Raw genomic sequence first — 60051 nt, 5'->3', positions numbered from 1 at the left:
GACTGCAGTCATGGTTGCATGGCTCCATGAAAACACTAAGAACCATTTAAGTGCACACTTTAAATGGGTGAACTATGTAGGATGTGAATCTATCTCAATGAAGCTGTTACAAAACAAATGTAATCTCATTACTAAGGAATGCGTGTCTGGGAGGGGCGGGAAATCAATGGCGGGGCTTTCGTGATTATCCTCACTCAAGAGCCTGTTGAATCTTGATCCATATCACAGTCGAGCATGCCCGGGCCTCCTCTGAAAATGCCCCATTTTAAGCACTGGGAATGGGAGCCCACCACTTTGCCATTGGGTGATTTTAAACCAGTAAAAATATTCCAACCACTACATACAGCTGATTCATCACCATTTAACTTCTGGCTTTTCTCCATATTGAAATGAAGGATAAAATCAAAGAAAATGGCATTCTTGAGGCAAATGATTCTACACAGCAGACTGCCCAAAGGTGATCTGAAACAGGAGTCTTAGACCCGTGTCCACAAGATAGGTGATTCATGCATCGAATACGCAGGTATAGTAGACAACACCTGACAGCCATTCATCATTTAAACATCTACTGAAGAGCATAATTTATTTATCCTATTGTTCACTGAATCTTTGGATTGACCTCATTAAAAAAAAAAAAAAAAAAAGATCCTACAAATCAATAAGTAAAAGACCCACTGGCAAAGAACATGCACATACCATTCACAGAGAGGAAAAAATGTGAAAATAGGATTTAAGTAGGAAAAAGTGTCTACCCTCTTCGGCACCTTAAGAGATTCAAGTTAAACCTACCCCCCAAATCCATAATTCCTCATCAGAGCGGCAAAGATTAAAACATTTTCAAATGTGTTAACAGAATAAGCCTCTCATGCATTATTGGTGTAAAAGTAAATCGGCACAATGTCTCTGAAAAGCAATCGGACAGCATCTAACAAAACCTAAGATGCGGCTGGGCGCGGTGGCTCACGCCTGTAATCCCAGCACTTTAGGAGGCCAAGGCGGGCGGATCATGTGAGGTCAGGAGTTCAAGACCAGCCTGGCCAACATGGAGAAACCCCATCTCCACTAAAACACAAAAATTAACCGGGCGTAGTGGCGCGTACCTGTCATCTCGTCTACTCGGGAGGCTGAGGCAGAAGAATCGCTTGAACCTGGGAGGTGGAGGTTGCAGTGAGCCGAGATCACACCACTGCACTCCAGCCTGGACGACAGAGCCAGACTCTCATTGTCTCAAAAAAAAACATGTAAGATTCCAACCCCTTGGGCTCAGCAATTACACTTCCAGAAGTCATGCCTCAAATGCACTTTTCTCTCTTCTAGATCTTTTCTTCTCTCTGTCCTAATCTCCACTCCATGCCTCAAGTGAAGCCAATAAATGGGTAATAATTCCCTTAAACTCTGTGGAATTAATTTCTTCTTGACTATAGGATAGGCAGTTCAAAAAAAAAAAACCACTGGATTCCTTAATAATTAAATAGAAACCTTAAAGTTCCTTCTAAAAAGGTTCACAGCTATAAAAGTAATAAATGAATCGCCCAAAATATTGCACTGTGGGTCGGGTTAATAATCCTGTTGGACAGGAGCTGGCTATACTCAGTTTGGGTGGCCGAGCCCAGACATCAGCATATGTGCTACTGTAGCTCCCTCTTTTGGCCGAATGCAAAATCAAATTTATGTGGTCGCTTTTGGTCAACACTGTTTTCCATAGCTGCTTACAAGCATTGAGTTTCCTGCGACTTCCTGTTCACTGCCTCTGCTCTCCTCAAGTTCTCAGTTTTTTCTTGCATCAACTAGGCTTGCCTCCTCCTTCTCAGGGAAGATCAGGATCCCCTGATATTCCTAATCTTAGCTCCTAAGATTTGCCCCTTCCACTACCCTGTTTCCTGGCTGTTTGCACCATAGCCTCCCTCCTTGAGTAATTCTAGTTCAATCTGTTCTCTCTGTATCTATCTGCCTCCGTACTGGCCATTTACCATGTGCCCACATTGCACCTGGGCCTCTGCACTCACTCACTGCCCCCTCTCACCTGCACTTGCCTGAGTGCTCTCCATTCATTCCTTGATCCAGGGTTTTTTTAAAATGAGGTCTGTGGACAATCTACATGCTCTCCACCTGGCTGCTTGCTACAGGGCAGATTCCTGAGCTCCCTGAATCAGACTTTCTGGAACCCTGGAACCTGCATTTGTAATAAATACCCTAAATCATTTTTATGTACATGCACACACATACACACAAACACACACACACAATATATAAACTGCCCTGATGTTTTTATTTGTCTGTTTGTTTTACTAAGCCATATGATCTTGTCCAGAAACTTGCTATGGCTCCAAACCATATAAAGATTTAAATGCAAAAGACTCACACTGGCTTTCAAGGCTTTTGGTAAATTGTTTTATATATTAACTGTTGTTCTTTCCTGTAAGAGGATTATATTTCCCGTTTCCCAGGGATGGCAGGCATGGCCAAGTGACTTGCTTTGGCCAATGAAATGTAAACAGCAGTAACATAAGCCACAGTCAAGCGGACACTATGAAAACCATTGAACAGTTCTGCCATATTTTCTTTCCCTTGGCCAGAACTGATGATAACCAAGATTGAAGCTGCCTCTTTAGCCTGACCCCAGAACAAAGGAGCCACGGAGCAGAGCTACAGATACCCACAAGGGAAATGTAATGTAAGAGAGAACTAAGCTTGTAGTATTGCTGTGATTTGGAGAGTCCTTTGTTACCGCAGTTTAACTGCCTAAGCCGACTGATACACAGTATTTCACAATTTGCTTTTCTAACTCTATTTCCCATTATTCCCTAACACTTATTCCAACTCCTGCCAGACTGAACTACTTGCTTTTCCCCAAAGACCAACAAATTTCTCCAACTCTGTGCAGTTATTTGCTTCCTATCTCCTGCCTGCCAACAACACCTCTTGAAGTTTAATTTCAACCTTCAAGTCCATCTTAAATGCTCCTTTCTCTGTGCAGGGGTGTCCGATCTTTTGGCTTCTCTGGGCCACACTGGAAGAAGAACTATCTTGGGCCACACGTAAGATATACTAACACTAATGATAGCTGGTGAGCTAAACAACAACAACAACAATCTCATAATGTTTAAAGAGAGTTTACGAATTTGTGTTGGGCCACATGCAGCCCACGGTCCACAAGCTAGACAAGCTTGATAAAAAGCCTTTCCCCATTCCTTTGATGGCCTAGGAACACCCCCAACCCACCCTCTATAATGGCAACTACTGTAACCTATGTTTATTGTTTTTACGTATTTTCTTATCACCTCCCCTAAGAAAAAAATCGTAAACTCCTTGAGATTAAAGATGATCTTACTGGCCAAGCGCAGTGTCTGACGCCTATAAGCGGAGCAAATTGTGACAGGCGGATCACTTGAACTCAGGAGTTCGAGACCAGCCTGGCCAACACGGTGAAACCTCATCACTACTAAAAATGCAAAAATGAGCCAAGCATGGTAATGTGCTTTTGTAATCTAAGCTACTTGTGAGGCTGAAGCAGGAGAATTGCTTGAAACCCAGGAAGCAGAGGTGGCAATGAGCTGAGATCGTGCCACTGTACTCCAGCCTGGAAGACAGAGCAAGACTCTGTCTCAAAAAAAAAAAAAATACTATCTTATTCATCAATGTATTCCCTGAAGCTTTGCAAATAGTAGGTATCCACTCAAATATTTACCAAATTAGCACATTCAATTAGAGAATTAATATGTTTATGATTTTTTAATAGGAAGATTTTAAAGAACATATACTCATTGGGGAAGCAAAATTAAGATGCAAGAAGAATTAAAAATAATGGCAAATAGCAAAGATTCCTACTGAATAAAATATAGGCCAGGCACAGTGGCTCACATCTGTAATCCTAGCACTTTGGGAAGCCAAGGCAGGCAGATTGTTGAGGTCAGGAGTTTGAAACCAGCCTGGGCAACAGAGCAAGACCTCATCTCTACTAAAAATAAAAAACTTAGCCAGGCTTGGTGGTGTGCACTTGTAGTCCCAGCAGCTTGAGAGGCTGAGGTGGGAGAATCACTTGAGCCCTGGTGGTGGAGGTTGCAATGAGCCAAGATCATGCGACTGCACTCCAGCCTGGGTGACAGAGCAAGACCCCATTTCAAGAAATAAAAATAAAAATAAAGTATAACTCAAAGTTTAATGAATCTCTTTCTCTCTGTTTCTCTCTCTCTCTCTCTCTCTCTCATCTGTAAAAATAAGCATGTCTTGACCTTCATCTCTTTCTCTCCCTGGATATACCTAACAGATCTTAAAATAAAACTTCACCAAAGGGAAACAATGTGTCACACGACTCATGAGTTATGACCGCTATTGTTACGGTCCATATGCTAAAGGCAATGATTTTTCTAATTATGGACCAAATTAGCTTCTGTATATTCTTAGGCATAGGAAAAATGTATTTCCCTGCTTATGATTAAAAGCCAACAAAATATAATTCCAATTTTAAAACAAATCCCCTTGCCAAACCCCAACAGCAAAGTGCTGCCCCTACAAACCTCACAGCAAATAGAGTCCTTATTCTCAGTGACTAGCAGCTGCCTCTTTTCCCACTGCTCTCCAGCTTCGGTTCACCTAACGCCCTCTGAGACATTTTGGCAGTAATTGCAAAGCTTCTTTCAGTTTGGGAATCTAATTTAAAAAGGATAGGAGACATTATTTTTGAACTGCTTATCAATCTTCTGCTGTGTGATGTTTTACTGCAAGCTGAAGGTAAAAGTACTACGCACGTATTAGGGACACAAAGTTGATTGCCAAAGCACTTCAAATCTGCCATCTGTGCCTAGGAAAACATATTATCTATTCACCCTCTTCATTATCTCAGAAAGGGAAACATTTCTTCCCCCAAAAATGCAAAATGACACAAAAACACATAAAGATTCCCGACCTTTTGTGAGTCCTTTTGCCAGCATTTTCTGAACTGTATTCTATGGAATGCGAGTGTCTCTGCATAGAGAATAGATGGTTAGCAACAAAGCAAGGACTTATGGAGTGGGGGAGTGTGAGGAATCAGTGATCAAATGAGCATGAAGAAAACTGAAAATTAGGCCACATCCTCTCTTAAACCCTCTCAACCTCTTTAAAATCCTCTTTGTTTATATACATATCGAATCTTTCACACAATGCTGCAATAAAGAGTCCTGTTTCACTGCTACAGTGAAATCTATGAACATGTTTCCCAAGTTTTCCATCCTAGAATTAGCTTTTGTTTTTATGTTTTGTTTTGGAACACCCATTATCTTCTGGGCCACTAGTACTGGTTTTAACTGAGAAATAGTTTCATGTAGGTATGCTTGTATCATCCATCTAAAATGAATGTTAAAACAAAAATTATCTGACTTAAAAATTCAGGTTATAGGACATACACGGGTGTCCTATAGAAGACTGAGCGGTTGATTCACAAACACTATTCAAGAACACAGGGTTAATAGGTCTCCCAGATTAAATGTACCTGATAGAAAGAAAAGGTCCCATTAATATTCCCTCATTTTGATTATTGAAGGGCTTCAATGCACTCTTAAACTTCTGGATTCTTTCAGATCGAGAATAGTGCAGCCCAGACTGATGCTGTTGGTCAAGGCAAGTCTTTTTCTATCATATGTACAGAACTTTATTAATTAATGGTTTGTAAAGCCCTGGCCACACTCCCCACAGCATACATTCTTGTAAGGCTCTTTGCCAGTGTTCATGTATCATTCTCTCCTTAGGCCTAACTATTTGTGTGTTTTTGGAGTATGCACCAGAGTTTCCAGAGCATTTTAGCAGCTAGTAATAACTGCTCCCTCATTCAAGCAAATCTAAAATGCACTCATCAGAGGCACTATATATATTTTTTTAGGACTCATCTTAATTCTGGAATGATTTAGAAATGACGTAGTAGTCACTTGTTTTAACAAAAGCATAATAACCTGCTATTTTCTTTGTGTGAAGGTACAGCAACTTACCTGTTAAGGCTTTTCCATCATCTTTATGAAAACAGCACTCATTGTCTATTTTAGATCCCCTTAGCTTTGGGGGTGATTTGGGTTTATGCAGCAAGATTTAATTCTAGATGCTTCTCCTTATACCAATTTAAAACTAAATACTTGCTTGTTCGCTTTTGTTTCCTGGTAATAACTGGCTTATGGCCCTGAGAAGAAAAATTGGGGCCAATAAAACAAGCTGGATTAGTCTGGTTCTTCACTGGCTCCACAAATCACCCTACCATTTGTGCAAAGACCACTCCAGGAGGAAAATGCTTTGAAGGTAGGACTCTAACATTCTAATCCAAAGACCCAAGATTAATTGTTGGCCAACATTGCTTCCTTTGTGGACCATATCCGTCTAGTATAAAGAACACTAGACTGACAGTCAGAAAATGTGAGTTTTGTCACAGCCTAGGTGTTAAGAAACATGCGGCATATAAGGGTGGTCAGGTAATTTATTGTCTAAACTATGGCACTTTTGAAACTGAAAGGGGCACTATTCATGATTGTACCAGGACAGCAGGTAGAAACTGGGACTGTCCTTGGCAAACCGGGACACCTGCTCACCCTAGAGACACTTGAAAAATAATGCTGTGGGCCAGGTGCGGTGGCTCACGCCTGTAATCCCAGCACTTTGGGAGGCCAAGGAGGGCGGATCACGAGGTCAAGAGATCGAGACCATCCTGGCCAACATGGTGAAACCCTGTCTCTACTAAAAACAAAAAAATTACCTGGGCGTGGTGGCGTGCGCCTGTAGTCCCAGCTACTCAGGAGGCTCAGGCAGGAGAATCACTTGAGCCCAGGAGGCAGAGGTTGCAGTAACCCAAGATGTTGCCACTCCAGTCTGGCAACAGAGCAAGGCTCCATCTCAAAAAAAAAAAAAAAGAAAGAAAAAAAGATGCTGTGATTAGTGAACTGATTTTAAATGTTTCTCTCTAAAGGTTAGGATTGACAAATGACTAAGTGAGTTTTCAAAATAATTAGTGGATGAAGAAAGACATTATAAGTAGTCAGAGCAAGGCTTGAAGAACACTATCTCCTTAAGATTCTATTTTCAGTCTTTCAAGAAAAAAATTTAAGAAATTATTTTCTTTCCTCTTTCCCAAAGCATCTACGAATACACTATCCTGAATACTTCCATTCTTATCTTTTGTCACTGAAAAATATTTTTCATGTTTTATATGTGTTTGGTTTTAAAGAGACAATAATGTTTTTCACATTTCCCTTTAGCCCAGCTTGAGAGAAGAAAAAGGGAAAGGGGAGTAAGTAGAGGAACAGGAGGGATGGGATTTGAAATACTAGTCCAGGGCAGGCACTTTCCCCTAATTCCACTTTCCGGAGTGAACTTGAGATGGATAAAAGTGATCTTGGTTCCAGAATATTTCTTGTACTGTGACATCTTCACAGCTGTGATTCTATTGCTCAAAGTAAGTGTTGTCCGTACAATATGGTCCCCAGTGCAAGCCAGTTACTTAGCGTCTGTGCCAATTCTGAGCCTGCTTGACCTGAGATCTGCTGCTCTGCTCTAAGTCAGGGGATATACCAGAGGGATACGTCTCCCAAGCTCCCATGCCAGCTGGCTTCCAGTCAGGTCCTGTCAATGGGAGTCAATGGCAAAAAGAAAAGAAAAGCAAGATTATTTCTTTCCCTCCTTCTTTGCCTCCAGCTGCAGCACCTTGAAGGCCCCTGTGCTCTGCTGTGGGGGTTCTGCTTCCTCTGTGTGACCCTGGCCTTGAGCTTTATGATGGCTTCCTCCCTCCACCCCACCATCCTAGGGATAGCATTGGCTTTCTGCTGTTGCTAATTTCTATTCCAATTTTGGAGGAAAAGTTCAATGACCTACATTCCATCTCATGATGGATATAGGTCTCTTATTCAGGACCCTCCCCAGGGCAATTTGATTATTCAAAAATTTCACCTTTTCTGTTGGCTTTAGACCTTAACATGCATAAGATGCAACTCAGTGTGTTTAATGTTTGGTCTCCAAAGCTGAGTGATGTGCTCCACAAGAAGACCTACTTTATCAAATACCCAAGACACATCTTAGAGATTAAGGTGTGAAAGAATGAATGAGTGAAAATGTTTTAATAAAAGGAAACTAGAAATCAAATATTTGTATAAGGATAGATTTGAAGTTTTTATGTACTTTTAATGAGCTAGAAAATGCATACTATAAATAGAATATACAAATGATTTTATACAAATAAAGCATTAAAAAATCACAAACTCTATATTTGGTTATCCACAGTCTATAAAATAATGTTCCCAAATTATATAGTTTAAAATACACAATGTTTCAAGTTGCAGACAAAACCAGGATAGTTTTGGCCCTAAATCATAGCTACTAACATAAGTAGGAATTATAATTAATTTTATAATTGTGTTTAAATTTTAAATACTCTAGAATCTGAAAATATTAAATATTAAATAGATGGAGGGATAAAATTACCAAGTTTTCTAACAAAATTGAGGTAAAAATCTGCATTAAATTACACCAAGAAAAACATTTCTAAAACATTGTTTCCATAACTCATTATAAATATTTCATCTTCCTAAAGTACTCTTTGATTAGCTCTGGCCTTCTGGGTCTGGTAATTAAGTTGACTTAATATTTGCACATAGGTACTGATTACTCAATACAGACCTATCATATAAAATTAAAATGCTGCAACTTGATCAGAATGATATAATCTTGTCTTATATAAGTATACAAATCACAATATGCTGACACTAGATAACTTCAGCTTTATTTGCCAAAGGGGATTTAGAATATACTACAAAATTGTATTTAAAACAACCCTTTACAAGGATTTACTAGGATGACTACAAAGAAAGGCAAATTAAATATACCTGGTCCCACATAAGAATGGTTTGTCTAACCTCATATACTAATTTGAATATGAAGACTCACTTTTTATTTTTTATTTTTTTAATTTTTTTGAAACAGGGTCTCGCTCTGTCACCCAGGCTGGAGTGCAGTGGTGCTATCTCAGCTCACTGCAACCTCTGCCTCCTGGATTCAAGTGATTCTCCTGCCTCAGCCTCCCAAGTATCTGGGACTACAGGCGCGCACCACCATGCCTGGCTAATTTTTTGTATTTTTAGTAGAGATGAGGTTTCTCCATGTTGGCCAGACTGGTTTTGAACTCCTGATCTCAGGTGATCCACCCGCCTCAGACTCCCAAAGTGCTGGGATTAAAGGGCATGAGCCACCGTGCCTGGCCTGAATATAAAGACTCATTTTAAATTATACTAGTTGAACCTTTATACTACAATGAATCCTGGCACTTATTTTTTTAAAACCATTATCAGATATTTCATGTTCTAGTAGTAAAGGAAATTAGCATTTTGAATGTCCTGTCTGCATTCCTCCTAGCCTCTCTCTGCTCAGGTTTTGGAAAATAGATCTTTCAAATGCAATTGCAGTACCCAGGGAAATTCCTCCCACCCACGCCACCAGTGCTCATCCTGTGGGCACCCCCTAGTCAGTAGTTTAAGACCATTCTGGATGAATGCAAATGCTTGATTCAATTTTTCCAAATCCCAATCAACTAGTTACACTTTTCATTGTATGCAATCTTCCCGACATTGCAGTAAAGCAGTCTAGATGGCTGGAGAAAGGCAAAAGAACCCTGGTTGTGATTATTTTTTTCTAACAAAATGGAATTAAAAGAGGAGAAAACCTAGTAATATTTTAGCCTGGTACTTTTAGCATCCCCAACTTTTAAGATTATAAATTCATAATAGTGAACACCCTAGTGACAACTTTTAAATAAAATACTGGATAGCTGGGCACAGTGGCTCACACCTGTAATCCCGGCACTTTGGGAGACCAAGGCAGGTAGATCACTTGAGGTCAAGAGTTCAAGACCAACATGGTAAAACCCCGTCTCTATATAAATACAAAAAATTAGCTGGGCGTGGTGGTGCATGCCTGTAATCCCAGCTATTAGGGAGGCTGAGGCAGGAGAATCACTTGAACCCAGGAGGCAGAGGTTACAGTGAGCTGAGATCGTGCCACTGCACTTCAGCCTGGGCAAGGGAGTGAGACTCCATCTCAAAAAATAAATAAATAAAATACTACATAATTACATGCTATATTAAATTAATCATATGCTCACAATTTTAGCTTGGATTTGTTTTGCAGCTGATTTGATGCTGTCTGAAAATCAAGATCAAGCAGGTGATGAAAACTATACATTTTGAACATGTATTAGGTAACCAGGGGGCAACATGGTAGGGACTAATAAGGTCAGCAACTCAGGGAAATTAGCCTATTCATCTGATATACTCGGCCTTCGTAAAACTGCCATGGATTCAAACTGTGCTCAAATATAATACAACTTCTTCAATGCTGCTTTATAAATCTGATTGAAAACTTTTAAGGAGTCAAGATGCTAAACACCCTAACAAAAGCAAAAACAAAACTATGGCCTATGTGGTATCACGTTATTACCACTCTTTATAAAGCACTAAGTACACACAGGTGTTTGGCATTGTCTCTGGAACTACAAAACTTTTAGAATCACAGCATTTTACACCTAAGAAGAATCTTAGAAGATACTGAATTTCGCTCCTCGCTTTATAGCTGAGAAGAGTGAGGGGAGGACGGACCATGGGAGTCAGCATTTTTCAAGCACGCAGGCACGCTGGGCTGGGTATTTCAAATAGAGTTTCTCATTCTCACAGTCCCAGGCAGGTTGCATTAACCCCCACTTCACAGCTAAGTAAATGCGGATCTACCAGATTGAATAATCTCCCCCAAATAAATTCACTAATGAGGAACAGAAGGAATCCAATGTCAAAGTTAGTGCTCTTCTCAGAGTAATAATTCGCAAAGTGTGGTCCTGGGACCAGCAGCTGGGGCATTCCCTGGACGCTTGTTAGAAAGGCAAATTCCCAGGCCCACCACCCCCACCTCCAGGCCAACTGAATCAGAAACTCTAGGGTGGCACCCAGCAATCAAGTTTTTGCTTTTGTTTTTTTAATAGACAAGGTCTCACTTTGTCGCCCAGGCTGGACTGCAGTGGTCCAATAACAACTCACTGCACCCTCGAACTCCTGGGTTCTAGTGATCCTCCTGCCTCAGATTCCCAAGCAGCTCAGACTACAGGCATACACTACTATGCCTGTTTTTTTGTTTTGGTAGAGACAGGGGTCTTGCTGTATTGCCCAGCCTGATCTTGAACTTCTGGGCTCAAGTGATCCTCCTGCCTCAGTCTCCCAAAGCACTGGAATTACAGGCATGAGTCACTGTGTTCTCCCCTCTCTGCCAATAATGTGTATTTAACACGGCCTTCAGGTAATACTGATGCTGTCTGAGAGCCACTGCTCTCCAGCATGTTGTCTCTGAAATTTTACTTGGGAGTATGCATATTTATTTATATATATATATATATATAAAACTTACTTGGGAGTATGCATATTTATTTATATATATATATATATATATATATATATATAACTTAACACTATGCTACTACAAAGGTCAAAATAATTTAGTTTATTGTACTTTATTTTAGAATAATTAAGACAAGGATAGCCTTCAATGAAATTTTGCTTTGATGTTACATGATCTGATTGATACTGGATTTCTTCATAAGAAAAATAAATATGAAAACTATTCCAAGTAAGTAAATGGTGGCAAAAACAATCTAAAGAACTGGTTTGAGTCAGGCATGATGGCTCATACCTGTAATCCCAGCACTTTGGGAGGCCAGGGCGGGTGGATTACTTGAGCTCAGGAGTTCAAGAGCAGCCTGGCCAACATGGTGAAACCCCATCTCTACTGAAAACACAAAAATTAGACAATATAGCAAGACCCCATCTCTACCAAAAATACAAAAAACTAGCCAGGAATAGTGGCACATGCCAGTAGTGCTACTCAGGAGACTCAGGTGGGAGGAGGATGGCTTGAGCTTGGGAGGTTGCAGAAAGATCCTGCCACTGCACTCCAGCCTGGGTGACAGAGTGAGACCCCATCAAAAAAAAAAAAAAAAAAAAAGATTTTCACCTCATGTCAAAAATAAGACTCTTGGAAAGAAATCTTCTGCCTGCCTTGCAAGGACCCACTGAAATTAATGGATACTCTCACATGACTGACTTTATTATTAAATACTTGCTGTAATCAAAACTAGGTACAGGAAAATCAAGTAGAGAAATACGGAATGCCTAGCACACAAGGATCTAAGTGAAAGTTAATAAAAGTAGCTCTTCCGAAAGACATCTCATGTAAAATTAAATTTAAAACTAAAAATTTCATGAAGTGACCTGATAAGAGTTTCAATTTAGAAGCTTTACTTTTCTAATTTTAAAATATCATGAATGAAATGGTATCTTCATCTAGGTGCTTCTCCATCAAAATCCCCAGCTCAAAAATAAAAATCATGTTTGTGTCACCCCTGACTCAAAATTCTCTTATTGGAGATGCTGGCATTTCACATGAACATTCCAGTAAATATGCATATAGAAGGTACTCATGACTTTTGGTTGGTAATTTTTCCTTAAATATATTTCAATGATTTCACTGTTTGACATTCTCATAGTTAACGTATACTGAATACAGAAATTTTTGTAGGAAAACACTATTTTTTAAATGTAGTAACATTAAAATACTTAAATATCCCCAGTTTATTAAAGGCTCTTAAGATTTAAAGAAAAAATTCCTGTGCACATACAATGTACCTATGAAATACTGTATTATTACTTATTGTACAGGCAAATGAGGCTGTTACTATAAAAAAGGAAATGTGGTGTCTAAAAATTGCAAGTCTATGTGAAAAATGAACCTCAATTTATCTAAATGGGATTTTGGGGACACAGCAGACTATTAAAATAGAACTCAAACTTCAAATTCTGTAAACTGAACATCTCATTAATGCCACTTCACCATTTAAAAAAGTCAGCACACAATGTTAGCTATGTAAGTTTATCTGCAGATGTTACAGGTAATTATTTCTGTTAATTCCTCCTAAAATATTATTTAGTAATAAAGAATATTTCAAAGGAGAAGAGGGAGAAATGAAGTAAGATCGTAACTATAGTTAATACGAAAATAACATTTCATTTATTTGCTAATATGTGGGAAAAAACATTTTCTAATTAATTTCTCCTTTATCCTTCTTTAAAGACATTTTATTTCTTCAACCAGCACACTGAGGATTAGTGCTATGGGTATTACCACAGTGCTTTATGAAAAAACTTGGCTTCCAGAGGAGTCATACCTTGCAACCCCAAATTGGCTCTGCATGATTGATTTTAAAGTGGGCATTAAAATTCTTCCGAACCAGGGCTGTGTACCTGTGAGAACATTCACATTTAACCTTGTGAGCTCACTTCTACAAGAACAATGAACTTATTTGTCAGCTGCCAGGGGGAAAATCAGCTTAATGTAAAGAATTAATTAAATCAGGCTGACAGAGGCCAATATCTCAATGTTTTTAAATTAAAATTTATTTAAAGGAATAAGTATGGGTGCATTACATAAACCTAATGGCTCTCCTAAGCTCCAAAAAGCACTCATTTCAAAAGCATTCACTTTTAAGTCTGCCTCATTTTTCAGCTTTGTTTTGGTTGAGATTCTGATGTTCACCTAACAAAGTCTTTCTGACAAAACAGACTTCCTTCAATCCAGGTCATAATTTGAAACATTATACAATAATGAGATTTAAGTGATGAATAGAAAGAAAAGTAGGAGACTGAAAAGATACCAGAAATTTCTATTTGTTTTTAGATTCAGAAAAATATAATTACAGGCCAACATGGTTCTGATAGACAGGAAGGATGTCAGCAGTTACTTGAATGTAACCCCTTCCCAGCATTTCCAAAGACCTGCAACGTGGTCGTTGTGATCTAAGGGCCTTGTTACCTAGTTTCCAGGCAATCCACAGAATTGAAGCAACCCAGCACAACTTTATTTCGTGAGAAGATGAACCCTTAACTATGAAGGTGCAGAAAGGAAGTCTTCAACTGCTCACTCACCATGGCTACAGTATTCAAATGCAACAATCATTCCGAGAAATAAAACCTGTGAGAAAAAGAGAACAGGTGGGCAAGCGAAGCAGCAGTGATTCATACTTTCAGTTAACCAATTGAATGGTGGTGCTTCCTTCTAAAGAAGTTGTTCTTTGATTTTTTGTTTTAAGAAACAGAAAAGCAGCAGTATACTGGAAGAAGATTGCCTGAAGATCTATCCAGCCTGTTAACTACGGCTTAGTACTTCCAGAATCGTGAGTGACAACACATGACCTGTGTGATGAGAGGAGCACAGAGCACATGAACAACCAAAAGATTCTAAGCTCAGCTTCTTTCTCTATCGCATTTACAGAATAATTTTAAATTTCAGTTTTACCTCCACTACTTCAACTATTTTACCCTGTAAATTGCTGAAGGTCTTTGTGAACTATCGAACAGCAAAAACAAAAAGTAGAGGTATCTAAATAATAAACTTCAACCAAAAGTAGTCCTTTAGTAATTAAAATGTTACTTCCTTAAGTTCTTTTTAAAAGAAAATTCCTCAGAAGTCCACATTCTTTACATGCCTTCACCCTGTTGAGCTAAACAGGTCAAAAGTATAATAAACTCAACATTATTTTTAATTGAGTTATTGGTGGTGCCACATGAGAAAAGAGCTGTTTTTGCCACTTTGGGCTGGATGATTAAAAAAAAGAGAGAGAGAGAGAGAGCTGTTTGTATTTTAAATTTAATATCATAAACAATTTTTAAAGGTAATCAAGAAGTTCTCAGAATGAAGCAGAAAGAAGGCTAAACTTCATTTTCGACTCATGGTAACACCAAAGCAATTTTAAGAATGTGAATAGGAAGCTAAACACTGCAAAGTGAATTCTTAAAAATCAGATTAGTTAAGAAATTTTGAAGAGAACTTAACTATTCACAGAAAACTTGAAAAGAATATTGATTAATCAAAAGCCTGTGAATCCTGGGACACACGTTTACTGGTACTCTGGTGAATAGAGTCCAGGAGCAGGTGCACAGTGAGCACATGTGCCTAAGTTTAAGAATTGCAATTATGAGTATTTCACATTTAATTTAATCTTAGTAGAGGAACAGTTCAGATGTGATTTTTTTTTTTTTTTTTTTTTTTTTTTTTTTTTTTTTTTGGGACGGAGTCTCACGCTGTTGCCCAGGCTGGAGTGCAGTGGCGCGATCTCGGCTCACTGCAAGCTCCGCCTCCTGGGTTCACGCCATTCTCCTGCCTCAGCCTCCTGAGTAGCTAGGACTACAGGCGCCCGCCACCGCGCCCGGCTAATTTTTTGTATTTTTTTTTTAGTAGAGACGGGGTTTCACTGTGGTCTCGATCTCCTGACCTTGTGATCCGCCCGCCTCGGCCTCCCAAAGTGCTGGGATTACAGGCTTGAGCCACCGCGCCCGGCCAGATGTGATTTTAAAAACAGAATCCCTTCTCGCCTTCCTTCCTTGGTACTTTAACCATTACAAATTTATTCAGGAAAACTAAAATTATTTAAAGAAGAGGCATCTAGTTCTAGAGTAATCTGGCATATTCATATGAGAAAAAATTAGAAATCACTTGATACATCTATAATACACAAATACACATATAAACATTGTATTTTAATAATACTCTTTGTCACTTCAATTTAAATCATTCCATTATGAAAAGTTCTTAATTGAAGGGAGACTATTTCTTCAAAACTCTAAATTAAACAGAGCTTTATCAATTAAGTTTACAGCAATATAGCCTTTAGAAATACATATTTCTTCATTTTATAATAATACTTCCCCTTTAAAAATTTGCCATGGTTTGTCACAGATTTAAAATACAAGGCACCTAATGCTATAAAAGAATAATACAGTAAATGTAGTGTAAGTGAATCAGATATTTTCTCAAATATTTATTCTTTTTAAAGTTCCACGAAATTTGCACAAACATGCTCGTTGCATAAATTAAACATTTTTTGTGTGGTGAATTTGCAATATTCAACAAAACCCAAAAATATCATCCATACTTACTACAGGTAGCTTATTTTAGCATTTTACCTGTCAGAAACACTGGTCTATGAACACTTAAGTGATTTCTTGAAAACATTTTTATAATATATTCCAGCATTTAACAAGTATGTGAAAATAAAGTCCTGGAACATTAGGATTTATTCCTTGATTAGTTCAAATGATTTCAACAGCTGAACTCCTTGAGATGTGTAAGGCAGGTTGGTCCTTTGGATGGACTGTAGACTGGAACTTCCTAGAACTGTAGTGATATGTACACAGCTACATAGCAAAGTGCTTCATTATGAAAATGAAGAAAACAGGTATGAGAAAAATATATTTTAGAGTTTCAAAGAACTGAAACTGTTATTTTTCAGACTAGGCACTGAAACATTTTTTCTACAAAAACTTGCCAGAGATTGTCTCTTCGCTGTATAGTTCCATTATCGTGCTAAAAACAAAAACCACAGAAATGTGATTAGATTATAATTTCATAGTTTTACTTTTCTACAGTTTACATTTTAAAAAGCAAATTATCTTAAAATGAAATACCTATTTTCACGGTATACATACTTAATAACTGGATACTCAAATTTGGAGTACTAAGAACTTATGAATGTGACTTCTATAGCAATGTCAAAAGCTGACATCGACACGAGAGATTGTGTATTAGCAGTTAGTTTTACTCCTGGTATATTCCACCATTACTCCTGCAAAGACAAAGACACTTGCCCAGTCTATTCTACTCTGTTGCAATCCATCTTCTTTAGTCTTCACTCTTTCTTCTTTACCCAGCTCTCACTTCTAAAAATACTGAAACCTTGCTGGATATGGGTGGGTTTAAGTGTGAGTATGAGAACAATGCACAGCATACCCAAGAAAAATAATGCATAAATTACAGCATTAAAAAGCTTTCAAGAATACAAAGTCCTCACTTAATGTCACAGGTTCTAGGAAACTGACTTTAGGTCCCCGAATAACATTGTTTTGTTCAGTGTTGTTACATTATAATGTTGATGCAAAAAAAAAAAAAAAAAAAAAGGTTTTGCTGTAATTTTGCTGAAAGTCACAGTTTATAAGAACCTATTGATGATGTTAAGTGAGGACTTACTATAATTGTGTTTATGGTTTTTTTTAATTTAAAGATGGCACATAAACACATATTTAGTTCCACTTGTTCTCCAAAACCTCACTAAAAAGAAAATAAAGGGTTAAAAAATATATATATTTTTCAATAGAAGTAAGGTCTCACTATGTTGCCCAGGCTAGTCTCAAACTCCTGAGCTTAAGTGATCCTCCCTCCTCAGCCTCCCAAAATGCTAGGATTACAGGCATGAGTCACTGTGCCCAGCTTGGAATTTTTTTCTTAAAAGGAATAAACCACATGGACAAAAAGAAAAGTAGAGAAATGAGAAAATAACAGCCAACTCTTAGTTAGCAATGGAAAAATAGGACCAGATATCTCTGTAAGGAGGGATGAAGAAACAACTACAAACAGGAAGACTGGTATAATGTCTATAGCAAAAGCAGAGAGACACTCAGATGCCCTCTCTTACTTTTCACAGTTGGCCAAGTGCCTTTTCTCTAACCCAGGAGAAGACTTTAAGGTTTATTCTCCAAAAAGGGTAGTAACAGAGGATCTCTGCATAAGGGAAATACCAGGACAAATCCTACATGGCTCAGTTATAAGTAACAATTTTTTAGTTGCAGCAGTATAAACACTGACTACAGATCTATCCAAAATTATGCAATAACTATACAGGGATGATGAGGAGGCAGAACTGATATGGAGATAGGAGGCATGTGAGGTGGGAGCAGAGGAGGAGTAAAGTTGAAAATAATCTGTCTTCATTGATCTCAGTGGAAAAGTCAGCAGAAGATGCCTAAAACTGAGAACTCATGGAACAGAAGTCATAAGCATGATACTTAGGGAGACAAGAAGGAAAACACCAAAGGAATCAGCTAAGAGTTTAATTTCCTCAGAGTGGGAAGAGAATGAAAGCAGGATGGGCAGGCCAGGGAAGGGCAGGGGTAGCTGCCTTGTACAAAAAGTCTTGGAGAACTAGAGCTTAAACCATGTGCAGTATAAACTAGATTTAAAAACAGCCCACTCAAGAAAAACAGATAACCAGGACCGTTAGCCGTAGGTTAGAAGCAAGTTTACCATGAGGATAATGAAACTTAAACTTCAAGCCCAACATAAGTGTTAACAATTGACAGGAGTTGTACAATGTTCTAGATAGGGAGGGAAAACTCAGTAGCAATCAAGAAACATTTCAATATAAATTGCCTAAAGATGTCTCAGAAAAAGGGGCCTGGATCTTCAGAATTCTAGTAGTTTATTGTGATCTTTCATTCTAAATAATCACTTTTGTACCTGCAAAATATGTATGTTGCATTTAATTCAAGCATCCATTCAGCAAAATGTCATGTACTCTACCATCAAAGACATATAGAAGACACTATTTCTTAAAATGTAAAAAATGGGAAAATATTCCAGAAGCATTATTAAATGACAAAGCAATGTCAGAGAATGAGGATATACACTGTGCCAGTTATGTAAAACACACACATAAAAGACTAGTATTTTCCAACCAGTATATTGTACACCAGAATATTACATTTTTCTTACTTTTTTATCATCAGAGAAAAAATATTTTTCTAAAGCATATTATTAAATAAAATGACCCTTAGCATGAATAAAAATAAGAGTTAAAACTTCCTGATCATTTGAGTCAGGCACTATTGTATATACTTTATATTTACCAAGTATTTACTATTTTAACACCCTTATAAGGGAGGTTCTATTGTAATCCCATTTCACAAATAAGAAAACCAGAGCACCAAGGGATTAAGAACCTTGCATCGGGCCACACAGCTAGTATGTGCAGAAGATAGAATTGGAGCCCAGGCTTTAGCCCCTTTAGCCTTTAAGGCTGTATGGCCTCTCAAACAACTAATTATAAAAATCAATCCTGGCCAGGCGTGGTGGCTCATGCTTGTAATCCCAGCACTCTGGGAGGCCGAGGCGGGCAGATACGAGGTCAGGAGATCGAGACCATCCTGGCTAACACAGTGAAACCCCATGTCTACTAAAAATACAAAAAATTAGCCGGGCGTGGTGGCGGGCGCCTGTAGTCCCTCAGGAGGCTGAGGCAAGAGAATGGCATGAACCTGGGAGGCGGAGCTTGCAGTGAGCCAAGTTTGTGCCACTGTACTCCAGCCTGGGCAACAGAGTGAGACTCCATCTCAAAAAAAAAAAAAAAAAAAAAAAATCAATCCTTTGTTTGAATATTACACAAATAAGAATCATATTCAATAGTAAACCCAGCTCACATACAAACCTGGGCTACAGACAACAGCTAACTAGCTCCATCCTCCTGAGAAACACTGTGCATAGAAATGAGACTCTCACACTGTTCGCTGTCTTCTGGAACTCTTGAGAAAAAAAAAAAAGTCAATAATTAAGGAAAGCTTTAGAGCTGAAAAGGAACCTTAAACCTTATTTATTCCATTGGCTGAAGCTATGTGGGCAGGATGCAAGTCAGTGGCAGAACCAACACTAGGATAAAATTTCTCAAGAACTTGTACCAAGTTAGCAGTTTTTGTTTTTGTTTTTTAAATAAGAGATAGGGTCTCACTTTTTGTTTTTTAAATAAGAGACAGGGTATCACTCTGTCACCCACGCTAAAGTGTAGTGGTGCTATCATAGTTCACTGCAGCTTTGAATTCCTGGGTTCAAGTGATCCTCCTACCTCAGCCTCCCAAGTAGCTTGGGACTACAGGTATATGCCATCATGTCTGGGTAATTTTTTTTTATTTTCTTAGAGACAGGGTCTTGATATGTTGCTCAGGCTGGTCTCGAGCTCCTAACCTCAAGCAATCCTCCCACCTCAGCCTCCAGAGTCACTGGAATCAAGTTCTTTTCATAGCAAAATATAAAAAGCTTTCATTCTTAAATAGAAAGAAATTGGAAAGAAAAATTGAGGCAATACTATTCTATCACGAATTATGTTCAAACCAATAAAAGTCTTCTATATTTAAGTTCATTATGGCAAAACAGTAAACCTTTTGGTATTACCTGTGAATCAAAACTTTTTTTAAAAATTGTAGTTATTAGGCAGGCAAATCACTTGTGGTCGGGAATTCAAGGCCAGCCTGGCCAACACGGTGAAACCCTGTCTCTACTAAAAATACAAAAATTAGCTGGGCATGGTGGTGTGTGCCTGTGATCCCAGCTACTCAGGAGGCTGAGGCAGAGAATCACTTGAACCCAGGAGGCAGAGGTTGCAGTGAGCTGAGGTCATACCATTGCACTCCAGGCTGGACTACAGAGCAAGACTCTGTCAAGAAAGAGAAAAGAAGAAGAAAGAAAGAGAGAAAGAAAAGGAAAGAGAGAGAGAAAGAGAAAGAATCTTATTACCCAAAAGATCTAAACAAATTATTTTATTTTTATCTGCCATAACATATAAGTTATCATATTTCAATAATTCCTCACAAAATCTCTAAAAGCTAGGCCAGCATGATGCAATTCTCAGTTATCTAGCAAACACTATTTTAAAAAATGTGTATTGGGACTAAACTTACCTCTGAATTCGATGTTTTCTGCATATAAAAGCAAATATTCTTCTGATTCCCACCATCACAGGATCCCAATTATTATAATGGCATAGGAGAGTTACAATAAAAAATGAAAAAAATACAGGGATAGCTCCTGCAAAAAATAACCAAGAAAACTGCACCTAAAAATAAAAGATAGAGGAAAAAACACACCCACAATTATCATTAAGGCAATTTCCCCCTTCAATGTAAGTTTTCTATTTGTGACAACTAGCAGGAATAAGAACAACGGGAAGACAAAATTAAACACTGACGGTGTATTAAGTGTATTATTATTAAGTAAGAATTCAAGACTTCAACTTACAATTCCATGTACCTAAATTACCAACAACAATAGTTCTTGCTTGGAAAACAGGCTAAAGGAAAGCCAAAAAAACATACTTTCCATTTATAGGCATTGCACACTGAGAGTAGCGATATATAGTATGAAACTTTGGTCCTGCACACCATGTTGCTCATTCCTTTTTCACTGTTTGCTGCCTGGTCTCAAATAGTTCCCTCTTCCTCAATTTCCACAGTCATCTTCAAAAAATGTACATTTTCGTAAAAACTTATAGTTGTACTATCCTGTGTATGCTACAGTTCTTATGACAGTACCAAAAACAAATTAAGTGCAAATTTATGACACTCAAAACTAGCAATAAATGAAAAAACCTCAAAATGAAATAATGACTGAGTAAAATAAAGAAAAAAATATAGGAATATTTTTACTAAGGAATATTAGTCAGAGAAGACAAGCAACAAGACAAGCCTCATCAGTGAAGGGCCCTCTGATGTCAACAAGTGTGATCCTCCAATCCATCATTTATCAGGGTTGTCAAGAAAATAAAAAATATCTGTAAGTAGGGTGGAGGTATTAAAATTAAAAAAATAAGAAAAAAATAAACAAGAAAACAAATATATACATAAAAAGAAAATAAAAAATAATGAGATGCCATAAAGTTACCAAAACAAAACTAATTCTTCCCTTTCACTAGTTCACTTTTACCATCCAGACTCAACTAAAGATCAGAAACAATTGTCAAAGAAGCCTACACCGATCAGCTACTGAAACTTAAGTGCAACACACAGGAGGTTTGCTTTAAAAAAATGATGAAAATAGTAACTTCTATCTGTAAAATAGGGAAGGAAAACTGTGTTTGCCCTCTTTGAGAACTCCAAAAAAAAAAGTCTGGAATCACAGGCAAGACTCCCTCTGGTGGAAAACATATACTATTCCACTTCATAGCACCATTAGTCAGAGTAAAGGGGTTTTGTGAGCATAATGTCTTTTATGAGGGAACTCACAGTACATAACACAAGAATAATAACCGGCGATTTTTAACATGCAGGCCCTATTTGTATGGTATTCATCCACGGTGACTGAGTCAGCCTGAGAACACCCCAGAAACAATAGTCATTAAACTAAAAAGTCTTCATTTAGTTATGAAATTACCAATATATTTTAACATATTCCTGGAATATTTGCCAGAATGACTAATAATCAGGAAAAACCATGCTGTATTTAAATTACCCAAGATCAGAAAAGGTATTAAGAAGTTATAAATAATGCAATTAAAAACGCAGCTATAGTTGACAGAATGATTTCATGAATATTCAACTAAAAACCTTCTTTCATAACTGAATCAAAGCAAACTTAATAAAGACAGATAAAGCCCTAGAAGACTTTAGAAGGCAAGTTTGCTTGCAACAATGTAGTCGTGTATATGTTGTCTCATAATAAAAAACTTCTAATTTGATTTCCAACAAGCTATGACAAAAGAAATGAAGCCACTTACTACAACAAAGAAAATTACCTATGTAAACAAAAAATTGTTTTCTAATTCCTAAATATATCTGAATATAAAATAGATTATGATCAGGGATGCTTCCTATTATATAAAATAATTATAAATAGACTTAAATAACCAATTTGTTTCAAGCACAATAATGTTAATAAATGCTAACATTTCAGAAGCTATAAATAAATACAGTTAGCTAAGTGAACCTCAAACCCTATAAAAGTAGATTTCTCTTATCATGTTTCTGTCACAGTTCTGGACACACCCTGCTTCTTTTTCCAGATGGAATCTCCCTAACCTCAATCCCAACACCAATGCACAGCCTACTCCTTTAACTGATTGCCCAGTTCTAGATGTGAAGACAATCAAGAAAACCAGATCTTTTTCCTGATTGTCTTCATATCTAGAACTCGGCAATCAGTTAAAGTTTAGTTATGTTTTCATAATTAATTGCTTGTACATACATTTTCCCGTTTTGCCTTTATCCTAAAATACTTTATTAAACAAATTATAACCATTATTTGTAATGATAATTATTAAATGACTAATCATTTAATAAATTTAGGTCCCCTGTGACTATTCTCTTAAAAATTCCTGAACATTAACCTGCCATTTTTTTTCAATCTACAAAAGCTTATGTTTTTAAAATATCAGTACAATAAAGAGGATTTACACAGTAGTCTACGAAAATCCTCTAGCAAGTAGCACTTTCCCAGTTTCACAACCATTTTGGTTCATATTTGTAATAATGTGTAATGTTAGTGTTATATAGAATATCCACATTCTATGAAAATGCAAGTTATGTAAGGCAATTAATTCTCAATTAAGGAGAGAATCTCAGTTCTTTAACCATGACAAATAAATAAGAATTTACTGAACCATAAAACAAAGTTAAATATCAGTAAAGAATTGTTTTATAAATAGAGAGGATATATAGCACTAAGCATATTTTGCTTTTATCTTTTTTTTTTTTTTGAGATGGAATCTTGTTCTGTTGCCCAGGCTGGAGTGCAGTGGCATGATCTCAGCTCACTGCAACCTCCATCTCCCAGGTTCAAGTGATTCTCCTGCCTCAGCCTCCCAAGTAGCTGGAATTACAGGTGCACACCACCACACCCAGCTAATTTTTGTATTTTTAGTAGAGTCGGGGTTTCACTATGTTGGCCAGGCTGGTCTCGAACTCCTGACCTCAAGTGATCCGGCTGCCTTGGCCTCCCACGTGCTGGGATAACAGGCATGAGCCATGGTACCCAGCCACTTTTATCTTAAAAACCGCACAAAGACCTAAAGAAAAATAGCTTTAAAAATTTGACTATTGCTTGTACACATTATAAACCTTTGGGCCTTGAAATATTTCCCTCTTCAAATTATATTAGACTAAAACACACACACACACACTTCTATGACTTAGTAGTTGTAGTTAAATGCCTACATCTACTGAACTGTGTGATAAATGGCTATGCTCCATCTTTCAGTGTGGGCAACAGCATACCTCTGTTCTTCCTGCTACACCTAGGAGCACTGAAAAAACTCTTCCCTTCTAGGCTGTTGGGAGAAACATCCCAGATTCTCTTTTCTGTGGTGTTAGCATTGCCAATATTATTACAAGAATCCCCGCATCCATACTAGGCCTTCAGAGAAGAGGGATGGGACACCCACTCTGCTGAGTCCAGAGAGAGATGGCTAACATTCACTGCAAACAACATTATTCATGTACTGCTCATATCTTCGGTAGTATCAGCACAGTGTTAAGGAACCTGTGATACGGTTCATCGCAGAAACTAAAATGCTTATATGATAAATGTGACTTACCAAAGAACATCTGGAACAGAATCAGCTCTAAAACTGGAGAACTACATATGAAGATGATGCCCTTAACTTAGAAATTTAGGGAAAAAAATGGAAAAGCTAAAAATGGAAATTATCTATTTCTTTGGTACTTTTTGTATTTCTATGTAGTAAAGCACCTTGGGAGAGAAAGCATCAAGTATTATTTATGTTTGTATCCTTATAATTTAATCACATCTCAACTTTCATTACGTTTGTTTTAATAACATACCTAAAATATCTATGAATAATAGTTTCCTTACCTTTTGCATACACATGTCAGCTATTATGGACAGAGGTATTGTAAGGCTTAGTGCAAGTGTGCCTATCAATGATGAGGTAAGAAAGCAGCCCCTAAAAAAAAGAAAATAGACATTTCTATATTAAAAAAATTAAACAACCAAAGAAAAACACTGAACAAAGACTTTCTTATAATATAGGCTTGTGAGATCAGGAGCAAAGATAAGAGGTTAGGATGGATTGAGACATAAAATACAATAAAGTCATTAAGATGATTCTCAAAGTTTTTCTTCAAATATTAAAAATACAAATATGTAAGTATAAAAAGCTCAAAATATTTTATGCTATTTTTCAAGATCTGTTTGCAGACATTCAACTTTGAGTTTATAGCTTATATTTCATTAATTTTTTTAAAAAACTGTTGAACAGTTGTTACAGTTTTGTGATGATACGTAGATAACAAAGAAAACAGCAATATTAATGTTGCAGGACAATACTTCACACATAGACTTTAAGGAAGTGATAAGCCAACATGTGATTCTGTCACCAAGCAAAAATATCTCACCTTCATGAACACTAAAATAGTGTGTTATTCTTTTGATTTGGCTTGGCATAAAAAAGAAAGGCTTGAATATTCTTTAAAAATATCTTCTTGTTGTTTTCCATTTTTCTAACAATTGTCCTAACCAAAAGTTAAGTTCTTTAATTTTACCTTGAATTATCAATGTGGGTATGAAATTTTGAAATATCTATCTGCATATAATTTTGTTGAATTGAAAGAAAATATTATACCCAATGGAGACAGATGAGCCATTTATAAAGACTGATAATTTGGGTTTATAAGGAGAAAATGAATTATAAGCCAAGACAAAACCATAATGTATATCGTTAGGACTACAGATCCATGGAAGTTATAGGCAAGTAAAATCTAGCTCAGTATATGTCAGAATTAATAATGCTGTCCTGCAATAAAAGGGGCTATCTCTCAATAAAGTGTCACTAGAAGTACTGAACAGAGGCTGAACAATTAGTCCTTTTTGATGAGGTAAAGGGAATTTAAGTACTTGTGGTTCCCACTACTTAGCTGCTCTGTGAAAAGAGCGTTCGGGGTCAAATATAGCATATGTTCTTGGATATTTGTCACGCAGAGTACTATAATAAAAAACCTGGAAGGTAGAATTATAAAGCCTGTTTGACTTAATCCAGCTTTTAAGGTGGATCCAATTTAGCTGATGGCTAAAGCCTTTTGTCATCTGTTAATAGTTCAGGTTAAAACAATCAAGTATCTAAAATGTATATAATTAAAGATGAAAAAATTAATGAGTTAATGGATTACGATTTTAAAGAATTTTAGATCAGCAAAGGAGTTTAGATAAGAACATAAATTACTACAATACAAAGTAAATCTTCAAGTATTACACAAAAGAGAGTGAATATGGAGGATCCAAGAAAACAGATATTCCTTAACTGGGCAGGGAGGCACAGCAGTATAGGCAGAGCATTAAGGAAGACTCCACAAAAAAAGTCCATTTCTGTTGCAGTCTTTCACAAGGGAAAACTAGTTAACAGTTTCAATGGGTATGTAATAAAATTCATTTTATTCATTTATGTTTTATTCATTCTATTTATTTAAGTTTCTATTAAATAAAAATAGGACTAAGTAGAAAGCTCTGTTATTTGAAAGGTTTCTCAAACTCCATACATGATACTGTCTTCAAATTATTTTAAGTTTATTATTGCATATCAATATATTGGATATATAGCATATCAAAGTATGTCAACATCTCAAATCAATCAGAGTTTAAGGTTTACATATCTGGCTCACCGATATGAAAGGTCCTGAAAATAAATAAAACAAAAACACCTATGAACAAGCAAACAGATATTCCAAAGCCTCTTAAATAAGCACCATCTCCTGGATTCTCAATTAGAACTCATGCCTTCACACTTGGCATACATAACTCATACATTTGGATATCCATTAGATAATGACTACTTTCATTTGCATAATACTCCACTTTCTAAAACATTTTTACAGATTTAGACCATTCATATTCATTCCTTCATTCAACAAGTATTTATTGAGCTCCTCCTGTGGACAAGGCACTACTCTGGAATGGGCACACAGAAGTTAAAAAACAAAGTCCCTGCTCTAGTGGAGTTAAAGTATTCAGTTTTACGTGTGTTGCAGAATGGGGTGCACAGGAAGGGCCACCAGCAAACAGACAAAATATAAACGCTTAAAATATCCAAAAATTAATCAACTGATAATTAATAATTGGAGAATAAACAGTACATACCACAACCACAGGAACTCTGAGAGTACTGTTCCAATAAGGCCATTAATGATAATGCACATTAATACTACTTTATTGGGAAACTCGAAGTCCTCAAATCCAGTATAATGAAGTAAAAAGAAACCTGGCCATAAGAGCAGCAGATTAAATAAACCTACAAAACCTGAACATGTATAAAAGAAACAAAAGTTAAAATTGTGATTTATTTCTATTCTCCAAGCTTATTAACTCTAAAATCAAAATTAGATTTTGCACAAAAGTACTCTGGGAGATTTCACTAGCTAAACCTTCTGTTGGTTTGTTTTTAAGTCAGTCCTGTGAATAGCTCAAAACCATAAAAAGAAAACTGTCTGAAGCAACTGGTGATCAGTCAGTTCAACTATCCCACTGTATGGGAGCAACTACTGTGGAGTAAACCACTTAGGACAACTCAACAAGAAGGGCTGTTAGCCTTAGCAACTGACAATATAGTGCCCTAGAACTTAAAAGAAATAACTGGTATGTATGTGTTTGTGTATTCAGCCTAAATTAATTTTAAAGAATTGGATGGTTTGCTTTCTGATTCAAGTATTTATGTCCAAAACACTTGTGCTACGCGAGCAGTAATGGAAGAAGTTCCAAAGGAGATAAAACTCTTGGTTCCTGCATTCCCAGACTTCTAGCTAGTTAGTGAGAAAGTTTGTACACACAAAGAGCTATTCAACGTATGAGCAAAGTACAGACTGACCAGTTATTAAGGAAAGCCATCCCACATAGTGGTTAAGTGTGTGCTCGGCAGTCTGACTGCCTGGGTCCAATCCCAGCTCTATCTATCATTGAATAGTAGTGCGAACCTTATACCTCTTTTAAGCCTTAGTTTTCCAATCTATAAACATAAAATAAAATTTAATAATATTTAATTAGGTTGCTGGCAAGATTAAACACATAAAATATAGCATAGTATCTGGCACAAAGTAAGCATTTAATAAAAGCAAATATTACTATAGAAATTAAGTTTATATATGACTATATACATGTGAAAGTAAAAACCATAAAGAAAAAAGATTACAACTGTATAATAAATTTTGTTGTACTTTCTATGTAGTTTATGTCACAAATTTGCTATATGATTTATGTGGTAACTATATAGCTTTCTTAAAAGAAAATTAAATTACAGTAGATATATAATTGATACTATGTCACCTAAATAATAAACCGGTAATTAGGATGCCTAATTACATCTTAACAGGGCAGGAGCACCCACTCTCTATCTGATGCTAAAGACTCACAGCCACCCCACTTCTGTGAAGGGAGGGGCAAATAAGTCTGCCTTTCCCAGCAAGTTCCCACCCTCCACCCCACCCCATCTTCTGCAGCTCATGACTAATTGATGGAGGCTTTATGAGGCCGGCCATCATGGCTCAAGGCCCAGACATATTAGCTGCTCTCCCTCTGCTCCCCGCCCCAGCACCTGCAATGAATTGGGCCAAACCTCAGTTATACTTGTGTGCCACATGGTTCTTTCCCCTTCTCTATCTTGCTTCCTCCACTCTAAGTTTTTCCTTCAGTAAACTCCCCACAATGAATCACCTACACAAATTCCCCATCTCATATCCTGTTTTAGGGAGCCCAACTATTATGGTTTGGCTCTGTGTCCCCACCCAAATCTCATCTCGAATTGTAATCCCCACGTGTCAGGGAGGGACCTGGTGGGAGGTGACTGGATCATTGGGGCGGTTCCCCCATGCTGTTCACATCATAGTGAGTTCTTACAAGATTTGATGGTTTTAACGTGTTTGGCAATTCCCCCTTCGCAAGTTCTCTCTCTCTTGCCAGTGTGTAAAACATGCCTTGCTTCCCCTTCACCTTACGCCATGATTGTAAGTTTCCTGAGGCCTGCCCAGCCATGCAGAACTGAGTCAATTAAACCTCTTTTGTTTATAAATTACCCAGTCTCAGGTAGTTCTTTATAGCAGTGGGAAAACAGACTAATACACAACCTTCAGACATCTATTCATTAAAAAAACAACAACAAAAGAACACATATACAGGACACATGACCTAAAATGCTTAAATAACATTACAAAGTTGTTTTAATGAAACACCAAAATGTGGCATTACCAAGAACTGAACCTATTTTCTGGTCCCTGAAGTGCTGAGTCTATGAAATCCCACATAAATTAACATCCTTTGACCTAAAGACAAAAGTCCCAATGACTCCACCTATTCCCTAGACTGCCCAGAATCTGGCACCACACACCTTTCTGTTCTTCCACAAAGCGAAGTTCCAGCACAATCATTCAGATCTACTCACTGCTCTGTGTTAAGCCTCTGCTCAAACTCCCTTGCCTGAAGACCCCCCAATATCCCAATCCTGACTTCTCCGAATCGTGTCTATTCTAAAGCCCAGGGCAGATCAATATTGCTTTACATATCACATCACATATGAACAGGACCAACACAAGCTACATGTCTATATGCACTCTCCCTAATATGAGTAAATTAAGCAATTTTTCTTGCAAGTTGTCAACGTTTAAATTTTCAAAAAGTATCACTGACCTAACCACCTACCTCTAACACTAAAATAAACTAGCATTTTATTCCTTTCCAAATAAAATTTTCTATGACTGCCAAATAAAATATCATTAAAATTATCTTTTCTTTTTTAAGAGACAGCATCTTATTCTGTTACCCAGGCTAAGGTGCAGAGACACAATCATAGCTCACTGCAGACTTGAACTCCTGGACTCAAGTGATTCTCCTGCCTCAGCCTCTCAAGTAGCTGGGATTACAGACACATGCAACCAAACCTGGCTATTAAGCTATATTTCTTGAACTCTGTATTTAAAAAGAAATTAAGCAATCACTCAGCCTCATGGCTTTTCAAACATTTTATTTTTGTTATCTTCAGATACAGGTGTTTAAACTATTTTTAGTTTTAAAATAGTCTGTTTTTAAAAAAAAAATTAAATAGAAATGTGGTCTCCCTATGTTGACCAGGCTGATCTTAAATCCCTGGCTTCAAGCAACCCTCCTGCCTCAGCCTCTCAAAGTGCTGGGATCACAGGAGTAAGCCACCATGCCCAATCATAAGAAAAATCTTTACTACAAATTAAATTCTAATGCAAAATGCTCAACAAAGTAGAGCTGTTCCACAGGTGAAGCAGCAAAGGAGTCCAAGAACTAGACCCCTGCATGCAACTCTATTTCCTTCCAACCATCCCGGGAGCCTATCTATTCCCTAAATCACAGTTTAGAGGCCATTCATCTAGTCCAATTTCCTCATATTCCAGATGTCTATGAGATAAATAAAGTTACAACAGCTGGATTCCAGGTCTCCTGACTCCTTGTAAGCTGCACTTTGAACTCTTATCACTGAGCTTCTTTATCTATTTATATTCAGATATCTTTTGAAGATAGCTTGTCAATGTGTTCTTCTTCTGCAGTCCTACAGATATCGCAAGTTCTTTCCTGAACTGATGTTAGGCAAAGGAAAATTTATAAACCATATCTAGAAACTATAATTGGGTAATTTGAGAAGGAATCTATGTTATAAAAGTGTCTATGTCTTAAACATAAAATGCAAATGAAAACCCTTTAAATGGCCCACAATTTTTAATGTAAATAAGTACATAGACTATGAGAGCATTAAACATATAATTTGGGGGCAGTCTCCCCAGTCCTTTGCTAACTATTCAAAACTGGCAAAATGTAAAATACAGCAGGTAAACTCTCACATGCTTATAAGAGCATAACTCTGTCATATCGCTGAGATAAATATCTGACTTGCAGTCTGAAGACATCAATTTGAAAAAAGTGTTAGGAGTTTCTGTCACACACTAAGGAGATGGGCATTCCCTCATAGGTACACAACCATGCAGGATAAAGTAAACATTGGGATTGGCCTTCATAAACTTTAAATGGTTTTGAAGAATCATATGGAAGAAAAAAAAAAAAAAGGGTTCCCTATTCCGTCCAAAAAAACAAAAGCAAAACCCTGTGTTAGACATTTACAGTAAATAGCCTCACAAGTTAAACATATTCTTACCAAAGAACATTGGAATATCCAACTTGTCTTCTCTATCTACTTTTCTCTTAATCATAACAATATAGACAGCATAGAGCATGGCTCCAGCAAGAGACCAAATGGAACCTGTAAAAATCAACATGATTTAAAGCAACCACTCATTAATTCATTCAATATACACTTAAAATCCAATAATGTATCAGATAATATTGCAAGAATATACAAAAGTGAAAAGATATATAATTAGATAAATCACCTTTATATTGACACAAAGATATATAATGAAAAGGTATAGCCTACCCCATCCACGTCTTTTAGGAGTACAGGAAGGAGTTTAGTGTGTTAACAAATAAATGCAAAAGCATTCACCTCAATGATCTGACCAAAACCTATACATATTATAGTAATACAACTAAAAAGTAACACTTTGTTTTTAATTTGGAAATGCATGTTTCTTATTTTACCCTACATAAACAATCTTGACACCTGGCATTTTCCAACTTAACAAATGTTTCTTTCCATCACTAAGCTGTTGCTTGTATTGTCTTCCTTACCCCCATATATCATTCTTAATATGTATTGCACTACCATTCCCATCTTAAAGGCTCTGTTAAAGTTTCATTTCTTCCACAAATCATCCTCTTTCTAATCTGCTGCATTTCCATTCTGTCTTCTGTTTTAGACAATACTTACTATTGTCAAGTATGGTATTAGTTTAATCCCTAGTAGCTTCATTTTATAAATCTCTTATTGTTCCAAATCAAGAACTCCTTGAAAACTACAAACACATAATTTATACTTTTTAATGTTCCAAAATAGCTAACATAATACAGCTCTCACAGTACATGAATAATAAATACTGATTCTCTTCATTAACTCTCTCTCAAAAACATTTAAACCTTTCAAAACAGCTAAATAATGTTCTGCCAAGTGGTCATATTCAATACTTTAATCAATTATTCAAAAGATGAATGTTTTATTACATCTTTTATTATTTTCAAACTTTTTTAAAGCTTTTGTCAACAAAATCTTGCACACACATGCACATACCAAATACATATATTGTTTTATGTATTTGTATACACAAAGCTGCTCTGGGTGAGAAAGAGGTGAGGAGGTTCAAAGCACAGCTCACTGGGTAGTAGTTAGGAATAATTTAGAAAGCATTGTTCTATTCAATAAACCTCAAATATCTAAAGAAGTATCCAAAGAGAAATAATTAATATAGGTTTATTTTTTATTATGAGGTCTCACTGTGCTGTCCAGGCTGGTCTTGAACTCCTGGCCTCAAGCAATCCTCCCACCTTGGCCTCCCAAAGCACTGGGTTAACAGGCATGAGTCACCATGCTCAGCCCAGCTAGGTTCTGTTTATCTTCGTTTTTGTTAAGTCTAAGCAATGGATCAAAAACTAAGTGTTCATCATAGCAGTAACTGTTTCAGACAAGAATCAAGAGGGAATGACAATATTCCTGGGTGATATGACAGCAACAGGAAATTTGTATAGCCTCAAAGAATCCCCGACAAGATGCTTATTACTTACAATGGGAAAAATTAGTAACTTTACACTGGAATAAGGTGGTTAATTTTAACCACCTTAAAATTAACATTACCAGCAACAGGACAAATCAATATCCTGTGCCTGTTGGTAGAATGCACTGCTCAGGAAACAATATCACTTCCATTATATTCTTACCAAAAATGCACAACCTCAATTTAACCAAAGAAAATGTCTGACAAATACAGATTGAGAAACATTCTACAAACCAACTAGGTGGGACCCTACAAAAGTGTCAAGGTCATAAAAGAAGACTGAGAAACAGTTCTGCATTTAAAGGAAACTAAGGGAACATGACAATTAAATGCAATAAATGATCCTAGATCGGAAAAAGAACATTAGTGTAAAAAATGGCAAAATTTGAAAAGGCTTTATAGATAACAGTATTAGAGTCAATGTTAATTCCTGATTTTTATAACTGTATAATAGTTATGTACGTTGTTAACATTTGAAAAATCTGGGTGAAGGCTATGAGAATTCACTAAAATATTTATGCATTTTTTAATATTGTTTCCCAAGGAAAAGTTTAAAAAAACACCTGCTAGTGCCTACACTTTGTACGTGTATCTGTGCGCGTGAGCATGCACATTTGACTTTCTTGTTTAACAAAAAACTTTCCTGTATACCCTTAACAGAGAGAATGCAGAGTCAAGTACTTACCTATTGTATCTCTTCCAGCAGATTTTTCAGACCCTGACAGGTTTACCAGTACAACACCTCCAATGCTATGAGAATAACAGTCATTAATGATGAGCTAAACAATTCTGAAAAGGCTAATCATAAAGATAAAAATTATTTATAAGTGATCAAGACTAATCTCAACTTTGGGTAACACTGTCAAATAATTTAGCAATTTCAATAACAATATCTAACAATATCAATATAATATAGTGTTATATTCGTATTAACTCATTTAATGCTCACAAAGTGTACAATATTATACCTTATAAGGAAGTATTATTACTGCCATTCCCATTTTACATGTGAAAACTAATACACAAAGAGGTAAGGTAACTTGACCAAGATCACATAGCCGAGACTGAAACGCAGGCAGTTTTACTCCACAGTCCAGTGCTCTTAAGTGCTGTGCTATCAACTGTCTTTCAATTAGGAATGAATTAACCAACTTGTCATCCCTTTCCAATCTTTCTTTTGGATTACAAAAATATATCAAACCCATATAAATCCAGCAATGTAACAGTACTTACTCTTGCTTATTGGTAAAATCTAAATTAACGGTAAAACTATCCTTATGTGCTTAAACAATTTCACTAATCTCATGATTTTAGTGGATAAAAATAAGACTGAATTAAGGTTGTAGAGATATCAGAGGTCATTCATAAACTCAATTGTTATTTTCTGGGCATCTAATATGAGCAAAGCACAGGGTTACAGAAGTGACCAAAACAGATGTGGTTCCTGTCCTCAGGGAACTTACATTGTCTTTCTATTTCTATGAATCTTATAAATTGTAACATGTTTTCAAGTAGATGAGATATTCCTAATTTAAAAAAAAAAAAGCCTAATTCTCTCACCCTGATCAGAAAGACCAGGGTGGCAGTAGGAGAAGATGAAAGAAAATATGTATTCCCTTATGGAAAGATGTCATCAGAACTTAAATGTAGTCCTTACATTAAATATGCATACCCTTCAATTAAATCATCACAATTTTCTGTAATAATCATTGTTCATATTCAGATTCAGCTATTATTTATTGAGTATCCACAATATATTTAGAAACCAGGGGTTTTGTTTCCATTTAGATGATGATGATTATGATAATGGCTAAATATAGGGAGCACCTCCTGTTGTGTATCACACATTGTTCCAAGCACTTTAGAAGTTCTACTCATTCAATCCTCATAATAATCCTATGAGAGAAATCCTATTATTATCCCCAATATACAGACGAGAAAATTGGCACAGAAACGTAAGGAACTTGCCCAAGATCTCAAAACTAATAATGATGGAGATGGGATTGGATTCCAAGTGGTTTGGCTTGAGGCCACACTCTTGTCTCTCAATTGATGAAATGAGATTTCTTTGCTTAGATTTCCTTCCAGATTGTTGCTATGTAAAATTCTTTTTATATCCTCAGAAATTGAATCTCTTAGTAAAATGCCAATTCAAAGCAAAGTATTAAACAATGTTTAATACATAATTCTTAAGAACATACACTTACACAAAAAATTTCTAAGTAACACTTTTTTTTAAAGGTACAGATAGTAAATATTTTAGGCTTGTGGGCCACATTGTTGCAATTCAACTCTGCCTCTGTAGTGCTAAAATGGCCATAGACAATTTGCAAATAGATGAGAGTAGCTGTGTTTCAATAAAATTTGGATGTGACGGGGCTAAGTAGCATCATGTCCATTTAAAGCCTTCTTTTATCCACATCTTTCTTTGCTCTTACAATATAAACTACCCTGGTGCCACTACCAGAAATTGTGACATTGTATTTTTAAGCAGAGTAAACTAGCTATCACAGTATATTCTTACCTTAAAATTACAGCTAATAGTTTAGAAAGGGTAAATCTATCTCCACTGTTACTTGGAAATACTGCAGCAAGGATTAAGGTAAAAAGTCCTATCAGGAGAAAAGAATTTAAAAATGGTACATGAGTTTAAATACTGTCAACATTTTTACTAACAACTTCATTGTTTAAATAAGCAAATTATATACCTAACTTTCAAATTATTTTTGTCACTCTTAACTAAGAAAATAACTGCAGTTAAGTAATGACTAGACTGAAATGTTTAAAGTTCATGCATAAAATAGCCTCCAAACTAAACCATGTTTATTTCAACAGTACAGATCAAGTACAGTCCTATTTATTTTAAACTAATAGGAAACTTAAATCTTATTCAGAGTAACATGTTGACTTCATCATAATCAAGCTTGTGTCCTGAAGTTATTTTTATAGTTTCAAAAATACTTTTGTCTTCCAGATTTGAAAAGTGATTCAATCTTAAAAATAAAACACCTATCATAGGGCAAATTATAGTTCTGAAATAAGCAATTACATTTTAGCCAAAGGGTCTAGAAAAAGATCTCGGAAAAGTATGTATGAAGGGAAAGGCAACTACAATACAAAAGGCCAGCCTATAAAACTGTAATATATTGTTATATTTTAAAAAATTGTAAATTATTTGAAGGAACATAAATAGCACAGGCTAAGGCATGAAACTACAGTCATGCTTAACAACAGGGATAAATACAGAGAAAATGCGTGTCGTTTGGCAATGTCATCCTTGTGCCACCATCATAGAGCACACTTACACAAACCTAAATGGTATAGCCTACTACACAGCTACGCGATATGCTATAGCCTATTGCTTATAGGCTACCAAATTGTATAGCATGTTACTGTATTGAATACTCTAGGCAATTGTAACACAGCGGTAAGTATTTGTGTATCCAAACATATTTAAACATAGAAAAGGTACAGTAAAAATATAGTATTATAATCTTATAGGACCACCATTGTATATACAGTCTGTTGTAGACTGAAACATCATATGCGGCACCTGACTATATACAGATTAAAAGGCAGTTATAATAGACTAATGTATATTAGAACTAATATAAGAAGCTATAACGAGATAAAAATGCTGTATATGTACACACATATACACCAGAAATATATACACTGATTTATAATGCAGAGTTTTAAAGACAAATTTCTTACCAGAAGTTGAAGATAAAATATTAACTATAGCAACTTGTGTGTCTGAAAGTGCTTCTTGATATGACAAATTTGCCAAAAACCACTAAAGGAAAAGAAAACCAAAGTGAACCCTAATGAAAGACATGTTTACATCTGTCATTACAATTCAGAATTCCCTCTTTTGTTCTCCTCCTAAACACTGTTCTCACAAGATGTTTTAAAAGCTGCTTTGTATTGAAAAAATCACAGGCTCCCAAAAAAGACAAACATTTATAATCAGACCTAAGACCCCGCTACCCAGTTTCCCTTAAAATTTAACAATAGTTGGTTAACAATTAGCATTCAGGTTTTTCTTTTCTTTTTTTTAATGAGAGTAAAATCAAGTATCAAATCAATTTAAAAATTTGCTTTATCTAGGCTGGGCATAGTGGCTCATGCCTGTAATCCTAGCATTTTGGGAGGCTAAGGTGGGTGGATTGCTTGGGCCCAGAAAGACCAGCCTGGGCAACACAGTGAAACCCCATTTCTACAAAAAAAAGATACAAAAATAAGCCAGGCGTGGTAGTGCACACCTGTAATCCCAGCTACACGGGAGGCTGAGGTGGGAGGATTACTTGAGCCTGGGAAGTTGAGGCTGCAGTGAGGCATGACTGCCTCACTGCACTTCAGCCTAGGTGACAGAGAGACCTTGTCTCAGAAAAAAAAAAAAAAAATTGCTTTATCTAAGTACTGCTGACACTCTGTGAAGTTTATCTAAATCATATTTAAATTTGGGAAAATTCTCCAACATTAGAATATGTACAGATGAATACAGCATAACGAGAAATCTATTAAACCAGATGATGTGCGTGGATATGGATGGTCTTAGCTAGCTAGCTGGATTGAAAAATAAAAGGCTATATTCACTTTGGAAATTTAGACATGTCCTATGAAAATTGTTAATTTACTGGTTAATTGTGATTGTTTTTCTGAATCTCAGTTTGGAGACACAACCCAAAGAGTTCTCATAACTTTGGATACAGTGAAGGAAGCTTTCCAGCTATCAGGACTTTTTCACAAAAATTCTTTCTTTTCTTCCACTTATCTAGGTTAGGATGGAGAATAAGAAATAATACTTTTGGCTGGGCGCAGTGGCTCACGCCTGTAATCCCAGCACTTTGAGAGGCCAAGACGGGCGGATCACGAGGTCAGGAGGTCGAGACCATCCTGGCTAACAACGGTGAAACCCCGTCTCTACTAAAAATACAAAAATTAGCCAGGCGCGGTGGTGGGCGCCTGTAGTCCCAGCTACTCGGGAGGCTGAGGCAGGAGAATGTGTGAACCCGGGAGGCAGAGCTTGCAGTAAGCCGAGATCATGCCACCGCACACCAGCCTGGGCGACAGAGCAAGACCCTCCGTCTCAAAAAAAAAAAAAAAAAAAAGAAATAATACTTTTTTTGATGAAGGCTGGCAGGATGTCTGTGTGTCCAAAGTTCAGTAATTTTCACTGATAATTCATCCATTTTTTGTGGATAACACTTTTTTTACTATCTGAAACAACGCGACTATGAATATCTTAATTCTAGCACATGCCTGCCACCTGGTACATAAGTACATGAGTGTCACCAAAGCATATACTAAGAGGTGGATTGCTGGGTCAAGCAAAGTAAACTAACGGCTAGACTAATTGTTTTTGGTGTCTCTGCTACTTACACTGGTTGACTCGAAGAGCTATCCCACTAAATGACTTATCTCTATAAAGACAGGAACATCTCTCTAACTCTCTCAGAGCCTGTGGCTGAGTAGTATTACACTAGTATTCACACTGCAAAGAAGCAGTAGAGACACATGATTGTAGAGCACTATCAGAAGGCAGCAGATGGCTGACAGCCTAGTAGTCTCCATTCAGTCTATACTGTACTCAAGGCTAAAGCCAGAATGAAATTATGGCAACGTGGTTCTGATTCCATCTGCAATCCTTTGATTTCCTAGATAATTTCACATGCCTATCTAGATAAAACGAGGTAACAACTGATGGGCAATATCAAACATATATGGCAAGAGAAGCCACAATCTGCGTGCAGATGAAGTGCTAGAAAAGAAGACTCACCGGGCGCGGTGGCTCAAGCCTGTAATCCCAGCACTTTGGGAGGCCGAGACGGGCGGATCACGAGGCCAGGAGATCGAGACCATCCTGGCTAACACAGTGAAACCCCGTCTCTACTAAAAAAATACAAAAACCTAGCCGGGCGAGGTGGCGGGCGCCTATAGTCCCAGCTACTCGGGAGGCTGAGGCAGGAGAATGACGTAAACCCGGGAGGCGGAGCTTGCAGTGAGCTGAGATCCGGCCACTGTACTCCAGCCCGGGCGACAGAGTGAGACTCCGTCTCAAAAAAAAAAAAAAAAAAGAAAAGAAGACTCAACCCTTAATCTTATCTGTCAAAGATTTTCTCCATGAACAGATAATGCTCACAGAGTGATTATTAGCTTTCTTGACCCACTTCTCTTACTATTTTTATACTTAAATATTGTCCTCATTTTCCAAACAACCTCACTGGTCCATGCTAATTCAAGGTAAATAAATAAAAACAGATCACTTAGATAAGAAGCATTCAAAGGTCATAAGAATCCTTCATTAGCTGTGAACTCTTTCCAGAATAACCTTTCCATTCTCTACCTCTCACCAAACACCATTCTCTGGCTATTGTTTCCAAGGCACCCTCATCACAAAAGAAGACCCATCTCAACCATCCTCCAATAAAAATTGTCCATACAACATCTGCCTTCATTATTTCAGAGTTGAGGACAACGATTTATGAATAATTATAGCAAATAATACATTTCATAATTTCATTAGTAGTAATTCATTTATAAATTGTCATAAAACATTAATATTTGACAAAATATTGTGTATGTTCAAGGTATATAACATGATTTAATATACACATAACATTGTCTACTGATTACCATAGTCAAATTAGCACATCCATCATCACCCATAGTTACCATTTTTCTGTGTGTATATGTGATGAACACACTGAAGAATCTGCTCTTATCAAATTACAAGAATATAGTACTGTTATCTGAAGTCTCCATACACATTAGTTCCCAAAACTTATTTATCTTATAATTGAAATTATGTACTCTTTGACCAACACACCCCCATTTCCCTACCATTCTACTCTCTGGCAACCACCATTCTACTCTTTGCTTCTATTTTAGATTCTACATACCTAAGTGAGATCATATTTGTGAGTATTTGACATTCTATGCCTAGCTTATTTTATTTAGCATAATGTCTTCCAGGTTTGTCCATGTTGTTGCAAATGGCAGGATTTCCTTCTTTTTACAGCTGAATAATATTACATTATATTCAGCCATGAAAATGTACTATATATATTCATCCATCGATAGACATTCAGGTTATTCCCATATCTTGTCTATGATGAATACTGTAAAATAAACATGGAGGTGCAGACATCTCTATGAGATACTGATTTCATTTACTTTGGATATGTAGTAAGAGATATTCTTGATAAAGCCAGTATCACCTAAATTATATTTTACAGAAAAAAAAAACCTAGTAAGACAAAAGATATTCAAAGAAGATTGGCAAATACAGTAATCATTAACTCCTTTTAATCTACACTGTCCAGTACATTAGACACTAGCCACTCATGGCTACTGAGCAATTGAAATTGGCTGGTCTGAACTGAAAAGTGCTTTAAGTATAATGCATACTGGGTTTAGAAGATTTTAGTACAAAAAAAGAATGTAAACTATCTCATCAATAATTTTTACATCAATAACATGTTGAAACAATATTTTTACATATAGTGGGTTAAATACAAATATAATATTGAAATGGATAACATCTGTTTCCTTTTCCTTTTTTAAATGCATCTACTAGATAATTTAAAACTATGTTTGTGGCCTGCATTTGAGGCTCATGTTATATTTCTATTGAACAGCACTGCTCTTAACCTTATCTAAAGCTTATCATTCTATTAAGCTAGATTTCTAAAAAGGTAAGTTTTCTCTCAGTATCTGCAGGGGATTGGATCCAGGACCCCAACCCCAAAGGTATCAAAATCCAAAGATGCTCAAGTCCCTTACATAAAATGGCATAGCATTTGGATACAATCTACATACATCCTCCCATATACTTTAAATCATCTCTAGATTACTCGTACCTAAGACAACGTAAATAGTTGTTGTGCTATTGTTTTTTAATCTCTAGTATTTTTATTGTTGTATTGCTGTTCTTCTATTTTTTCACCTTCACTATTTTTGATCTGAAGTTGGTTGGATCCAAGGAGGCAGAACTCAAGGATTTGGAGGACAAACTGTATGTCTGGACTGTATTCCTCTGACTTCCCAAAGGAATGCCTTTATTTTAGTGATAACTTGATTAATAATACTCTGCTAGGTAAATCAAAAGAAAATCTTTGGAATTTGCAGTATGATAATTACATATGTAATAAAAATAGTTTAAAGTCTCATATATTCATGTTATTTTATTAGTTGGGGTCTCTGCTTGTTTTAAATGAGTGTAAGGCAGGACTAAAATGTATTAATTATATGCTACCCAGTTTTCAAAGGAGATATGTAATAAAAGCATCTATAGTTGACCCTTGAACAACATGGGGATTGGGGGACCAACCCTCAGGCAATAAAAAAAATCTGCTATAACTTTTGACTCCCCTAAAATGTAGCTACTGATAGACTACTGGTGACTGGAAACCCTACCAATAACATAAGTAATGATTAACAGATATTTTGTATGTTATATGTAGTGTATACTATATGCTTATAATAAAGAAAGCTAGAGAAAAGAAATGCTATTAAGAAAATCATAAGAAAGAATATATTTACTACTCATTAAGTGGAAATGAATCATCATATAAAGGTCATCATCCTTGTCATTTTCATGTTGCATAAGAAGCCTGGGAAAGAGAAGGGACTGGTCTTGCTGTTTTAGGTGTGGCAGAGATAGATGAAAATCTGTGTGTAAGCATACCTGCGCAATACAGACCCATGTTGTTCAAGGACCAATTGTATATGGTGAAAATTAAAATGAGTAAAAAGATCAGAGCCAGATTAAATGGGTAATGGAGTGGGAGCTGGCTGTGGAACGTGATGATTATATCAGAAACTTCAGTTTAAAGGAAGAAAGCTACTTCAGGCGAGCATACAACTCATCTGTAGGCAAAAAGGCAGGGAGGCAATAGGAAAACCTGAGTTACATAGCTCATTGTCTGTTAAAACGAACTATCTCCCTTCCTTGGAAAAAGCAAACTTTTTCCTAACTTAAAACTCTGAGAGAAATGTATTATGTAAATTGTTATGTAACAACACTAGCCTTTATAGCAGATTTAAAGGTATGTGCAGATAATAGCATTTTTTAAAATTATTTTTTGAAATTATAATATACATAAAATATACCATTTGGATCATTTTTAAGTGTACAGTTAGTGGCATAAAGTGCATTCACATTGTTGTGCAACCATCACCCCATCCATCCACAGGATTTTTTTCTCTTTTTTTTTGAGACAGTCTCACTCAGTCACCCAGGCTGGAGTGCAGTGGCGCAATCTCAGCTCACTGCAACCTCTGCCTCCTGGGTTCAAGCGATTCTCCTGCCTCAGCCTCCTGAGTAGCTGAGACTACAGGCGTGCACCACCATGCCCAGCTAATTTTTGTATTTTTAGTAGAGACTGGGTTTCACCATGTTGGCCAGGATGGTCTCGATCTCTTCACCTCGTGATTCACCCACCTCAGCCTCCTAAAGTGCTGGGATTACGGACATGAGCCGCCGCGCCTGGCCAGATTTTTTCATCTTATAAAACTGAAACTATCTGTTAGCTTTCTGCTTTCACAATGTATTTTAAGTTGCTATTTTTCAAAGACAATTTATGGTCTAAGTGACCCAAGCATCTACTGACAGAATAATGAATAAACAAAAGATGGTATATCTGTACAATGAAATATTATTCTGCCTTCAAAAGAAAGGAAATTCTGACACAAGTTACAACCTGGATGAACCCGGAGGACATTATGCTAAATGAAATAAACCAGTCTCAAAAAGACAAATGCTGTATGATTCCGCTCAACATGAGGTACTTATGAGTAGTCAAATCCATAGAAACAGAAACAGAATAGAGGTCGCCAGGGGCTGTGGGTGGTGGGAAAGAAGAGTTATTGTTTAACAGATAGTTTCAGTTTTATAAGATGAAAAAATTCTGTGGATGGATGGGGTGATGGTTGCACAACAATGTGAATGTACTTTATGCCACTAACCGTACACTTAAAAATGATCAAGGCCGGGAGCGGTGGCGTATGCCTGTAATCCCAACACTTCAGGAGGCTGAGGCAGGGGACATTACCTGAGGTCGGGAGTTTGAGACCAGCCTGACCAACATGGAGAAACCCCGTCTCTACTAAAAACACAAAATTAGCTGGCTGTAGTGGCGCATGCCTGTAATCCCAGCTACTCGGGGCGGTGAGGCAGGAGAATTGCTCGAACCCAGGAGGCAGAGGTTGTGGTGAGCCGAGATCGCGCCATTGCACCCCACCCTGGGCAACAAGAGCAAAACTCCGTTTAAAAAAAGAAAAAATGATCAAAATGGTGTATTTTATGTATACTTTATTATAATTTCAAAAATTAATTCTTAAAAAGGCTATTATCTGCACATACCTTTAAATCTGCTATAAAGAGTAGTGTTATTAGTAGAGCCAGGGAATGGAGAAAAATGGGCTATTTGAGTATGAAAGGCAAAATCATGACATTAAAAAAATTTTATAATCAGGCTAATAACATTGACATTAGCATTTCATTATTTAGGGTTTTAAGATGCTCGGTATAAATTTGAATCTTAAAGGCTCATATTAAAAAACCTTGGATTAGGCTACTTCCAATGATGTATACATAAAATAGCACAGAAATTCATTTTTTAAATTCTACATGTTAGAGTTCTCACTAACTCAGACAAGTCTCTAATCCCAGCTTAGCCCAAAATAACAATACTTTATTTACTCCATCATTATTCTATGTGAAATCTTAAGCACATTTTTCAGTTTCTATCTTTAAAAAGTAAGAAACTATAAATAATACAACCAGAAATTCTGTAGAAATATACTGAGTACTTGACAAAATAATACTTAACCTCATTTATATGAATATAAAACTGCAAAACACTTATTTGAAAAAAATCAATGCATACAGTAAACTCTTATCTGGATATTTACTAACCTTTGTATATACATATATTACAGTGGAAAATAACTCTATTCATAATTTTGACCATGAGGCAATGCTAAATTCTGAAGAACTTCCCAAACTGTGCGTGTTCAAAAGTTTGTGCATATATATAAATAGCTGAAGTGTTATAGGACTTATTGAATGCTAACTCTTTGAGGTATATCAAGCATTTACTAATTTTGATACCCTAACTTCCTACAGGTCTCAAACAGCAGAGTTTAAAGTCATGATTAAACAACCTAATTGTCTCACACTTCCATCCTATATTGTTGGTATATATAATGTCTTAAAATTCAAGTTTCAAATATCATATGCAAACAGATCATAAAAAGACCTACCACAAAGCAAAAAAAAAAGCTAATTTTTGCTACTTGAGTTGCAGTAAGTTTCCCCACAGTTTTCAGTATGGATTCTTGTTCTTTCACAGGATATGACATTCGAGACAACTTTGCTTCCAATGCATGGCTTGACGGAAGCTGTCGAATCTCCATGATATTACTGAACCTTACACGAGACTTTTTGGGGGCTTAAAAGGAAAAGCACAATACGAAATATTTAAATAATTCTTCTCCAACAAAAGTCACAAGTTTTAATTTACTGATAAATGTATAAGTTCATCTATGATCAGAGTAAGACAGTCAAAGTAAACCAGAGGTATATCATTACCTGAGACAACTTTGTTCACTTAAAAGAGCTAAAAGGAAAAATGTTTTCATCTACAAAAATGTTGTAAAAGGTTTAAAATGAAACCAATATTCGAACAAGGTTTCTGCAATTGTGTACTGTATATACACAACTGCCTATTTCAGGATTTTAGTTGATTACTATTTTAGTATTTCTAGTAAAACTTTATTTGGATTTTTCCTCATGCATATCCAATTTATGAGAATTCGTTTCCTGGGCAAGCACACAGAACAATTCTCTATAGGTCCATTCCTTGCAAGGGAAATTAAGGATAAATACTGCACCTTATGTTAAAGGTGGCATTCTTCACTAAATTCACAGAAGCAGCAAAATTCTTATAATTTGCTATTAGGCTCTTTGAGGGCATATTTAAGAGGATATTATTTGTTTAAAAAAGTATATATATAAATGTATATGCGTGTGATGCGTGTGTGTATATGTGTGTATACATATATATGATGAAACCATAGAGATCTCTGGTATTTAGAAATTATTTCCAGTTGAAATAATACAAAAATGATTATACTATATTAGATTCACAATCCAGTCAAACTTCTAGAAGACTTTAGGCTGAGACGACACCACATGGAGCAGAATTGCTGGGTGTTTCAGTCAACCCACATCATCACTAAGTTCTGAAGTGGCTTGGATAAAGCTAAACTTTCTACCCATTTCTAAGTTTTGCTTACTTTTTTCAGTATCAATGTTTGTGCTCTCAGGTTTTTCACTTGGAAGATCATGGAATTTCACAGGAACATACAGAGGTTCACTCTGTAATATAACAGAAAAAAAAATAAACAACAAATATAAGAGCTAATATACTGGTTAAAATTTAAACGGATGGTACGTAAACACAAATACCATCTAAAACATGGTTGTTCACCACCAAGTTTAAACAGCAATTTTCAAGACTTAAAAAAGGAAACTCAACAGATCCATACAGGTACAATGACAGAAAAGAATCCAGTTTACAGTTTAGAAACGTAATATAACAGCATTGGCATATTATGATATCTAATATTTAAATGTCATAAAAACATATCTCTTTCTTAGCTAACAGATTCTATCTCAGCTAACAGATTATGTCTCATTCCTTTTCATTCATTTAACAAATGCTTATTGAGCTCCTACGATGTCAGATGCTGTTCTATATCCTGGGGAAATAAGGGGAAATAAAAGCAGTCTCTTCCTCAGTGACCATTCAGCCTAACAGGGAAGGCAGATAACAAACTGATAACCAGGTATATAGTATGTATTTAATATTTACTAAATTGTCTCCTCTTATAGTAACTAAAATTCTTGAAGACCTTTACACAAAATAGCTACTACTTACCAGTTCTTACTATGTATTGAGTACCAACTCTAGAGCAGTTAAACATATATTTCTCATTAGTCCTCACAATAATTTTATAGAATATGGCCGGTGCAGTGGTTCATGCCTGTAATCTCAGAACTTCGGGAGGCTGAGGCGGGCAGATCACTTGAGGTCAGGAGTTCGAGAGCAGCCTGGCCAACATGGTGAAACCCCATCTCTACTAAAATACAAAAATTAGCTGAGCGTGGTGGTGTGTGCCTGTAATCCCAGCTACTCATGAGGTGGAGGCAGGAGAATCGCTTGAAACCAGGAGGCGGAGACTGCAGTGAGCTGAGATTCTGCCACTGCACTCCAGCCTGGGTGACAGAGCGAGACTCCATCTCAAAACAATAATAATAATATTAATAATTTTAGAGAATAAAGCTGAGATATAAAGTAATCAGGTAGTAGACAAAAGAATTAAAGCCAGGTTTGTCTAACCATGCTCCAAAGGTCCATATTTTCAGGTAGTTATAAATTTCTCAACTGTTTTTACAAATGTTCTTCAGATGATCTATATTTAAGGTACAAATCTCCAACTAGGCTATTTGTTCAAAATTAACAGAATTTTTTTTATTTCTTTGATTTCTCTTTTAACTCCTGGTGTAGAGCTCTACCAATAAAAAAATGTATATATTCAGTAAATGAAGGGACAGTAGGTTTGGAAATAGACATAATCTCTTTGTTATACTGAAGTTTTCACTATAGCATCTGGCCTAGAGCAATTTGACATATCCATCTTACAGATAATAGCAAGAATTAGTATAAGAGTAGTCAGAAGAGCAGGCTGTCATCTCAACTCTGTCTTCTGTACTGATAGAGACAAATGATACTAAATTATGTTATTGATGCTTAAAATCCCAGGAAAAAAAAAAATTCTTCATAGTACCTATTAACCTACTCTGCATGCCACTGTAGCCTACACTAAAAAACAGAGAGGCAAACAAGAAAACTGTGCTGGGAGTAAGGTCCCCAAGCCAGTGCTTCACAAATTGCTATTAAATTTTAGAGTAATTACAATTTTTCTCAGATAAAATGCCATGTTTGGAAAAAAAACAAGTATCATTAAAAATACATTTTACAGAGATGCCACCCTGAGCAACACAGCACGACCATGTTTCTAAAAAATAAAAATCAAAAGCTAGTGGTGGAGTATGCTTGTATTTAGGAGGCTGAGACAAGGGGATCATTTAAACCCAGCAGTTCAAAGTTAACAATGAGCCATAACACTGCCACTGTACTCCATCCCAGGCAACAGAGCAAGACCCTGTCTCTAAAAAGAAATCTAAAAATAAAAAATAAAAGAAGAGGTGCCTGAGTGATCATCTTAAAAAAAACAGATTTTTATATACTACCTCTCCAACTAGATTATAAATGCTTAAAATAAGTGACTACGTCAATTACTTTACTTGCTTATTACCTGTCCCCTCGCAAATACACACACACTCACACACTAGAACAAAGCTGTATCTTCAGAGCCTAGAACAAGTGTTTAACACATATTTGTCACTGTAAAAAATTTGTGGAATACACAAACAAACAATTTGCCTATATAGTCTCAGTGTCAAAAATATGTGTTTCTAAATGATAATAATAACGTGCATGAAGTAAAAAAGTTGGTTAGTAACAAAGGATTGTCCTTTATTATTTTCACTCCTGAACCAGTTTCCCCTTCCCCTCTCTCTTCAGAGGCAGCTAAATTGCTTACCTCTAGGCCCCAGGTGTCCCTAAGGAGAAAAAAAGTACCAAATTACAATCCTCATGATGGGCACCCAATATTGAGCCATATCTATGTTGTAACATAGCTTTGCTAACATCAAAACTGTTTCAGTTTTTCCTACCATGGCTCAACCCCACCTCTCCATTCCTGACAAAAAAAGAAGGACTTACCAAAGAACTGTTCATGGTTGTATCTGTTGTGCAAGCAGCAAAGTAACCTTCAGCATCTGCAAACTAAATACAGATAACAAGGTATAAAATCCAATTCAATTTATATTACACTGTAGGACTAGTCAGACATGACTCAAATAAATAGAAGCAAAAATCCAGAATCAACCTACAAGAGTATAACTGTTACTAACAATAATAGCAGCTAATGCCACATATTCACCATTGTGAGGTAGGTATTATCTTCATTTTATGGATGAAAAATTTGAGGCTGAGAGATTTTTAATCCTGACAGTCAGGATTAAAACCCAAGTTAGTCTAAAACAAAAGCTTATGCCCTTTTCACAACACTACTATAATATTTCAGATAAGTAGGGAAAGGAGGGATGGGTTAGTTAAAAAGGCAAGTAACAGGCCAAGGCTGGTGGATCATCTGAGGTCAGGAGTTCAAGACCAGCCTGACCAACATGGTGAAACCCTGTCTCTACTAAAAATACAAAAATATTAGCTAAGGGTGTTGGCACGTGCCTGTAATCTCAGCTACTCAGGAGGCTGAGACAGGAGAATGACTTCAACTCTGAAGGTGGAGGTTGCAGTGAGCCAAGATCGTGCCACTGCACTCCAGCCTGGGCAGCAAGACTACGTCTCAAAAAAAAAAAAAAAAAAAAAGGGAAGAAACATCTCAGTATCTCAGTATTATGATGAAATTAGTTTTGACCTCAAAAACCTCTGAATGAGGCCAAGCGTGGTGGCTCACACCTGTAATCCCAGCTCTATGGGAGGCTGAGGTGGGTGGATCACTTGAGGTCAGGAGTTTGAGACCAGCCTGGCCAACATGGTGAAACCCTATCTCTACTAAAAAATGCAAAAATTAGCTGGGCACAGTGGCGTGTGCCTGTAATCCCAGCTACTCAAGAGGCTGAGGCAGGGGAATCGCTTGAACTAGGACGCAGAGGTTGCAGTGAGCCGAGATCACGACACTGCACTCCAATCTGGGCCACAGAGCAAGATTCCGTCTCAAAAAGAAAAAAGAAAAAAACCCTGAATGAATTTCAAGGTTTGGACCACACTTTGAGAATCACTGCGCTAATGCTATATGATTCCATTTCATATTCATAGCTAGTCTATCATTATCTCTGCTGAAAGTCTGAAGAGGTTAAAAAACTTGCACAAGGTCAAAAGTTGGCAAGTGATAGAATAAGATTCAAACACTAGAGCCCCATGCTGTAAAAGAACCCTAAAAGATCAATAACAAAAAGGGAGTCATTGTAGAAAAATAAGACGCAGACAACAAACACAAGAGTTCTACTTTCCAAAAAATATATGAGAAAGTAACCAAAAACATGCACATTAAACAAGCTATCATCATTGTTCACCTGTCAAGTTGCCAAATGTCGGGATGTCGGTAAGGGTTCAATCATGAGATTTAATGAGTGTTTAACAAGGGTTTAATTATATACTGCTAACAGAGATAAGAATTAATGCAACCATTACAGACGGTAATTTAGCAATAAGAATTAAAAGCTTTAAAAATGACATTACTTGGCCGGATGCAGTGGCTCACGCCTGTAGTCCCAGCACTCTGGGAGGCCGAGGTGGGTGGATTGCTTGAGGTCAGGAGTTCAAGACCAGCCTGACCAACATGGTGAAACCCCGTCTCTAATACAAATACAAAAATTAGCCGGGCATGGTGGTGGGCGCGTGTAATCCCAGCTACTCAGGAGGCTGAGGCATGAGAATCACTTGAACCCAGGAGGCAGAGGTTGCAGTGAGCCGAGATCACGCCACTGCACTCCAGCCTGGGCAAGAGTGTGAGATTCTGTCTCAACAACAACAACAAAAAATGAATGAAGTACAGAAACACTACAACATGGATAAACCTTAAAAAGAAACAATTCCATTTTCATTTTTATTTTATTTTTTTTGAGACAGTCTCACTCTGTCACCCAGACAGGAGTACAGTGGCGCAATCTCTGCTCGCTGTAACCTTCACCTCCCGACTTCAAGCAATTCTCGTGCCTCAGCCTCCCAACTAGCTGGGATTATAGGAATGCACTGCCATTACTGGCTAATTTTTTGTATTTTTAGTAGAGACAGAGTTTCACCATGTTAGCCAGGCCGGTCTCAAACTCCTGGCCACAAATGATCCACCCACATCAGCTTCCTCAAGTGCTGGAATAATAGGCATGAGCCACCGCACCAGGCCCAATTCCATTTTTGTAAAAAATAAAAAATACACACATGAAAAGAATGGTAGGATATATGTCAAAATATTATCAGTGGTTATTCCTTGAATGGTAGAATTTCTTTTTTTTTTTTTTTTTTTTTTTTTTTTTGAGACGGAGTCTCACGCTGTTGCCCAGGCTGGAGTGCAGTGGCGCGATCTCGGCTCACTGCAAGCTCCGCCTCCTGGGTTCACGCCATTCTCCTGCCTCAGCCTCCTGAGTAGCTAGGACTACAGGCGCCCGCCACCGCGCCCGGCTAATTTTTTTTTTTGTATTTTTAGTAGAGACGGGGTTTCACTGTGGTCTCGATCTCCTGACCTTGTGATCCGCCCGCCTCGGCCTCCCAACAGGCTTGAGCCACCGCGCCCGGCCAGAAGTTCTTTTCTTCTTCTTGTTTCTCTGTATTTTCTAAATTTTCAACAATATACCTATGCTAATACACATACAATTTATCCCTACATGTGATATTATGATGTATATATAATTGCTACAATGTATATGTATTACTTTTGCAAAGTAAAGAAATATGTACTTATATTTTTGGTAAGTTAAATTTGTGTGTGCACATGAGTATACATTTGCAGGCTTCACCTAAATTTTTTAAAAAAATTTAATGTTTTTTATTTATTTATTTATTTATTTATTTATTTAGAGACGGAGTTTCGCTCTGTCACCAGGCTGGAGTGCAGTGGCGTGATCTCAGCTCACTGCAACCTCTGACTCACGAGTCCAAGCAATTCTCCTGCCTCAGCCTCCTGAGTAGCTGTGACTACAGGAGCATGCCACCATGCCCAGGTAATTTTTGTATTTTTAGTAGAGACGGGGTTTCGCCATGTTGGCCAGGATGGTCTCGATCTCCTGACCTCATGATTCGCCCACCTCAGCCTCCAAAAGTGCTAGGATAAGAGGCATGAGCTACTATGGCCCAGGCAGGTCTTGAACTCCTGAGGCTCAAGAGATCTGCCTGCCTTGGCCTTCCAATGTGCTGGGATTACAGGTATGAGCCACCAAGCCCAGCTTTAAAATACAATTATTGAAAGCCCCTGACTGCAGGGTGCAGTGGCTCAGGCCTGTAACCCCAGCACTTTGGGAGGCCAAGACAGTGGACTGCCTGAGGCCAGACTTTGAGACCAGCCTGAGCAACATAGTGAGACACTGTCTCTACAAAAAATACAAAAATGAGTGGGGTGTGGTATTGCATGGCTATGTACTCAGCTAGAGAGACTGAGGCAAGTGGATTGCTTGACCCCAGGAGTTCAAGGTTATAGCAAACTATGATTAAACCACTGCACTCCAGCCTGGGCAACAAAGTGAGACCCTGTCTCTAAAAATAAATCAGTAATTTTAAAAAGAATGTACTTATTAGATAAGACAAGAAACAAACAATACTATTTTGACCCACAAAAAATAATACACATGAAAGAAAAAGATTAATAGAGACAGAAAATAATATAGTGGTTACTAGGGTTTGGAGGGAAGAATGAATAGGGGTTATTTTTTTTTTTTTTTTTTTTTTTTTTTTTTTTTTTTTTTTTTGAGACGGAGTCTCGCTCTGCCACCCAGGCTGGAGTGCAGTGGCCGGATCTCAGCTCACTGCAAGCTCCGCCTCCCGGGTTCACGCCATTCTCCTGCCTCAGCCTCCCAAGTAGCTGGGACTACAGGCGCCCGCCACCTCGCCCGGCTAGTTTTTTGTAGTTTTTAGTAGAGATGGGGTTTCACAGTGTCAGCCAGGATGGTCTCGATCTCCTGACCTCGTGAAAATAGGGGTTATTTTTAAGTCTGTGTACAGACTTTCTGTCTAGGATGATAAAAAATTCTGGAGCTGATGGTTGTACAGCAAAGAAAATGCACTTAATGCCACTAGTATACATTTAAAAATAGTTAAAATGGTATATTTCACATTATATATATTTTAACATAATAAAGAATTTTTTAAAAGGATTAATATAAGAAACAGTTTTATAATTCTTCATTCTCAATAATTCAAAATTTCTACTTCTATAAAGAAGATATATCATTATATAAACTCATATTTCTTTCAACACTATGAATGAGCATGTTATATTACTTCAATCAAAGAATATAGTTTGATTAGCCAAACATCTAAAATATGTCTGGAAATATGAGATTTTCATTTTAATACATAAAACTTTGAATTGTTTTGTTTCCAGAATCCACCTAACAATTAGAGGATACTCATCCAATCTGCAAAGACTCTTGACATTCTTCTTATTCCTTAGTTTCATCTTCATCGCCACATTAATTGATTTGGACTAATTCAACAATTTTTAACAACTCAGAAAACGTCATGGAGTAAGAGTTCTCACAAAATATTCTGATACTACTTGATTAGAAGAATACATTTAAAATTCTGGACGAGAGCAGGTTTCCTTATATCATCTTCACTCGCTTAACTGAACAACTTAAAATAAGACTCTCCTTAAAGAAACTAATACGTCTTTAAACTTTGAAAAAACATACATATAGCCCCTTCCCAACAGACACTTAAAATTAAAAACTTACAAAAGCAGCATGCTTTCCGCGAAGTCCTCTTGTACACTGTTGTCTCCATGGCTTCCAAATAATAAAGCCCAAAAGGTACAAAACAAACATAGATGTTTTTGCAAAGGTGCTGAAGAATGGTTTGTTGTACTGGGTAAAAACATACTGCAGAGGAACAAGTTACACAGACAACTTTGAGATGATCTTAAACCTTATTACTCGTCTCCAAAATAAAGTCACTACATGATTTTTAACTCTTCAGAAGTTCACTTGGAAAGAAGAAGTCAAAGGGATTACAAAAATATTTTAGATTCATTTCTGAATACTGTATTTACCTTGCATACAAAAGGATATCACCAAACAAAGCAGCAACAACCTGCTAAAATAAGTTTGGTTTAACATTCATTGAAACCTACTATGAAACAGTGCCTATACTAGGAGCTAAAGAAAAATAAGACAGGGCCAGGCGTGGTGGCTCACGCCAATAATCCCAGCACTTGGGGAGACCAAGACAGGCGGAGTGCTTGAGTCCAGAATTTCAAGACCAGCCTGGGCAACATGGCAAAACTCTGTCTCTGCAACAAAATAGAAAAATTAGCCAGGCGTGGTGGCATGCGCCTGTAGTCCCAGCTACTTAGGAGGCTGAAGCAGGAGGATCCCTTGAGTTCACAAAGGTTGAGGCTGCAGTGAGCCATGATCAAGGCACTGCACTCCAGCCTGGGCAACAGAGCAAGACCCTATTTCATAAAGAAAAAAAAGAGAGAAATAAGGGAAGTTATCCTGCCCTTGGGGAGCTTAACATCTAATAGAGGAGACATATATATGAAGACAATAAGCATAATGTGCCAAGTAACAAGAGAGGGGTTCAGGATACCATGGGAGCACCAAAAGGAAACTGACAAATTTCAACGTTATGGACGTTTCCCAAGGGAGACTGGTGTTTTCTGTTTGTTTGTTTTTAGTGTATCGTGAATATAAACTCACAATTTTTTATATCCTAAGAAAATTCCTAGTTATAGCCACTAAAAAGGCATAGAAAAAAATGACAATCCAGGAGGAAAGTGCAACTCTAGGACGTAAACGGTGGTCCACGCCATTTGATACTAAAAGAAACAATGGCTCTGGCCAGGCACAGTGGCTCACACCTATAATCCCAGCACTTTGGGAAGCCAAGGTGGGTGGATCACTTGAAGTCAGGAGTTCAAGACCAGCCTGGCCAACATGGTGAAACCCAGTCTCTACTAAAAATACAAAAATTAGCTGGGCATGGTGGCAGGTGCCTATAATCCCAGCTACTCAGAAGGCTGAGGCAGGAGAATTGCTTGAACCTGGGAGGCAGAGGTTGCAGTGAGCCAAGATCGCACCATTGCACTCCAGCCTAGGTGACAAGAGCAAAACTCCATCTCAAAAAAAAAAAAAAAAAAAAAAAAAAAAATCACCATTTTGCAACCCCTAATGAAATACTTTATCTAGACAACTTAAACGTGGATATTCAACTATTACCTAAAAGGTGATGAGGAACTTTATAGTACTTAAATGGCATCATCTAAATTGAGACTTGCAGTCATTAATCTCATGCTGGAATGTTACAGGAAGTACTCAGTACCCCAAAGTATTCTTTCCTGAAAACTAAACCTAAATCGACTTTATACCTAACTACCACTTTACAAGAAATAAAGAGAAAAATAACAAGTTAAATGATACCCCAAGGAAACAATCAGCTAAATCCAGAATGTGTGATACACCCAATAGGAAAAATGACCCAGTTTCTCCAACAAATTAATGATATGAAAAAAAAAAAAAAAGGAGGGAAGATACAGTTAAGGAATAAAGTGACTTAAAAGATATCACAAATGCAACGCGTGATCTTTGTTTAGATCCTAACAAACTTAACGGGAAAAAAAAGTCCTTGACACCACTGCAGAAAACTGGACTGGAGAAAACTGAACATGAACTGGATGTCAGATGATCTTAAGGAATTACAGTTAATTTTGTTAACTATGTTAATGGCATAGTGATTATGTTTAAGAAAATTAAAAGTCCTTTTCAGTTTCAAGTATATAGGAAAGAAATTGTGGCTGAAATGACATGTGACATATGCTTTAAAATATGCTTTAAAATGCTCCAGGAAAAAAGTTTTGAGGAGAGGTTGATAAGGTTGGCAAATTTGGTTAACTGCTAAAGGTAAGTAATGAACACAAGGAGATTCATTATAATATTCTACTTTGTATACGTTAGAAAATATCCATAATAAAAAGACTGATTTTATTTTTGAAATACACACTTTATCTCCAAAGTTTGCTTTCTTTTTTCTTTTTTGAGAAGGAGTTTCACTTTTGTTGCCCAAGCTGGAGTGCAATGGCGTGATCTCGGCTCACTGCAACCTCTGCCTCCCAGGTTTAAGCGATTCTCCTGCCTCAGCCTCCTGAGAAACGGGGATTACAGGTACCCACCACCACACCCAGCTAAGTTTTGTATTTTTAGTAGAGACTGGGTTTTACCATGTTGACCAGGCTGGTCTCAAACTCCTGACCTCAGGTGATCCACCCACCTCATCCTCCCTAAGTGTTGGGATTACAGTCATGAGCCACCACGCCCGGCCCTATCTCCAAAGTTTAATGAGCATATCTGGTTGAAGAAGTAGAGACATTACATATACTCTTGAATAATGAGATTATAAAATATCCTCTTACTAAAATATTTTACTTTAAAACAATAAAGATGAGTTTTTTTCTCCAGTTTCATTAAAGTACAACTGACAAATACCAAATATATGTACTTTTTACGACGTGGTGTTTTGATATATGTATACATTGTGAAATGATTACCACAAACAACACATTTTTTCTTTTCTACTTTGCTTAGATATGGTTAAATTATAACTTAACCAGGTGCTATTTGGTCCTAAATTGTATTAACTGATAAATAAAAGCAAACTATTTATTTTAAATGAAAATAAAATTTAAAAGATAGATTTAGTTCCCTGTCAATATCAAAGACATTTCTTTGAGGTAAAAGTACAAAATGTTCATCTAAAAGAAAGTTATAGAAGAGTTCTAAAACGAAAAATATATGGCCTATTAGATTCCAGAGACTAACTCCGAAAAGTATAAAAACTTATATACTTGGCCGGGTGCGGTGGCTCACACCTGTAATCCCAGCACTTTGGGAGGCCAAGGCGGGCGGATCACGAGGTCAGGAGTTCGAGACCAGACTGACCAACATGGTGAAACCCCGTCTCTACTAAAAATACAAAAATTAGCCTGGCGTGGTGGGGCACGCCTGTAATCCCAGCTATTCAGGGGGTTGGGGCAGGAGAATCACTTGAACCCAGGAGGCGGAGGTTGCAGTGAGCCGAGATCGCGCCATTGCACTCCAGCCTGGGCAACAGAGCAAGATTCCATCTCAAAAAAAAAAACTTATATACTCATAGAATACAATGCCAATGTCAATATTTACTTAGCTACAATATGAGAAGACCTGAGTATTAAACTGCTTTTGAAAGTTAAATTCATTTTATAAATGCCAGTTTCCTGCTGTATATTCGCCTTAAAATTGCAACATAGAAGTTGAAATGCAGACTTCTGAAAATAAAAGTTGCTTTTTATAGGGATCATTAACCAAGCAGAATAAAGTATACAAGTAGAAAGAAAAACTAGCTTGCAAATTCAAAATGCCACATTACTACCAATAGGTCATCAATAAAGATACAATTTAACTGAAGGAAATTGTAAAGATACAACTTAACTGAAGGAAAATTATGAGGTATACCAAGCACCTCATAATAAGGTTTGAGTCAGCAAGCATAAATGTGGATGCAACCACTCATGGGCATAACAGTGACCTACACATGAAAACTCATTATTTTTACTCATTTGTCCAAAAGCACGCTGAACTTTCTAGTAAATGGTGACATTGTTTTGCATCCTGATAGTTATTTCACTAGAAAATAATATTCACAGAAAGAATTTGAATTTAGAAAAAAAGCCAAAAGTAACACTTTCAAATATAAGAAAATATGCATAGTCTCTCTAAGTAACCCTCCCTAAAAGATGCAAGAAAACTGTATGAAACAATAAAAAAGATCATCCTTTCAGTTTTAACTTCAAGTGGCAATCATTCGATATTTTTTAAAAATTCCATAGTATTTAAGATACTGCTTTGAGAAAGCAGGAGATTGTAATGGCTAGAGTTACTACAGGTTAACAGTAACATCGTGGCTGTAATGTAACATCATTCCTGGACCGCAGGTACGTACCGAAGTAAGTTCGGAGGAAGCAACCCATATCACATCAACAAGCAGCAGAATAACAATCCCAAGAGCCATTCGCCTGCGCTGAGTGAAACCACTGTTCTGGGAATTCATTCGGTTCATGATAAACACACACACCATTTGCAGTCTGTTTTTTTTAGAAAATACAGATCACATTAGAGATGATTTTAGAAAAATAACCATTAAAAATCAGAAAATTAGTATAACAGAAACATCTGACATGTGTTAGCTAATGTTCAGTGTGAAAGTTACACAGTGGATAAGCATGTGGAACCTACCTGGTCTTAAGAGCCTCTCTGAGATCCTCAAGAGCAATGCCGGAAAACTTGGCAGATCTCAGTCTTAAAGGTGAAGAACTCAGCACCCCTAAAAACAACCATGAAATTATGCTATGAAAACGTCAGTAACTCAAGGTAACATTCATCACATCGTTTTTTACTCTTCGCCTTCAAACTGAAAGCAAATCAAAGAAAAGGACCAAAAGGTGTTAAACATACTTGCCACCTTTCTCAGTACTTTCATGGTCTCCACTGTACGCTTCAGATTATCCTTAGAGAGATACGCGATACCGGGCGGGCAGCGAGGGGGAGTAATATACAACAGACGGCACATTTAAGAATAGTTAACTACTAGAAAATAGCTTCTCTGAATTTCACAAACACAGAACTCCATTCACCTCTCCACCCAGAGGAATCCATCCCCGGGGACAGCGTCTAGACACTGTTTCTAAAAGTGTCTTTTCTGTCCCTGATCTCCTGGAGTGGAATTTGGTTATCCGAGAGTAAGTGATTTGTTGTGGATCTTGAAGGCACCTCTCCAATATCCTCAAGTGGTAAAAGAAAAGGATTCTCCACGCTCCTCCACCCACCTCTGTCAAAACATCCAGTCATTTCAAAAGAAACAGCTGGGAAAAGGAATCCTCCTCCTGTTTTGGAGCGGGGAAGACAGTTAAGGCAGTGACGCCTCCCCGGCGAGCCGAGGCGAGGGCGCACGCACGGCTTCCTCAATTGCCAGGGGTGGGCGCAGGGCTCGGGCGCCCCTGTCAGCTCCCGTCCCTCCGCCCCTGGAGACCGTCACGGTTTCGGTCAAGGCGCTCCGGCTGCCACCAAGGGCAGGAGGTGGTGCTGTTGGTGGGCACTCCGTCCCGGTTTGGGCTCCGGTGATGTCGGGGCCCTTCCCTGCCTGCCTACCTGGCCTTCCTGCCCCGCGATGGCGTCGTGGCGGCACCATGAGCGGACCGGCCAGGCCCCGCAGCCGCCCAGCGCCACGGCCGCGGCCTCGGACTCACAGAGCTGTCACGGCGCCTGACATCGCGCCGCACTGGAGGCCCAGCTCCTGAAGCCGCGGTGCCCCTCAGGGAGAGGCTGCTGACACCACCCAACTCCACTCGGCCCAGGAGGGCGTGGAGCGGGTGAGGGGAAGGGACAGCTCAGTCAGCGATGGCCGCGGAGACCCGGGGTTCTGCTCTGGCCCCGGCCCCGCCCCCGGCTTGCCCTCCGCGCAGCCTCGCCCCCCGCCCCGGCCGAAAGCGGCGACACGTCATAGAGGCGCGACGGCGGACTGCGCGTGGGCGCGTATCCAGCGTGGCGTGGCAGAGGCTAGGGAAGTAATGCGAGGCGCTCCGCAGCGAACGAGGATACACGGCGGCGAGGCGAAAAAAGAGCGAAGATAGGAAGAAGGGAAGTAGGGCGAGGTGGAGGAAGAAGAGGAAAGCGAGCGTGGGTGTCTGGGGCAGAGCGTTGGACGAGGGAGTGCCAAACCTCCGCCCGCCTTAGAACGAAAGCTGGCAGCTCCGTTTCACAAACTGCGAACCTGAAACTTTGGATATCCCTTTCTCGACAACCGAAACGCAAAGTGGCTTAGAGTGCTTTTGATTCTTGAAACCTTTTGTATATAAACAAGATCTCAGCTCTAGGAGTTACAAACTACATCCTAGGGCAAGCTACTTCAACTTCTCTGGCCCTCGGTTTCTTTATCTACAAAATGGACATGATGATAGTACCTGCCACATTCGTTTTTTGTGTATATGCCAGGATTGCATGAGTTTACAAATGTGAAGGGCTTAGATCCATTCGTGGCACATAATAAGAACCTCACAAATGTTAGCAATTTTTTGTTTGTTTGTTTTGAGACAGTGTCTCACTCTGCCACCCAGGCTGGAGTGCAGTGGCACAATCACAGCTCACTGCAACCTCTGCTTCCCGGGGTCAAGCGATTCTCCAGCCTCAGCTTCCAATGTATCCGGGACTAGAGGCGCAAGCCACCAATGCCAGGCTAATTTTTATATTTTTCAGTAGAGACGGGGTTTCGCCATGTTGGCCAAGCTGGTCTCCTACTCCTGGTTTTAAGTGATCCGCCCGCCTCGAGCTGCCGAAGTGCTGGGATTATAGGCGTGAGCCACCACGCCCTGCCAAATGTTGGCGATTATTAAACTGTATATAGATTGTTCCTTAAATATTTTGACTATTCCGTGGGAGAGGTTTGTCCAGCATCCTGATTTCTATCTAGAAGACAAAAACAAGACTAAAGGGTTCTGTAATTTAACATCTTGTCCAGATGGTGTGAAGAAATTAAGTTCTCTTACTCTTATAGTCACGATTTAGTGTACCTCTTACCTTTTAAGTCTTGTTTCAGTGAAGTTGAATGCATATTCTAGCGACTAATAAAACAATGCCAATGAGCATTTTAATTGATCGAATCAATTTCAAATAAACTATAAGCATCAAACACCTCTAATAAATCATTCAGAAACGTATTGTGCAAGAAAAAAAAAAAAAAAACCTTAACCAACTACTTGGTATGACTACTTAGGGGAAATTTCGTTGCAGACATTAATCATATTATTCCAGCACCAGTCTCTTTTTTTATTTCATTAGCATTCTTCAGGGTATCAGCCCGTAAGACACCTAAGAATTCTTTATGCTAATATTTGATGTATAGTCTGAAAAAATAATAGCATTATAAATATCTCTCAGAATCTTAAGAGTCAGGAAAGCTAGATACCAATTCTTAATCTGACTACAATTTGTTATATAATCTTGAGGATTATTCTACTCTCTACTGTGCCTCAGTTTCTTCTATAAATATGAGCTTCTGAATTAAAATATTGTAAATGATAGTACTGTGTAAGTTACCATTATTACCTCCTGTTTCCAGACCATCTGTTAAAGGACAAGCTGTGGATATTCTTGTAACGGATAAAGTAATTCTGGCAGACTGTCTTCAGCTAGTCTCAAAACCTAGTTTAACTTCCATTAATATCTTTTCCCTGGGTTATTTAAGGGAAATTCCACGGGACTGCTGTAACATAGGCCCTAGTGTGTTTCTGTGCTGTGGCACCATCCTGAGCATCTCAGGCATTCCTTTTTTTGTCCTTATGTCTATGTCTTACCCAAGGCTAAATCTTCAACTGTGTAATTTCAAATGTAAGTTCCACAAGAGCAAGGATTTTGTTCTATTTTGTTCTTCACTATTATCCTCAGCATCTAGAATAGTGCCTACTATTCTCTAGCTGCCAGTCAATGTTTGTTCAATGAACTTGAACATCCTGCTGTCTCTTGATCTTTTCCTTATACTTAATTCCTTTCCGAAGTCTCCATTTCTGTCATTTAGAGTGAGAAAAGAAAATTATTTTTATCTGAGGAATGTGGTTATTTTAAACTGTCAGACCCAGAGGGACATTAAAAGGAGACAACAATCACATCCTACTTCTCCCTTGAGCTAGGTATTCATCTCCTGAAACTGCTTGCTTATGCCACAAGTAGCTATAAATTAACCTAATGTCGCATCAGACACTATAACCTACATCCTATAGCTTAACAATGTAACCAGTCACTAATAAATGTTATTTCCATAAACCAATAAGAATTTCTGTACACAACGTTGTATCAGTTCACTCCTTGTTCCCTTTTTTGCCTTTAAAGATTCACCTGTGGGCCGGG

General features: G+C 37.5%; 1 protein-coding gene and 1 long non-coding RNA gene across 13 annotated transcripts; both read right to left on the bottom strand.

The window, feature by feature from the left end:
* Nucleotides 1–8102: 8102 nt before the first annotated feature.
* Nucleotides 8103–10695, bottom strand: LOC135966516 (uncharacterized). The gene is made up of 2 exons (XR_010579848.2): nucleotides 10011–10695; nucleotides 8103–8988 (listed from the first exon to the last, which is right to left on the bottom strand). It is a non-coding gene; the product is annotated as an uncharacterized lncRNA (long non-coding RNA).
* A 2723-nt stretch (nucleotides 10696–13418) lies between these two features.
* SLC35F5 (solute carrier family 35 member F5) lies at nucleotides 13419–57545 on the bottom strand. Of its 12 annotated transcripts, XM_065525411.2 has the most exons (17): nucleotides 56787–57545; nucleotides 56608–56659; nucleotides 56389–56476; nucleotides 56096–56237; nucleotides 51859–52002; nucleotides 47114–47176; nucleotides 44559–44640; nucleotides 43524–43711; nucleotides 35967–36048; nucleotides 34777–34864; nucleotides 32938–33002; nucleotides 30743–30847; nucleotides 26719–26878; nucleotides 24442–24532; nucleotides 20538–20692; nucleotides 19295–19388; nucleotides 15555–16401 (listed from the first exon to the last, which is right to left on the bottom strand). In XM_065525411.2, the coding sequence occupies exons 2-16, from the start codon at nucleotides 56630–56632 to the stop codon at nucleotides 19313–19315; spliced, it is 1554 nt and encodes a 517-aa protein (XP_065381483.1). In that variant the 5' UTR covers nucleotides 56633–56659; nucleotides 56787–57545; the 3' UTR covers nucleotides 15555–16401; nucleotides 19295–19312. The 12 variants fall into 12 exon arrangements, with proteins under 12 accessions (XP_073864999.1, XP_073864998.1, XP_005573029.3 ...); XM_074008898.1 differs by lacking the exons at nucleotides 15555–16401; nucleotides 56608–56659 and adding an exon at nucleotides 13419–14010; XM_074008897.1 differs by lacking the exons at nucleotides 15555–16401; nucleotides 56608–56659 and adding an exon at nucleotides 13419–14010 and having other exon boundaries at nucleotides 57301–57545.
* Nucleotides 57546–60051: the final 2506 nt, after the last annotated feature.

Source organism: Macaca fascicularis, chromosome 12 (genome assembly GCF_037993035.2).
Source record: "Macaca fascicularis isolate 582-1 chromosome 12, T2T-MFA8v1.1".
In the NCBI taxonomy this organism is placed as follows: domain Eukaryota; kingdom Metazoa; phylum Chordata; class Mammalia; order Primates; family Cercopithecidae; genus Macaca; species Macaca fascicularis.
This window is presented reverse-complemented; position numbering and strand designations above follow the sequence as displayed.

Coding starts and splice junctions, on each gene's coding strand:
- SLC35F5 (XM_005572972.5), bottom strand. CDS start 56,722: ATGTGCCGTCTGTTGTATATTACTCCCCCTCGCTGCCCGCCCGGTATC. Junction 56,477..56,607: donor AGTACTGAGAAAGGTGGCAA/GTATGTTTAACA, acceptor GGTTGTTTTTAG/GGGTGCTGAGTTCTTCACCT. Junction 52,003..56,095: donor CTTCCTCCGAACTTACTTCG/GTACGTACCTGC, acceptor GTTCCTCTGCAG/TATGTTTTTACCCAGTACAA.